At 40.5% G+C, this 72089-nt stretch overlaps 1 long non-coding RNA gene across 1 annotated transcript; it reads left to right on the forward strand.

The window, feature by feature from the left end:
* Window positions 1-20452: 20452 nt before the first annotated feature.
* Window positions 20453-32496, forward strand: LOC110075256 (uncharacterized). Its single transcript, XR_012087931.2, has 3 exons — window positions 20453-20834; window positions 22208-22285; window positions 28492-32496. It is a non-coding gene; the product is annotated as an uncharacterized LOC110075256 (long non-coding RNA).
* The last annotated feature ends 39593 nt before the right edge of the window (window positions 32497-72089 follow it).

The following is a 72089-nucleotide window of genomic DNA, read 5'->3' on the forward strand; positions in this document are numbered from 1 at the left end:
AAACTAAACTAAACTAAACTAAACTAAACTAAACTAAGCTAAACTAAACTAAACTAGACTAAACCAGTTCTGGAAGTTGCAGAATATTGTGACAAAATACAGACATAAATACAAATAGGAAGAGAGAAAGGAAGAGACTTATTTAGAAAACACACATAGAAAAAAAAAACAAAGAAGTGACTAAAGGATCATAGTCAATATCACTGTGAGCTTCCACTGAAGGGAAAGTCTACCGGTATAGCAATGTTGTTATTGTTGTTGTTTTGACTTATATAAGTGCTGAAGCACTCTTTGGGCTGTTTACTACGTAATTATGCAAACAACACTTTGCCCATCAACAGTGAGCTGGGTACTGACCTTGGAGGGATGGAAGGCTGATTCAATCTTGAGCCAGCTACCTAAACCCATTGGGATTGAACTCAGGTCACAAGCAGAGGCTTGACGGCAGTACAGTACTGCAGTTTAAACACAGCACCATGGGGCTCAGTGTGGAATCATGCTGCTTGTGGAAATGGAGGGCAGGTTTTCTCCATGGAGATATTTGCTTACACAGTGGCAACACTTGTGCAGGTGGCATGGTCCACATTACTGTATGGGGGAAATTGGTGCTGAGCAGCAGCCAGGTTGGACATGAGCCTGTCTAAAGGCACCCACAAAGTGGTATCCTTAGTGAGGTGGATCTGCTCCTGCATGCCAGTGGCCTGGGCAGGAGTGCTTAAAAGAGTGTGTGGTGTGCTGCCTGCTTGAACCACACTATGTTTGCATGCATCCTCCCCACACTGCTGAAATCTGAGGTTCACAAACAGAAGCATCTTTGGCTTCAGTCTTGCCCCAGTTATCTGAAAGTAGTGTCTGAAGGACCTCTAATGACATCTCTATACATTTTATATAAATATAAAAATAAAAGACATGGCTTGGAATACTTGTTTTCTTTTTTGACCATGTTTACTTTTAAAAATGTTACTTAAGTTTAAATATGAAAGCTGAGACAGATCTCACTTGTGCTCAACAGTTGTATGCAGCCAGCCTCATACAACATTAGCATGTTTCCATACAAAACTACCTTTCCTGTCTCAGAGAAGAGCAACTATGGAGGGCCCGGGGACCAATTTTCGGTACCACCTCCTGACCACAAAATGTGAAAAAACAGGGCAGGGGAAGCAACTTCTGGTTTTGTGAATTCTATTTCATGTTTTGTCTTTTATTTCCATGTTGAGGGGAGGACTGGTGAGATTTTGCCACATTTTATAGAAAAGTTCTGCTTCTGGAAGCCTTTGGGGCAGAAAATGGCACTTTTTACTCCTGCAAGTTTTTTGGGGGGTGGGGGTGGGGGCTGAGGTAGAGGTGCAAGAGAACTGTGGAGTCAGAGGGAGACAAAATGGTCCTGTGGGGTTTGCATCGTCCTAGATTACTTTGTTTATCCTTGATCTAGTGGGACAGAAGCTAACTTTTTTCCAGGAACATTAGACTACACATTCACTTATCAGTTGTCTAATCTGATCCAAATTATGATCTATGGCAATATGCTCAACAGATCAAAGGAATAATAAAATAAGATAGAAAATGATAATGGCTAATCCTGACTGAAAGAGAATGACGTTTCCTCACATGTTCATCATTGAGTTCCTCCAAAGAACTCAGAGTAACGGCGGTATATGTATGTAAACTGATTCAAATGTTTGCTCCCCATTTAAACTTCTGAACAGAAAAAAAATTATTTAATTTAGCCAATACTTACAGGTATATGGATATACTTTTGAAGGTGACATAGATACTTCAGCAACCATTAACGTAGAGTCCATTTGATAACTGAAGAATTTGCACTGGCTGCCAATATATTTCTGGTCTGAGTTCTTGATATTGATGATGACCTGTAAACACCTAAATGGCTTGAAACATGGATATTGGAAAGAGAATCTTTTCCTATATAAAATTGCCCAATCACTAAGATCTGCTGGAGTGACTCTCTGTGATCCAGCATTGAGAACTGTTCATTATATGGAGAATGGGGGAGAGGTTTCACTTCAACTGTGGAATTCCCTCCCCTTGGAGGCTCAACTGGCACCAACATTGTCACCATTTTGGCGCCAAGTCAAAACATAGAATCTTCGGGGGTTGAGGATCGTAGCCTGTAGAGGTCTTAGTGTGATGGTTTTTAACATTTTAATGTTTTCATTTTAAATTCTATTTAATTTTAATTTTTTAAAAGAATATTTTTTATTGTTTTATGTGGCTTTGTAACCTGCTCTGAAATCTTGTGATAGAGGGTAGCCAAGAAATTTTGGAACAAGCAAATAAAATAGATGTATGTTTTTGTTTTGCAATGTCTAGTTTAACCTAAAATACAAGGTCTAGTCAGTTGTTTTCTTATCTACAATCATCAACACAGGCAGAAGGGAGAAGCTAGCCCTGTCTTCCTTCTTTGTTTTCCTCGTATGAACAAGACTGAGCCTGATGTAGAAAGGTTCCTGCTCCCATATAGGCTCTATAAATGAGCAAGAACAGAGATTTTCAAGGGCTCTTGCTCACATACACAGTTTATAAGCAAGCAGGAACCTCTCCAGACTCATCTCTGCTCCCGCAGAGAAAGTAATGAAGCAGGAGGTAGGGACAACTGCCTCTCTCTCTCCCTAGTGACACTGCCAGATCTGTCAGTGAATGAATAGGGCTTTGGTTTCATTTCAAATCACATGCGTCCATGCAATGCACAACAGCATGTTGTCCCATCTGAGTCAGAACTGTCTAGTGATCGCAGAACACAACATTCCCACTTAAATTCTTTCTGCTCCACTCTCTACTTTTTGTGGCTGGGGCTGGGTGGGTAGGGGGACTGGCAAGTCGGTTGGGTTGTATAAGAGTGAATCACAGGAGTCTCAGATAGTGTGAAGTATTTGGGGGATGCAGGGTGGAGGGGAGGCAGTAAATTTAATTTATGCTTTTTCTCAATTCGGTTCTGTCGCTATGCCCAGAGTATTGAACTGAAGTTTTGTCCACCTGCCCAGAGTCCTTTTAAATAAATTGAGAGAGACAGACACTCATTCCAAATGCATATTTTAAAATATTGCAAAAGTACACACTGTCTTCAAGAGCTGTGATTTAAGTCCCCGGTCAGAACAGCCATTGAAAACAGCATGAGTGGCAATGGCAGCTGTGAAACAGGTGAATTTCAGCATATAAGATATTCAAAATTACTCTACTTGATGGGCTTTCCAAGCTTAGGGCCAAGCTAAAACATTTTATTGCTACTAACACTCTGTACAGTTGCTCAGGGTAGTCATTGCTACTGAGATGTTTTGTTTGACTAATAAGGAAAATGAATTGATTTCTAACTCTTTCTTAACTAAGGGAACAATTCTGTTTCAATTACCCGCAAGAAGGCATCCTTAATGAAACATGTATATCATTTCCCAGTGCAGAGACTAAACCTAACATTTACTTTACTACTCCCTGTAGGCACAGTGCTGAGATCATCGTGTGAAACAAGTCATGCATTATGCAATGTTTTTAGCAACACAAGCAGCTTTTGCTGGTATTAATTTCATGTAATTCTCCTCAGAATCACACAGTTCCTTGCTTGTAGATATGCCAAGGAAAGTGTGAAGAAAGTTCACAGCGAAGAAACAGCAGAAATTGTTGTGATCATGATCATAATCTTTATTACATATACAAGTTCCTAAGGTTTAGATTCTCATCTTAGGGCAAACTATTTGAGAGGCTTTTGGTAGCATGCTTTCTGAGGAGCAAATTAGATATGGCAGTGGCAGCTGTGCATTTGAGGCAGTTCCATAGTCCATAAGTATGAAGTGGCTCATAGCAGTGTTTTCACTGTCCAGGGGCCAATTAGTATCTCCACAAGAGGTTCTCATAAGGAAAGTCAGAAGACAATTACCAGTGTCACATGCCTTGTGAATCTGGAGGTCCTTTGTAGCAGACATACTGTAATTAGTAGCTACAAATGGGTGTGGGACATATGTAGCCTTCCAGATGTTGCTGGACAGCACCTCCCATGATCTTTATCCATTGGTCAGGCTGGCTAGAGCTGATGGGAATTGAGTGTAAGGCTGCATATTCCCCACTTCTGCCATTCATGTTTGGATGTGCATGGGTCCTACAACTTCAGGCAGGATACTGCTCAACCAGATGGCCGTCAGAGGACAGTTCTCTATTTCAAGGGCTCTCCACTCTCCTGTCTAAATATGGTTTCAAGATAATGAATCATATGGAGGAAGAGCTAGCAGGGGCCTTGAAACTGCCCATCAGTACTTTATTACCTCAGCAACAGACTGAGCACACACAATTTGCCTAGTATAGTATTTATATGGAATATGATCAGGTCTCTATTATTCGGTTACAGTAATTACTTTTAAGTAATTAGTATTGTATTGAATTTGATTCTACTGGCAGGTTCCTTATCTATCTATCTATCTATCTATCTATCTATCTATCTATCTATCTATCTATCTATCTATCTATCTATCTATCTATCTATCTATCTATCTATCTATCTATCTATCTATCTATCTATCTATCTATCTATCTATCTATCTATCTATCTATCTATCTATCTATCTATCTATCATCTGCCAGTGATAGGACATACAATCTCTAGTGCACGTCTGTGCATTCTTTTGTCCTCTTTTTTTGATGGCACATACTGTATGTTCACCCATTGCAGTTTCATCCTGTGGCCAAATATCCTTATATGTGTGTATTTATAGTATTTATATGCTGTACAACTGGAAAAGCTTTCAGAGTGGATTTTGATCAATAGAGAGGGAGCCTGAGGGCTTATTCTCACTGGTGTTTGTCCCACTGTAAGGACCAGGTCCCGCACTGATGTTGTCACTTTTTACTCCATGTTCAGTGTTCCTGCTTGTATCAATCATAGGGCATCTTTCCCCAGGGCTCTCCAGTTCTGTTTGTTGAGCATAAATGTGCAGGTGTTTTGTATTTTTTTCTTACTGAGGTGGTAATGACTGTTTTGTGGCAGTATTGCATGTGGTATACAAACATACTGGTGCTGTATTTTCGATGGGCATGTCACAGTGCCTGATGTCATCAGTAGGGTATGGCATGAAAATGTCTAATGCCTCTTGCTTCTTGCTTCTGTTGTTTGTCTTTGATATGGAACAGAGATCAGTGCTATAATTGACTGCTCCTGTGCTCAGTAGTTGACAAAGAAGGCTTGCTCCATTTTTAATACCCTTTAGAAACCATATGTCTTTAAAACTTTCTTTTTGAAAACCATTGAGGGCATCCTAAAAAGAAAGAAGGTTCAGTTTGCTAGATTTTCATTTGGGGGGGGGGATTAGAGCTATCATCAACAATTTCTGATCTCAGTCCTTGACAGTGACGGGTTGCTCCAGTTCTAATTCCATTTGCAAATCGTAGAATTTGTTTGATGTGGGAATCTAAGTCAAAGTATATCTGATAGATGGTTGCCTTTCTATTGAATGCCTCCAGTACTGGAGCACTTACCACCTCCCACCCATCTTTAATGTCAGCTCTGTAGAAAACATTGGTGAAAATCTTTTGTGAAAGGATCCTGTGTTATTCTCTGTGATGGATTTTGTTTTGTTAGTGGATTAGTACTAATATTGGAACATTTCCATCTAAGAAGCTCTAGCTTGGTTGAGGTAAAATAGGTAAACTCTTTATGGAAATACAACAGTACTTTAAGAATAGATGTGTTGCTTGATTTCCCAGCTCAAATGTTCCATATTTATTTTGGAGAGACCAGATGGGGCAGTAAACATGGGGACAGGGAGGAAGGACAGGTGAAAACGACAGCAAATGGAGTGGACAAATAGGCAGGGGAATGCCAATGGGAATGGAGACATGTTGAAGTTTTCAGACAGTATTACCATTGGTTCTCTCATGTGTGGACAGCAGTATCAGCATAAAATATCTCATAGGTCTGGCTTTGGGGAATTATAATTTTTACAAATTATACTTCACACGGGTATAAAAAGATCAAAACATTCATCTGGATAATCCCTGAGGAAAATATCTTCTTCTGTGCACTATACCCAAAGAGATGAAGCGGTGTGTAATTTTAAAAGCAAAATAGATGCATGAATGAGACACTTAGTCCTTTTCCACTCTGCAAAGATATTGTAATCTAAAGCATGACTTTTACCTCCCTTCAAACTGGCAATTTTTCATTTCAGCACTAATTAAAAATTGTTTGTATACAGAGAAAACTTAGAGGAAAGGTCACTCCAACTTGAGATATGATGAAATCCATGATAATCATCTGCCATTTTCATCACAGATATAAATGGTTCCTCAAGAGACTCAGTATTAATTTTTCAAAATTAGAAATGCTGTTGTTAAGGGCACCATCTGTATTCCTTGTCTGTTTCTGAACTTTTTGAATGTTTTCATAGCACTAGCCATTTAAAACCCTGCACCATGCCTAAGTGATGGGGGCTATCTTTCCAATACATTTGACATTGTCATCTGTAAAAGGAAGAATTTGCACATATACATGGGGAGGAGTGTGCTGTGGGGGAAACCTGCACTTACTAATGACATATATGTAACAGCTTATCTGGACTAGCCTTCTGCAACTTGGCACACTTCTAGCACCCCTTTATCCCCAGCCAACATGATCATAAGGATGATGGGGACTGTAGTGTAAATCATCTGAGAGGTGCCAGTTCAGAGATGGCTGGTTTGGAGAATCATCTGAACATATGTGGATGTGATATTCATAGTCTCAATGTACAGTATATGAATTTTGAAAGTCTGTCAGTTTTGCTTTCTCACACATTCAGAATGTTTCAACCTTGTGTTCTTCCAACTGTGAAGACATCTGTGATTTTTTAAGCAATTCCCCCCAAAATGATTCTCTCTCTCTCTATATATATATTTATTTGCATTGGCCACATTCAACAAATTACACTGCTCCAGGCATTGTGAGAATCATATTGTTCCTGCCTGCCATGGAAGTGTTAAAGATAAGGAACGTGTCAGTAGAAACAAATTCAATACGATACTAAGGATGAGAGTGGACAGTGATGTTATCCCAGTCCGATTTAGGTTAAACAGTATCATTTGAAAATCCAGTCTGACATTTAAAATATTCTTTCTATCCACATTCAAGGATCAAGTGGTTTTGCAACAGGAAACCACACTATACCTCAAAGTGGCCCTATTCAACCTGCTCCTCCATTTCATCTTCTATGCCCAGCATCCTCTCCTCTTTTGCAGAGAGTGGGTGAAAGCAGGCATTTTTTTTTTTTAAAATTAGGACATATGATCTCATTGGCTCATCCTTTCCTCACCTTCTGTCTCCACAGAGAGTGGAGAAAAGCTGGATTAGATAGATAGATAGATAGATAGATAGATAGATAGATAGATAGATAGATAGATAGATAGATAGATAGATAGATAGATAGATAGATAGATAGATAGATAGATAGACAGACAGACAGATAGATAGATAGATAGATAGATAGATAGATAGATAGATAGATAGATAGATAGATAGATAGATAGATAGATAGATAGATAGATAGATAGATAGATAGATAGATAGATAGATAGATAGATAGATGGATGGATGGATGGATGGATGGATGGATGGATGGATGGATGGATAGATAGATATGTGGCATACCATTTCATACCACTACTCAGGTGATATAGCACTGTATTATAAAGAAGAAAAAGGATTGTCCACTGTGTCCTCTCTTTTCACCCTCTTTGATGGGAAAAGGGGAAATCTGCATTGTTTTTCATGTACCAGTAAGTGGCATATCACTTCACTAGTTTGCCACTCAAGTGACACAGCACTGACTTGCTGGGGGAAACACGTACCAAGCCGCTTTGGTTTAATATTGAGGAGCACATATGCCGAAAACTGAACTGAAAGAAAGTGGTACTAGCTGCCCTAAAAAAAGAGTAGCCCCTGCTAGTCATCCATAAATGGGTGGATAGCCATGGAAAAGGGCTGAGTTGGTTGACAATTACCCGAACATCATGCAGTTGCTGAGAAATAGAGTGAACCTGGCTATGCCAAAAGTAGTCCAAAATGCAAGATAAAGTACTGTCTAATCACACCCTAACTCAGCACTAACACAGATGAACACAGAGAAATTCACACCCAGATTTTACAGAGCTAGGTACTCAAAGCTAGGTGCTCACTGGAAGGACAGATCCTGAAGCTGAGGCTCCAATACTTTGGCCATTTCGTGAGAAGAGAAGACTCCCTGGAAATGATTCTGATATTGGGAAAGTGTGAAGGCAAGAGAAGGGGACGAGATGGTTGGACAGTGTCATCAAAGCTACCAATATGAACTTGACCCAACTCCGGGAGGCAGTGGAAGACAGGAGGGCCTGGCATGCTCTGGTCCATGGGGTCACGGAGAGTTGGACATGACTTAATGACTAAACAACAACAAGGTACTCAAAACTCTTGGTCTGCATGAATATGTCAGTTTCTCCCACTTTCTTTTTTTTTTTCCACTTTAATTCTCAAGTTTTTTCCAACCAAGATCTGTGAATTTTGATGGGTTTTGGCAAACTGTTGTCAAAACCAAACTGAAACCCCTTATTTGTGGCACAGGAAGTCACTGCACAGGAAGTCTTTTAGTGTATTAGGTGGTGTTTTCGGACATGCACTGAAATTCACAGGGATTGGTACTCAGGGCTTCTTCATGGTACATGCTGGGATTGCATGGACAGTTCAGATCTGCTGTGCATCTCAAGCCTCACAGTACTTAAAGCCACTATCCTAGGGCAGCATCAATATTTATATAATAATCATAATACATGATGCTAATTTGAGGGTTTGTATCAGCCAGAACCCAAAAGAGTGTCTGTTCCTTGAATCTTGATGAAGACAGAAAGCCCCTGCTACCCTAGTAGGTTTATCGTGCAAATGACTGACAGCAATGCGGCATGATCCAAAATAGCGAAAGGAAGGAAGTAGCCACCTTCATATGTTGGAGAACTCCCCTGAATCCAGCTGGGCATGGCCTTTGAAGCTTGGCATTATACAGATGGCCAACCCTCCCTTTCCACAGCAGAGGGTCTACAATGCCCTGGGTAGCTAAATGTGAGCTGCTGTGCACAAAGGGCACAAATGCCTTTGTTGACCAAGTGAGCATGCTATCACCTTTATAACAATAGGTCTGTAAACTGCTGGATGCTACATATGGTTTCTGTTTATACCTATGGAATCCATTAAGCTGGTAAAATGACTTCCATAAAATACTCTGCAAATGTGTTCTATGCAGTAAATCTCCTGTCCAATAAAATAAAGAAATCGGGCCTGTTTCTGAAAGGACTGCAAGCTGAGTTTGAGTACCAGAATGCATTTCTGCACTATATGTATGCTCTGAAGCATCATTTTCCTTAATTAAATCTCAGAACATGTCTTTTGTGTACACACACACACACACACACACACCCACACACACTTATAAGTCACTGTTTACACCCAGTGAAGTTCAGGGCTCTTGTTTTAAAAAAATGAAACTAAAACTAATTTTCCAAAAATCTGATGCCTCTAGAAAGATTGATGTCTGCTTGGTCAGTAATGATTTGGAAATAATGCTGAAATATTTTGGAAATAATACAGATTTCCCATGACCACAGATGTGACAATTCATATAAAAATGTGTCATATAAACCTTCTACACGTAATCCTTGACTAGACAAAGGACTACACGTATGAATGGATGCGACACGTGGGAGTTTGTTACCCAGCACTGGGCTGCTATATGCTTATAATTCGGTTCACAGAGATTGGATGCTTACCCACTTGAGCTCACCGAAAGGCAGGAGGTAGGCAGATCTCTCTTCCCTACTCTCTTTCCCTTCAACTAAATCAGGGTTGAGAACCCTTCCCCCCCTTTTTTGGCCCAAGGGCCGAATTGCAGTTTGGGGAGGGAACCGGACTTGAAGGAGACATTAGAGATATGACCGGAAGAGGGACATTTCTGATTAATTAGTGTGCGCATCTGAGGCTGCGGTCACAATTGCAAAATGTTTCCTAGTTACTTCTCTTGAATTTCAAGTTGCTTTTATGTGTTCAGACAACACACAGCGATTACTGAATCTTTTGCTCCCCCTCGGAGCTATCTCTGTATCACATTCTGAAATATTTAGCTTCTGATACAGGAGGTAGGTAGCATTACCTATCATGACTGTTAGCCAGAGATTGCATTATGCTACATAACTTTGTCTAATCGTTTTCAGAAATGCAAAACGGTTGTCCTCAGAACATCTTCTCATTGCAGATTCAGGCATTCAAATTATCCACTCAAAAAACAAACTAACAACAACAACAACAAAACAAAACCCAGAATTTTTATCTGTCCCCAAATTTCCTCCTGCCCTTCTGTTTCACTGAAATTTATATTATTATGGAAGAGCAGAGAGGGCAAAAATACCTCTTTTGGACCAATTCTCAGACTCCCCCAGCCAGCAAGGCCAGCTTTATCAAAGTTATATTCCCCTTCTCTTGGGGTGTATGTGTATCCATTTCCTCCCAGAGCATTAATAATTCTATTAATTTTGATCATATCTTCCCTTAGCTATCTTTTTTCCCCTATCCAAATAGGCTCAAACTTTCCTGGATATAGAAGACGTTCAAGTCCCCTCTCAAATGGTGGATAATCAGAGGGTGCGATCAGAGGGCTTCAAACGCGCCTGTCTGATTGCACTAGAAAGGGTCACTTTGGGAACAATCTCCTTAAAAGCAATCCTTCTATCTGCTGGAAAATTACCTCAGCCCATTCCCCAGAAGTAGAAAGCTTATAGCTGGAACAAGAAGGTCCAGCTTGGACATGATTCATGGTTGGGCTGGCATGTATGTCTCAATTCACTTAATGATCACGGGGACGTAGGTTGTACCCAATTGCTTCACAAGCAATCCAAATTGTGATCTGTTTTCCCCTGTGAGCACACCCTCCTTCCACCCCATTATAAGTACTGGCAAATTTCCACTTCAGTAAAGGAAAGAAAATAATAAAATAAATGTATTTCTCTCTCTCTCTCTCTCTCTCTCTCTCTCTCTCTCTCTTGTTCTTTTGATCTATAGAATGGGTGGACTGAAACATTTTACATAGTTAAATCTAATGGTGAATTTTGCATATCAGGAAATCCAGATGCTCAGAATAACTAGTATACATGAAGAACATTTTTGATTTTTAAATCCATGTTGATTTCTAACATGTTTCAAGAGAGTGTTGCTGACGGCTAGAAGCAAGGTTTGCTTTTTTTTTTTTAAAGTTCCATATTACCAGCATGAGGCAAAACCTTTTGGATATTAAATATGTATTTTTGTCCAAGGGGTTCCTCAGCTGTAAACAGTCAGGAGCTGGATTTAAAAAAAAAAAACTTGAACAAGAAAACAGACACAACGCTTTGCCACCTGGCGCTAAAAAGTCAGAAATCAGAGCCATTAAAAAATTATAAATAGTGGGTTATAAATTTTTATCATTTCCTGTTGTTAATTAACCTTTAAAAGCTTATAATGGGGAGAGAGGGGGGGGAGAGAGGGAGAGGCATGGAGTTTGGAAACACTTTCTAGTCTAAGTACTATAATGAGCACCTGAGGACTCCTTTCTTGCCCAGTGTGACCATGACATTTTCATTCTCAGAGAGGTGGAAAGCACCAATTTACAGACTGCTAAGTATGAACTGCAGAGCCAATGTTTCCCAACAGGAGACATGAAAGGCAGCAATTCTCCTCCTTACCTAGTGCACTCTTTTGAACATCCCAAGACCTATAAAATAACTCACTGATTTACTGGAAGAATAAAAATAGCAAATAGACACTTGGAAAAAGGAGAGAGGAAACAGCCAGAAATCTCAACACGCCTTAAAGAGTGATACTTTTATCATGGAATAAGCTTCTATGGCTTATAGTCTGTTTCACTGTGGATGCTTATTCCATGATGAACTGGTTAATCTTTAAGCTAAGGTGTCCAATGTCTGATAAGCTCACAGAGCACGTTGAGACCCCTGAGCCACTGTTATGATAACTTGGTGGTGCAAAAGTGATAGGAGGAAAACACTTTGAAAACAAGCACTTTCCCTTTAAAAGCAAACTGCTTTCTTTATGGCTACTCTCAGCTTGTGGATTGTTTTCCCTTGGAAGGTTAGTTTGGGCCCCTTCCCTTCTATCTTTTCATCAACAGTTGACAGTTTCTATCTTTAGGCAGGTTTCAAAAACTATGACTGAGTCTCTGGATGCTGTTTTTTCTCTCTCCTAAGTGTGCTTTAACATTTATAAATGCTTTTTAGCTAGGCAATGGATTTTTAATTATTATCGCATGTCTGGTTTCTAACCTATAATTTATTGTGCTTTTAGTTTCACTTGTTTTTAACTTTGTGAGCCATCTGGGGTCCTCTCACTGGAAGCAAGGTGGCCTACAAACAATACCAATAAATAATTAAATAAACAAGTTTGTTTTCATCAGATACTCTGGTGAATGATATCCCATTCAGACTTCTAAGAGGAAAATATGATTTCTTAGCAAACAGGTGATTATTATCATTATCCTCCTTCTGATTGTAGGAGTAATTCTTTGCTTGCTGCTTGTTAAAACTGCATCTTTGTACAGCGAAATACTCTCTGCTTCCCTCTAGTGGCCAATTCTGAAATTGCACTTTGCAGAGATTTATAAACTACAAAAGATGAAAGGAAATAAATGATACAAAATTTGAAAAATTCCTGTCAAAATATTTCTAAAAACATCCTTACAAATAATTTTGAAGGCAACTACTTGTTATTTTTTACATTTGAATAGCTTGGGTTTTATTAGTTTCCTGTATAAGTGATTTTGTAATTAGTAGTCATATTACACAACAGTAACTAGTTAACTTATGTAACTGTAACTTGTAAGTAGTTAATTCTGAGCTTTGCCCAATACTATTGAAATTAAGAGTTGACACTGTTCTTAGACAAAATGTGGCAATTACCTCAGGGAGGCAGCAGTGATGACTACTTGCCAGTTCATCCTGAGTACCCTAGCTATTTCTCTCTGCTGATAAAGTGGTACGTGCATTACCAAAACCAGTTAGCTGCCCTCAAATGCAATAGAAGCCACTGCCCTATCACTGGGGTGGGTTAAAACTGAATTGACAGCCCAGTTCACTTCTGTTCATGGACTAGGACAGAGGGCAGCAATCCGACTGGGTTCTTTAAGTGGCCTGGTAGAGTGAGGGTGTCAGGAACACATCTCCTTAAAGAAGTCACTTCACGAGGGGAAGGAGCCAACTGTCGTTCCCAGCATCCACCACCTTTTCAATCTAGACTGGGTGAGATCTAGTAGGTGCGTGGGTGGGCAACTCTGGGCAAGCTTCTGTCCCTAGATTTCCAGTTACTCACTTATTTGAACTTAAAAACTCTTTAGCTGTGTACTTTCATCCTCGGACACCAGCCTTACCAGGTAGGACAGACAAATAACCAAAATAGCTAATAAAGCCCTTGTGGCTAAAGCAGTTTCTTTAAGCACTTTCACCCTTGCCCCGAAGAATCACACTGGGGTAAAATATAGAATATTTATTCAAAAAGAGTAAAAAGTTGTAAAACAAAGAAAATATAAAAATACAATTGTACTAGTTAACTGTAAGCCTTTCCCATGAAGCAATAAAACACTTACTAGCTAATAGGTTTACTACTTAATTGCTAGGCTATTCTAAGTTACCATGACTAAGTCTCCAATCCACCATCGAAGGCTGCAGACCTTGCCTCCATTTTCTTCTCCAACTTACACTCAGTCACCAACAACTTATTTAACCCCCCTCTTCCATAATTTAAATCAAAGTCTCTGCCCCATGATAGTATCCAGTCAGCATACACAACTTTGTCCGCAACTCCATGCCCAACTTGTAACTTTCCACAGCTCCTTCTCCATCCCAGGCTGGTACACTGGTACGCCATTAGCAAGGAATATTTGGTTATCAGTCTTGAGAAATGACCTTGGCTCATCTTCACAGGAACGAAGGGTCTCTAGGCATGATGAACACCTGCAAGTTCTGGGAAATAAATACTACAAAAACCATATCCTCACAGGGGTATCTTGTCAAACTGAGCAATTGTCAAAGTTCCAGGCAGGCTCCAGGAAAACATTTACAATATATAAAATATATTGACAATTACTCAGTTTTCAGGAATGAAAGGGTGTTGCTTTTCACTGCAGGGGGAAACATTGACTTATCAAACACCTTCAGATTAAATGGTTGTCAAAGTGACAGAGAAGCAGGACTTGCCTAACGATAATCACAAAATCAGATTGTTTTCAAAATGGCATATGTTCAAATCATGAGAGCACAGGACCTTTTTGAGGCTTAGAGGGAAATGTTTAGGAATGTCCTAAAAATCATCATCCCCTTCATGGATTGCTGCCTTGTCATGGCAAAGGGGCTTGAGTAACTCAAAGAAGCTATGGGCTATGCCATGCAGGGACAACCCAAAACGGACAGAGCATAGTGGAGAGTTCTGACTAAAGTCGATCCACCTGGAGTAGGAATTGGCAAGCCACTCCAGTATCTTTGCCAAGAATACCCCATGATCAGAAACAAAAAGGCTAAAAGATATGACGCTGGAAGATGGGGCCCTCAGCTCAAAAGGCGTCCAACATGCTACTGAGGAAGAGCGAAGGACAAGTACAAGTAGATCCAGAGCTAATGAAGTGGTTGGGCCAAAGCCGAAAGGACGCTCAGCTGTGGATGCGCCTGGAAGTGAAAGGAAAGTCCGATGCTGCAAAGAAAAGTACTGCATAGGAACCTGGAATGTAAGATCTATGAACCTTGGTAAACTGGATGTGGTCATACAAGAGATGGCAAGAATAAACATTGACATCCTGGGCGTCAGTGAACTAAAATGGACAGGAATGGGTGAATTCAATTCAGATGATTATCATATCTACTATTGTAGAAGGAATAGTAGAAGGAATCAAGAAGTCAACAAAAGAGTGGGAAAAACTGTAATGGAATATAATCTCAAAAATGATAAAATGATTTCAATAAGAATCCAAGGCAGACCTTTCAATATCACAGTAATCCAAGTTTATGCACCAACCACCAATGCTGAGGAGACTGAAATTGACCAATTCTATGAAGACTTACAACACTTTCTAGAACTGACACCAAAGAAAGACATTCTCCTCATTCTAGGGGATTGGAATGCTAAAGTAGGGAGTCAAGAGATAAAAGGAATAACAGGTAAGTTTGGCCTGGGAGTTCAAAATGAAGCAGAGGAAAGGCTAATAAAGTTTTGTCAAGAGAACAAGCTGGTCATCACAAACACTATTTTCCAATAACACAAGAGGTGACTCTGCACATGGACATCACCAGATGGGCAATACCAAAATCAGATTGATTATATTCTCTGCAGCCAAAGATGGAGACGTTCTATACAGTCAGCAAAAACAAGACGTGGAGCTGATTGTTGCTCTGATCATCAGCTTCTCAGAGCAAAATTCAAGCTTAAACTGAAGAGAGCAGGAAAAAACACTGCACTAGTCAGATATAATCTAAACCAAATCCCTTATGAATACACAGTGGAAGTGAAGAACAGATTTAAGGAACTAGACTTGGTGGACAGAATGCCTGAAGAACTATGGATAGAGGCTCGTAACATTGTACAGGAGGCAGCAACAAAAAACATCCCAAAGAAAAAGGAAATGCATGAAAGCAAAGAGGCTGTCCAACAAGGCCTTACAAATAGCAGAGAAGAGAAGGGAAAATGCAAGGGAGATAGGGAGAGTTACAGAAAATTGAATGCAGACTTCCAAAGAATAGCAAGGAGAGACAAGAGGGCCTTCTTAAATGAACAGTGCAAAGAAATAGAGGAAAATAATAGAAAAGGAAAAATCTGAGATCTGTTCAGGAAAATCGAAGATATTAAAGGAACATTTTGTGCAAAGATGGACATGATAAAGGACAAAAATGGTAGGGACCTAAGACATTAAGAAGAAGTGGCAAGAATACACAGAGGAATTATACCAGAAAGATTTGGCTATCCCAGACAACCCAGATAGTGTGGTTGTGGACCTTGAGCCAGATATCCTGGAGAGTGAAGTCAAATAGGCCTTAGAAAGCCTGGCTAACAACAAGGCCAGTGGAGGTGATGGCATTCCAGTGGAACTACTTAAAATCTTAAAAGATGACACTGTTAAGATGCTACATTCAATATGCCAGCAAATTTGGAAAACTCAACAGTGGCCAGAGGACTGGAAAAGATCAGTCTACATCCCAGTCCCAAAGAAGGGCAGTGCCAAAGAATGCTCCAACTACTGTACAATTGCACTCATTTCACACACTAGCAAGGTTATGCACAAAATCCTACAAGGTAGGCTTCAGCAGTATGTGAACTGAGAACTCCCAGAAGCTGGATTTCAAAGGGGCAGAGGAACTAGAGACCAAATTGCTAACATGCACTGGATAATGGAGAAAGCCAGAGAGTTCCAGAAAAACATCTACTTCTGCTTCATTGACTATGCAAAGGCCTTTGACTGTGTGGACCACAGCAAACTATGGCAAGTCCTTAAAGAAATGGGAGTGCCTGACCATCTTATCTATCTCCTGAGAAACCTATACGTGGGACAGGAAGCAACAGTTAGAACTGGATATGGAATAACTGATTGGTTCAAAATTGGGAAAGGAGTACAACAAGGCTGTATATTGTCCCCCGGCTTATTTAACTTATATGCAGAATACAGCATGGAAAGGCCGGACTAGAGGAATCCCAAGCTGGAATTAAGTTTGCCAGAAGAAATATTAACAACTTCAGATATACAGATGATACCACTCTGATGGCAGAAAGTGAAGATGAATTAAAGAACCTCTTAATGAGGGTAGAAGAGGAGAGTGCAAAAAATGATCTGAAGATCAACATAAAAAAACCCAAGATCATGGCCACTGGCCCCATCACCTCCTGGCAAATAGAAGGGGAAGATATGGAGGTAGTGACAGATTTTACTATCTTGGGCTCCATGATCACTGCAGATGGTGACAGCAGCCATGAAATTAAAAGATGCCTGCTTCTTGGGAGGAAAGCAATGAGAAACCTAGACAGCATCTTAAAAAGCAGAGACATCACCTTGCCAACAAAAGTCCACATAGTCAAAGCTATGGTTTTTCCTGTTGTGATGTATGGAAGTGAGAGCTGGACCATAAAGAAGGCTGACTGCCAAAGAATTGATGCTTTTGAATTGTCGTGCTGGAGGAGGCTCTTGAGAATCCCCTGGACTGCAAGGAGAACAAACCTATCCATTCTAAACGAAATCAAGCCTGAGTGCTTCCTGGAAGGACAGATCCTGAAGCTGAGGCTCCAGTACTTTGGCCATCTCATGAGAAGAGAAGACTCTTTGGAAAAGACCCTGATGTTGGGAAAGTGTGAAGGCAAGAGGAGAAGGGCATGAGAGAGGGCGAGATGGTTGGACAGTGTCATCGAAGCTACCAACAAGAATTTGACCAAACTCGGGGAGGCAGTGGAAAACAGGAGGGCCTGGTGTGCTCTGGTCCATGGGGTCATGAAGAGTTGGACTAAGCAACTAAACAACAACAAAAATCATCATAGTATCTGTGGCGATCCCTCTTTGTGCCCTTTATACCTCTGGGCTCCACAAAGGTAAATACACCCTTTTCGCTGCCACCAGGTATTATACTAATATCAAATCAAATCCCACACACTCAGCAGCTGTCACCCCAAAGGGTCATACAATTTCAGGAATCAAGGGTTTTAAATAAATATTCTTTTATTATTGAACAAATCATAAGGAGAATCAAATATAACTGTTTCATATGTTCATGTATAATAAATCAAGTGTTAACGTATATCAGATCATGTCAATATTTCTCTTGTTATACTTAAGCATTCATTCCTGTTTGTTCACTATATTTTAACTCTTTCAATTCCCTTCCTTAACCCTTTTTGCTATTCCTAAATCCTAGCACTCTTTTTTATTCTCAAATCCAGTTCCTTTTGCTTAGCCTCAAACTCAGCCCTGATCTGTAAAATTTCTTCCTCAGTCCTAGCTCTTATCTCTTTTAATTTTTCTTCAGTCTTAGCTCTGGTTTCTTTTAATTTAATGTCTTTTTGCTGATTCCATTTTTCAAGATCTTGCTCACTTTGTCTGACCTGAGCCTCATATTTTTCTCTTTTTGAAATTTCTTCAATTGATAAATTGTTATTATTCTGGTTTAGTAATGTTAATTCTAATTGTGCCATTCTAATTTGGTGTTTCAGTTCCATCTCTTTTAACCTCATGGCCATTTCCCTTTTTCTGGCATCTGCCTCTGCCTGTCTGACTTCAGCTCTTTCTCTGGCCTCTGCCTCTGCCCTCATCTTTTCTTGCTCCATTGCTAATTGTCTGACTTCAGCCCTTTCTCTGGCCTCTGCCTCATTTTTGAGCTGTAATTCTCTTAATTGAAACTCTTTCTCCAATTTCCATTTTTGAAATTCTTGGGAGGTTAAAGTAGTTTCTCCTTCCCTTGAGGCATCCTCTTTCTCCTGAGTATCATCCTCCTGCTCAGCTATCTCAAGAGTACTTTCCTCTTCGTGAGGTAACCCTTCTCCTTCAGGAACCTCCATTATTAGTTTCTTCCCTCTCTTTGGAGGCATGGCTTCTCTGTGTTCTCAGATTCAAAACACAAGCCTTATTTTAAAAGGGACCTATTTTTTCTCTGTGCTAGGGAGAGAGAACCTGCTCTTGGCTTGCTTCGCTACTTTGTTATTATTCCAGGCACCCTGCCTGAGCTCCTTGTGGGATACACTGTTTCTTTTGGCTTCCAGCCACACACTTATTACTGTTTATTTTTCAGTTTTCCAAACCCCTCTGCTTGCTCTGTTCCCCTCAGATTTGTGTTTGACCCTGGCTTCCACTTTTTGTCCCCTCAGCACTCTCTTTTCAGAGCTTAGGACCCCAAAGCTAGCCCCCCTGGTCTTTCACTATTTTGAGGTAAACATTAAACTGTTGAATTTTCACTTAGAACTTCCCCTTTCTGTAGTCTTTCTCTGGTCTGCCTCAGGAGTCCCTTTTAGCTTTTCACCAAGCCACTTCCAAGGGTCCCACTCCTGCCCTGACAGCACCAGACTACTAGGTTCCCTAAGCTCAGGAAATTCAAGTTTTTTCTTTTGTTTACTGGATTCTTTCTGGCTCTCTGGATTATCTTTCGATCCCACTTCCGCTGCCACCACTCGTGGCGATCCTCCTTTGTGCCCTTTATACCTCTGGGCTCCACAAAGGTAAATACGCCCTTTTCACTGCCACCAGGTATTATACTAATACCAAATCAAATCCCACACACTCAGGAGCTGTCACCCCAAAGGGTCATACAATTTCAGGAATCAAGGGTTTTGAATAAATACTCTTTTATTATTGAACAAATCATAAGGAGAATCAAATATAACTGTTTCATATGTTCATGTATAATAAATCAGGTGTTAATGTATATCAGATCATGTCAATATTTCTCTTGTTATACTTAGGCATTCATCCCTGCTTGTTCACTATATTTTAACTCTTTCAATTCCCTTCCTTGACCCTTTTTGCTATTCCTAAATCCTAGCACTCTCTTAATAACTTCTGGTCCCTAAGTCTGCCTGAACCTCTCTCTCTCCCTGATTTCAACCCCTAACTATCTCACCCAGCTGTTCCAACTGTCATTCTGACTCCGCCCCTCCTGCTCCATCCCCTGATTGACATGCAGGAATGACGTCATACTTTGGGTTCCATTACAGTGTCAAAAAAGAATTATAATCTTTCCTTTTGGTTAATTCCTCCTCATGGTTAATTCCCTATAATATTGACGCATTGGTGCTACCTTACCCATGAGCATGAAATAGAGAAAAGACCATTACTTTCGGTGCTATCAGGTTCACACAACTTTATAGCTTGATTAAATGCAGACACTTGAGATTTCTAAATCTATTTCATTCAATTAAATTTAGTTTAATATTTTATCCAGTATAAAGATATTTGCTGATTAATAAAAGTAATGAAATTAGGCTTGCAAGCTTTTTTGGTTTTTATTTGATGTTACATTTTCCCTTCCTAAGAACTCAGAGTGAAGTTCTGGTCCCTCTTTCATAAACAGAACCAAATTTGATTGAGCAGGAATTCTGTCATGAGGCTATTAGCCTAAATCCAGCATTGAGGTAATGTACATAACACCATGGAAATGTGATGTTTATTTTATTTATTTGTTATTTCTACTTCTGTATTTCCTCATTAGTGGTATCACTCTCTGTGGGAGTGAGGGAATCTTCCTTTTTTACTCTCTATTGCAGCCCTCGGAGTTTCTCAGGCCTCTGGAGCAGATTTTTGAGAATGTGTCATGGGTTACTGGAGTGAGCGGGAATCTGCCCTTTTCCACATCCACCGGCAGAAAAAAATTCCATCAGTAGAATGATATGGTGGGCTCACACATCCATGTTTGAATTAGTCCATTAAAATGTATGAAGCTGTAATTCTGTAAACCAAAGGTGGGAGAACTGTTGCCCTAAAGGTAAGGTAAAGGTAAAGGTTCCCCTTGACATTTTTAGTCCAGTTGTGTCCGACTCTAGGGGGCGGTGCTCATCCCACTTTTCAAGCCATAGAGCCAGCGCCTGTCTGAAGACAGTTTCTGTTGTCACGTGGCCAGCGTGACTAGGGAACGCCATTTAACCTTCCCACCGAGATGGTACCTATTTATCTACTTGTATTTGCATGCTTTCAAACTGCTAGGTTGGCGAGGAGCTGGGACAAAGAGACGGGAGCTCACTCCGTTGCGTGGATTCAGTCTTATGACTGCTGGTCTTCTGACCCTGCAGCACAGGCTTCTGCGGTTTAGCCCACAGTGCCACCACGTCCTAAAGCGCCCTAAAGGTACATGCTGTTAAAGAGTTCTGAATTTCCAGTGAAATTCTTTTTTGCTATGCAGTAGAAGTACAGAGAGACACAGAGGAGGATAGCTATAAGTTCCCCAGAGCCCACCCCATTTTCATTAACTGGCATTTAAAATCTCAGTAATTCACACTAAGAAAAATATAGAAAAATGGGAAAAATTCTATTTTTACAGTTGCTTGAAATTGCAGGTTTGTTTACGCTGCTTTCTTTCCTGGCAATTATATGAACAGATCAACAGCAAACAAACAACTGACATGAACTTTAAAAAGAGAGAAAAGGAACGCAGAAGAAAAGTGAGCCTGTCTTTGAATTCAAAGGCTGGGAGTAACAATTGTTTAGTGCTAGATAGGCAGTCACACCAGCCCAGAAAAATCCCTCTCAGTTGCACAAAGTATAGACAGCATGTGAGGTTGTAAATAAAACTCCAACACATGCAAACGCTCCCCCCCCACACACAACCTGGTTATCTTTGCAGTCCTTAACTTTACCCCAGTTCCCTCTTTTTCTGGCAAAAAATGTGAATTGCAGTTCTTAGAAGCCGCAGCTAGTGTTGACCAATGTTTTAAAGTACCACCCATTTTAATACTGAATGAAACTGAATGTTAACTACTAGAGGAGTGTTCCAAAGGCAGGCAGGAAATTTGCCCCAGGAGCTGCTAGAGCTGCCCACAGGTACTATACACAGTTAGGTGGGAATAAGTCTCACTGAATGCCAAATATAGATTTGCACATGTATTGAACTACACATATATTTCTAGAATTGTCTAGAAAACAAAGACTAGGTAATGGAATATACCTGTGACATCTGAAGATTTGATATAATTTTGAATATTAATTTGTAGCATAAAAAAGCATCAAAGCAATGTTATTTGCATTATAACTAGACAAAGTGAATAGTGAAGTCTTTCTGAGCATTTTTAAAGATGTGCAGTGCTAATTGGAAATGTATAGAGAACATCTCTTTCCATTTTACCTGTCACACTCAGTATGTAGTCTTTTGTGCATTTATCCGTCAAACAAAATAAATACATCTCTCATATTAAATATTCATTAATCCCCAATATATTATGCTAAGAAGATCAGCTATTATACAATTGCAGTGATTTGCCACAAAGATGGAACTCCTGCTTTTGTTCACTGCAGCTTAAAGTAGCAATACTTTTCATGATCTGAGAAAACTTTCTCTCTCTCTCTCTCTCTCTCTCTCTCTCTCTCTGTGTGTGTGTGTGTATGTGTGTTTGCGCACAACTCTTTGAGAAAGAGAACTGATACATTGGTTAGTGCAGAGTATATGTTTTCCATATTTATTGAATTATTTATTTCCTCATTTATTGGTTTTATAATATTTATAGCTCACTTCTTCTGGTGAAGTCAAGGAAGTGGACATGGCTGTTCTCCTCCCTGATTTATCCTGCTATGAAGCTTGAGAGGTAGGTCAGGCTGAGAGAGGGAATGGTCTCCAAGGGAGTGCATGAAACTTTATTGCTCTGTGGGACCTTCAATGTGCGTCTCTCATCTCCCATTCCAATACTCTAACTACTATAGTATTACTGATGCAGGGTAAACATGCTGCGGGGAATGGAAGAAAGAATCCTAGTCATGTATTTCCTTCACACATAGATCCATCACCCTGTGATGGGAGCTCCTCCTCCCTTTCTCTGTAACTGCTTTCAATGCATGGAAAGCAACATGGGTACAGGAGAGTTTCTTGCTCTCAACATGAATAAATATCCAGTTTTCTTGATGTAGAGAATCCTTAATCCTTAATCAATACAATGTTGAGTTCAGTGGCTGCTCAAAACAGAATATTCAGGTTACCTTTATTTATAGCAGTGTATCTCTCTCAGGCCCTGGTAACATGAGGGAAACGTTTCTAGATCTTCTGATATTTTCCATACCTCTGTTGTACTGAATCATGGTCATGTGGTTTATATCCCGGGATGAATGTCCCAAGGACTTTTAGTGGTACTGATTTATTTCCTCCTATATGAATCGTTATGGCCAGAGACTCTGGTAACATGCTCTGAATAGAGGTCTTGGAACAGCGTCTAGTGTGGCTGAGAAGGTCAAATTCGAGAGTGACAATCCTTTCCACAGTGAGGACAAATACAATCTGTCTCCTTTCCAGCTCCCTGATTTTGCTGGTTTTGGGACTGCCTCTTTGCCTCGGCATGCTGGATGAGTGTCTCTTCAAAATGGTGCCTCCAGGCTGAATGCTCAGATGTCAAGGTTTCCCATCTGTTGAGGTTGATTTCTAAGGCCTTCAGATCCCACTTGCAGATATCCTTCTATCGCAGCTGTGGTCTCCCTCTGGGGGGCTTTCCCTGCACTAATTCCTTATACAGGATATCTTTTGGAATCTGACCATAAGCCATTCTCATAACATGCTTGAGCCAATGTAGATGTCACTGTTTCAGTAATGTATACATGCTAAAAATTCCAACTCGTTCTAGGACTACTCTATTTGGAACTTTGTCCTTCCAGGTGATACAAAAAATGTGTTAGAGGCAACGCATATGGAACATGTTCAGCTACGTCTCTTGCTGTGCACAAAGGGTCCAGGACTCACTGCAGTACAGGAGCGTGCTCAGGACACAGGTGCTATAGACCTGGATCTTGGTATATGTCGCTAGCTTCCTATTGAGCCATACTCTACTTTGGGAAAGGACTAAAGGAAGCCTTCCTCTCTCAATTAGCCAATATTGTGAAGTAGCTTAGCAAAAGAGCCACCTCCTAATATAGGCAAATGAAACGTTTACTCAATTTTGAGTTCCTTATCTGTAATATATAAAGAGCACATTGATTAATACTCACCATGCAAGTAATAGATACGTCTACTGAATTTGGGAAATGCAGATGAGGCAGAATTTCGTTTCCATTCATTTTGTCTGTTTTTGAAAAAATTGCCAACATTTGAAAAATTCTTCATGTTGGTGGGATAGAAAACAAGCTTTAAAAACTGGAAAAGCAGGGGAAAGTACTATTGGTAGACTCTCCTATTCCCAGTTTTGCTGAGAAGCTAACTTCATACTCTGCTGCTGACATGAACTACCACTTGCACTTGGAAATGTTAGACTGTAAACTCTCAGGATTGTCGGTCCACAATGTACAGTGTCCATTTAACCAGGAGATTTGTGAGAGTTGTAATCTACAAAGCAACGTCTTTAAACTCAGGACAAAACCTCACATCTCACCAATGACACCACTAGAAATGCTTTCCTATCATCAGCCCAGATGAGCCACGAGAAGAAAAATGCCCAGTATTGAACTATTTTTGATTGATTAGATTAGGCATCCTTCAGTCTCGAGAGTCTATGGTAATGTGCTGTGTATGGAGGACTTGGAAGAGCGTGCCTGAGAAGTCCAATTTGTGAGTGACAATCCCTTCCACACTGAAGACAAATACAATCTTGCTGCTTTCGGGGCTGCCTCTTTGCCTTGGCCTGCTGGATAAGGGTCTCTTCAGATTGGGAGAGGCTTCCAGGCTGAATGCTCAGATGTCAAGGTTTTCTGTCTGTTGAGGTCCATTCCTAAGGCCTTCAGATCCCGCTTGCAGATATCCTTGTATCGCAGCTGTGGTCTCCCTCTGGGGCGATTTCCCTGCACTAATTCTCCATACAGGAGATCTTTTGGAATCCGACCATCAACCGTTCTCACATCGTGTCCAAGCCAACGTCACTGTTTCAGTAATGTATACATGCTAAAAATTCCTGCTCATCCTAGGACTACTCTATTTGGAACTTTGTCCTGCTAGGTGATACCAAAAATGCATCGAAGACAACGCATATGGAAGGTGTTCAGCTTCCTCTCCTGCCGTGCACAAGGGGTCCAGGACTCACTGCAGTACAGGAGTGTGCTCAGGACACAGGCTCTATAGACCTGGATCTTGGTATATGCCGTCAGCTTCTTATTGAGCCATACTCTCTTTGGGAGTCTAGAGAACATGGTAGCTGCTTTGCCAGTGCCTTTATCCAGCTCGACATCTAGGGAGAGAGTGTCAGAGATCATTGAGCCAAGGTTTACAAAGTCATGAACAATTCTTGCGTGGAGATGGTAATTGAGGGAGGTGAGTCCACGCCCTGTCCCATGATTTGTCTTTTCTTCAGGCTGATTGGTAATCCAAAGTCTTGGCAGGCCTTACTAAGTTGTCACTGGGGAGGATTTGTTTGCTGTTTGCAGGCTTCCATAGGCAGCTGGTTGGCTGCTTTTGAAAAGAATGCTGTATTAGATAGGCTTTGGGTAGATCCCTCATGGCTAGTCTTACATTCTTATGTCCCCTGCTGAGTAGGTGTTGTAGAGCATAATACTCATTCACAAAGGACTCCACACCTCTACCTGTTGCCAACTGAACATTTGCACAGTTCTACTCTAAGGCAACATCTGTGCCCTCCCTTTCTACCCCAAACTAGATATCTGTAGCTGGGAGAGTAAGATTGAATATTTTTGCATAGCAAGCTCATCAGTTCTTGTGGCAGAATGTTAAGCTTCCTGGCTAGCATTGAAGTAGAAGAGATATGATGTAGATCCATTGGAGAAAACATGCAAAAGAGGACAGATTTGTGTACAATGTGCACATGCTAATTGATAAGCATAAATGCGCGTTTATAAATCATTGTTATAATTTGAATAGAAATGCCATACATCTTGCTTTAACAGGGAAGATTAATGCCAGATGATCTATGTGTCTTCTTAGTCTGTGCTACACCTGTTAATTGTTAATAGGCAAATACAAAGACCCTGTTCTTCCTACAGAAATGCCATTTATAAATCTGTTTATTAAAACTGGATTAGGATTGCATATTGTCAGGGTATGATGACCAGCAATATGGAATTTTACTCTGTAGTGCATGAACCAAAGTTTGCTAACAGGCATCCTTTTGTTGCTAGCGGTTTAGACATTAATGGCTGTGCGTTGCCTTATTTTGAGGGGACAGCACATTTACCTGTTATACAAGCTGTATACTCCCTGCTTTACATTGTAGCCAAATATCATTTCTTCATGTTTTCACATGAAAAGATATACTAAAATATTTATGAAATGTGAGGGGGTGTACTTACTTTTGTGATATACTATATATATAAAAACCGGGCAACCAGTTTGACCAACAATGGTCTGGTTTACGCAGAGTCAGCACATGAAGCTGATGCAATCTATGGGGTGACATGTGAAATGTGTATTGGACATGAAGTAATGTCTAGGAGAAGACATCAGGTGATGTGCCCAATGATTGGTTGTTCAAACCACTGGTTCTTAACCTTGAGTTACTCAGGAGTTTTGGACTGCAACTCCCAGAAGCCTTCACCACCAGCTGTGCTGACTGGGGTTTCTGGGAGTTGCAGTTTAAAAGCATCCGAGTAACAAAGGTTAAGAACCACTGGTTCAAATGATATAAGTGCTGCACGCTAGGACCTCTATCTATCTATCTATCTATCTATCTATCTATCTATCTATCTATCTATCTATCTATCTATCTATCTATCTATCTATCTATCTATCTATCTATCTATCTATCTATCTATCTATCTATCTATCTATCTATCTATCAAGAGTGGAGAGGGTAATAGGCGAGGCTGCAAAGTGGGAAGGGTAAAAGGGCTAGGGCCTTTTTCAGCTGCTGCAGCCCATATATATATAAAGTGTACATTTAATTAATAAATATTTAAATTGATATCGACAATTGATATATACATATATGTTAAAAGGGGGAGGGGTTATTCAACCCCCTGTGGGGGGATTTAGTAGTCTGTAGGTGTACATAGTTAAATCAATAGATGTATACAGTTAAATAATTAAATTAAGAAATAAATACATTAAAATAAATAAATAAATAAATAAACAAACAAACAAACAAACAAACAAACAAACAAACAAACAAACAAACAAACAAACAAACAAACAAACAAACAAACAAATAAACAAATAAATAAATAAATAAATAAATAAATAAATAAATAAATAAATAAATAAATAAATAAATAAATAGCTGTAAGGACATTTGGAGTTATAGTGCAGCCAACGTTGGCTAGTGTAAAATTTATATTTAATTTCCTGCAAGTGTGGTTGGTAAGGTTATCAGACAGCCAAAATGACCTCTAAAAAGTGCAAGGGGGGCAAAAAAAGGAAAACAGCTTGCTAAACACAAGGCCACCCCACATTCACTGTTGGCAATTTCTTCATCTGATGAGGAGGACTGGCCAGACTATAGGTCTGTGTGAGAGAAGCTTAGCATGCCAGGGATTCCTCTGTAATCCGGAGATCATGTAGAGCAGTGGTCCCCAACCTTGGGCCTCCAGATGTTCTTAGACTACAGCTCTCAGAAGCCTTCACCACCACCTCTGCTGGCCAGGATTTCTGGGAGTTGAAGTCCAAGAACATCTGGAGGCCCAAGGTTGGAGACCACTGATGTAGAGAATCCAAGGCTCATAAATAAGCAGAACTTGGGGGGCATTATGTTATCCCACATTGCTATTCTAGAAGGCCTAGACCTTCTGGAGCCTCTTCAGCTGCAATCACTCCAGTGAGGTGACAAAGTGTATCTCAGGCAGCAACCCCAAGTCAAGGCAAACTTCAGATGATATCAACGTGTACACAGACCTAGGAGGACAAGGCTGGTGGTAGAAATAGTGTCAACCAGCGTGCACAGAAGGAGGAAGGTCCTGCCAGCATGCTGGCAGTGTCATCTGTGGGGACTCAGTCAGGTGAGGCTATCATTGCACTGGATATAACAGCCTGCGAACACTTGGCTGTGGGGCACCGGGAGCCATACGGTGCCGGTCCTTTTGGCCTTGCTTTTGCTGGCAACACAAACGGGCTCAGTTGGTGTCGGGCAGCTTTGGCTGCACAACCCCATGATCAGTGGCTATTTCCCAGAATGTGGCAGGCGGACCAACCAGACTGGCTGCTCAAACAGCTGTTCCTGATACCGGGTTTAACTCAGTTGCATGGGGTGCTTTGCCAGAAGGTGATAAGTCGCTACCACTGGGCAATCACCTTCTGTTTGCCACAGTGGAAAAATTTGAAGAGGTAAATACGTGGATGTATTCAAGCTCCTGAATAGAAGATTGGGGATAAGAAGAAGAATAAGGAGGAGGAGAGAGACAGGGAAAAGGTGAGACGTTGTAAACCAGACCATTGTTGGTCAAACTGGTTGCCTGGTTTTTATATATATAGTATATCACAAAAGTAAGTACACCCCCCTCACATTTCATAAATATTTTAGTATATCTTTTCATGTAAAAACATTGAAGAAATGATACTTGGCTACAATGTAAAGCAGGGAGTATACAGCTTGTATAACAGGTAAATGTGCTGTCCCCTCAAAATAAGGCAACACACAGCCATTAATGTCTAAACCGCTGGCAACAAAAGTGAGTACACCCCTAAGTGACAATGTCCAAATTTGGCACAAAGTGTGCCCAAAGTGTGCCCAGCTGAATCCTCAAGTAATTGTTCTCCTTCTTGGAGTTTCCAGCCATCAAGACAAATCTCAGGAAGAGTAGCACAGGAAGAGGACTAATTTGGCTTTGGTGTGATATGGCTTGAAATCCTTGATCCTCATCTCTGCTCATTTCCTGTTGGTGTCAAGATGTAAGGACTCACCATGATGATGTTGTCATATGTGTTCTCCTTTGGCAGCATCAGCACACCAAGAATCCAGAAGTAATCCACTATAAATCCAGGAAAGAAATGGGAAGAAAACTGCCAAGTATTTGCTTCTACACCCATGGTATCGCTTGGAGCATGGGCCTGGAGACAAGGTGCACAACCATCCCCCAGGGCTTCTTGCCATACACAACTCTTCATGCAAGCCCTTCCCTTGGTATAATGATGATACATGGTTTTCTAGTGAAAGCAAACTCAGTAAGTGTCATGATGCTGAAGAAATATAATGAAATAAAAACCTTTCTGTTTGACTGTAGATTTCATGCAATACTTTTGCATGAAATGTACAGCCCAGTAAAAAATATGTTTGCATGTTAAATCACTATCCTCAGAATAAAGCTAATGCATTTTCCTTTTTTATTCCATATATCTGCCTTTATTTTATTTTATTTTATTTTATTTTAAACAAGGCTGGAAAACTTTTTATTAAGTTGGCTTAGAGTTTCTTAGTGACAACAAAAAATGCCTCCTAAGTAATCTGTGTGCACACACACGTCTGCTGTGCCACCCTTAATAGGTGTCTTCCTGTGCTCTTTCAGTGAGGTTGACCTGGCTCTAGCAGATAGTGAACCAAAGGTGGCCTATAGATGGAAGCAAGAGATTGCCTCCTTCCAGTCAATGCTCTCGAATGCCAATTAAAGATCCAATGGTTGTGAGCATACAGTTGTACGACTTTCCAGCCTGTTGCTTTTGGGATATATCTTTGCACAGCAGTGGGTAGAAAATGAAGGATCTCTTTGCAAGGTATTTGTGAGTCCTAATTGCCATCTTTCAATGGCAAGCTTTGCTGGCTAAAGGACCCCCACTAGGAAAACCATAATAGAGGAGACACCAGTGATTGTGCTATGAATGTTTCTGATCTGCGACAGCATCATGGGTATAGGTTTCTGGAGTGATCAGGTTGCAGTGTGGGATAACAGACATACAAAAAGGATATTTATTGTCTTGGGTCAAGGAAGAGATTTCCAACTGGGGCATTGGTTTTGTGTCAGTTTCACAGGTATTCAGTTATAAAGTCATGTATACATTTTCCCCATCATTCTCAGATTTTTAAAAAACCCACATGAAAGGCTGGGCAAGTATTTTCATATGCAGCTTCTTTAACCTATATAGTTTACACACTCCCCCCCCCGATATTTGCATTTTCTTTTCCCACTGCACACATTTTGATACATGTTTCCCCCTAATGTATGCATTTTGTACACACTTTTCCTGCCAAGAACTACATTGCAAAAATTCAGAGAAAGAGACAGACCAAAAGAATGGTGTTCCAATGCATTTATAAATCCAGGAAGTACAGGCTGGTCCAACTTGCCTAAAAATAAAGCCAAGACAAAATATTTGCCCATACTTCCTGATGACCATTGCTACTGGCCTTTTGGGGGTGGACCATCGGAGGAGATGGAGGAGGGAAGCATGCACTGTAATCAGTGAGTGGGCCGTCATGCTGAGGAAGCAGCAAGAGAAGTGCACTTTGCTCAAGGAATGGGCAAGCATGCAGAGGAGGTGGGACAGGGGGCATGTGCAGGGCCTGAAGAATACTTGTGTGGGCACCATAACACACCATACCAAACTGGGCCAAGTTGCCAAACTGCAATTCATGCCCATCTCTGCTTAGATTCCATTGTTGAATACATTCCAAATTATCAGGTTTTGGTTTTATGGGAAATTCAATTCTTCAAAAAAAATGACTGGTTCCTGAATGTGGGGTATTGTGCTTCTTTACCCATGATTCAGGGAATGGCATAATATTACATCACAATATTATGCCTGCCTTCCCAGCAGGAAAAAGGATGCCAAGCTTTGTCAGAGCAAAGGGCAGCGTGAATGTTGACAACACCAATGACAGCAGTTAAGATGGTGGTCTACAGGATACCATCTTGTGCTCTGTAACATATAGAAAGTGATACCATGCAAGGGAAAATCCCAGGAGTTGACTCCTTTTTTCCATCAGTGAACCATTTCTCAACCAGACAAACTGTAAACAGAAGCTAATCTGCCATGCACATATAATGGAAACACAGATGTGAAAAGTGGGGTGAGACAGTAGATAAAGAGGAAGACCTAACATGAGATGCTGTTGGTTTGCAAGATCTGGGCAGAAGTGTTAATGATAGGACATTTTGGAAGTCAATAGCTCATATAGTAATCACTAGGGGGAGGATTTCTATGATATTTCACATTTTCACTGCAACCTACATTCGAACCCATAAGCAAGTTCAAACATGTTTATGAGTGATCTGGCCTTTCCCACCAAATGACTCATAAACATCTTCAAACCCACTCATGAGCATAAACATAGGTTGCAGAAAAAAATATGAGCTCCACCTATCATCAAACATCAGGCATCTTTGGAGTGTTTTTTTTAAATTACCAAACAATTGTTGAGAATTTGTTAATGTTTCTGGATGTAAGCAGAGTTAGGAAAAATATAGTTGCAATGACACTGTAGCACTTGAGAGAGTAAACATTCAGTAGAGTCTATTTACAAATATACATAAGAACACCATCTTAGATTTCAGACATGAAACACGCAGGATAACATGATACATATACGTAATACATTTACATTCATTACATAGCATTACATTTAATACATTTATAGATTTAAAAAATCTCAACAACAATTGTATAGTGACAAGGCAGGTGGGATGGTTGAAAATACAAAAGGATATAGGTGCTGTAGCACTATTAACTTTGAGTAACACTACCCCACACCACAAAGCAAAAAACAAAACAAGATAGTAATTTTGCAGCTTAAATGAGTGACTTTCTGAATATTTGTTCTCTATTCTTTCTAAAATATCTTTTAAAATATTTTTACAACCTGGAACAGAATCCCCTTTTAATATCTATTTCGCCATGAAGTAGTTAAAAAGTTCTTCTCCTGAAAGTCATTTAATTTGGTCCTAACTGGGAGGGCCAAAAGTTCAGATTTCCCTTCCAGCCTACAAGCTGCAAAACTATTTCTAACTTTCTTTGGAACTTTCCCACTGATAAGGTAGTTTATAGAAAGTCACATTGTTTTTACCCCTTTGAAAAGGATTTTTTTCAGTCAGTATTTCACTCACTGCTGACCTAGCTATTCTTTTTCAAGATTATTTTTTTTCAATTTATGTGATCTCTTTTAAATCTGCAGACAAAAAAGGGGTGTTAAACAGTTTTACATTTAAAAATTCATAACCTGAATACCCTTTGCCTAAATAGTCACAAATCTGGCACAGAGCAAGAACAGACTGTCTGCTATATCTGTGCCAAACTGGACACTGATCTAAGGTCCATTTTCAAGGTTATAATATTTTGTTTGGGATACCCGACTTTTAGACTTGCCTTGAAAGTTGACTTGCTCTGCTGCACAATATCTATTGCTGCACTCCTGTGCAGCAATAATTACATTGTCATGTGTGGTTTTATATTATGCCACACTATTTCATTTTATGCTTATCAGTTAGAAATGCAAAGATGATTGTAGGATCAAATCATATCAGCCTCTAGTTGTCTTGAGCTGTTTTTTTTTCCTTCTTGCTTTAATGGCAATCAGCCAGCAAAATATTCATTAGAGATTTCCATCTGCCTATTTTGTACTGCCATCCATGTCTTGTTGAGTGTGCAGTTTCTTTCTTTCTTTCTTTCTTTCTTTCTTTCTTTCTTTCTTTCTTTCTTTCTTTCTTTCTTTCTTTCTTTCTTTCTTTCTTTCTTTCTTTCTTTCTTTCTTTCTTTCTTTCTTTCTTCACATCTGTGCTCTTCTAAAATCATCACATCACAGCAACAGAAGCTATTATGGCGGCCTGCTCGACAGCGCTGTGTCCCAATGTTTCAGTATTACTCCATGAGCAAAGAAGCTGATGCTCTGTGACCTTCTTCCACTCCTGCCACAATTGCTCGTATGTGTTCAAATTAAGCCTGTAATTATCTGTCAGTTATCTGGAAGATACACACACATATTTTCCCAGCAGTGGCTGAAGCGCCAGCTTCTTGTTCATTCATTTGTGGAAAGGAGCAGTTGAGCAAACTTCCTCAGCTACTGATGGACTGTGACCTTCATCCAGTCCAGCTACAATTGCTCAAAGGCATTCATATTAAGCCTGCAATTATGTGGCAGTTACACAAAACAGAAAATCCATTTTCTCATCACCATCACCTAAATAAGCATTCTTCTCTTTCTTCATTAGTAGAAAGGTTGATTTATTTATTATTTTATTTATTTATTTATTTATTTTATATCCCGCCTATCTAGCCAGCTCAGGACCACTCTAGGTGGCTAACAATCATCAAATAATAAGAATATACATATGTAAAACAGCATAAATAATAAAAAAACTTTACAAAGAAAACCAAGTGGAGAGGAAAGGAAAAGGAACATCAGGGATTATCTTGAGGAAAGGCCTGCCGAAACAACCATGTCTTTAATTGATTCTTAAAGATACCCAGCGAGGGAGCCCCGCGAATCCCAGGAGGTAGGTTGTTCCAGAGGCGAGGAGCCACCGCCGAGAAGGCCCGATTTCTTGTCTTCTCCTTCCGGGCCTCCCTCGGCGTTAGGCTCCTCAGCCTCACCTCCTGGCTCGCACGAGTGACATGGGTAGAACTTGGTGGGAGTAGGCGTTCCGCCAGATATTGAGGCCCTAAACCGTTTAGGGCTTTATACGTAAGCGTCAACACTTTGTAGTCGATGCGGAAACGGATGGGCAGCCAATGCAATGCGGCCAGAGTGGGCGAGATATGTTGGAATTTTCTCACTCCACTGAGTAATCTGGCCACCGCATTCTGCACCACCTGTAGTTTCCACAGCAGCCTCAAAGAAAGCCCCACGTAGAGCGCATTACAGTGGTCTAGTCTTGAGATTACAAGCGCATGCACCAAGGTAGTGAGCGCCCCCACATCAAGGTAGGGCCGCAGCTGGGCTATCGGCCTGAGATGAAAAAAGGCGGAGTGGACCACCGACGCCACCTGAGATTCCATGGTGAGTGCCAGGTCCAGATGGATCCCCAAGCTGCGGACCCCATCCTTGGCAGGCAGAGTCACCCCCCCAAAAGAGAGGGAGCTACCCAAATCCCCACCCTCAGTACCTCCGTCTTGTCCGGGTTCAGCCTCAACCCGTTCTCCTGCATCCATTGCAGTACAGTCCCCAGGCAGCGCTGAAGGGACAGAACGGCATCTCCTGTGGTAGGTGGAAAGGAGATGTAGAGCTGAGTATCATCAGCATACTGATGACACCGAGCTCCACACCCCCTGATGACCCCACCCAGTGGCCTCAGGTAGATGTTAAATAGCATTGGGGAGATAATCGACCCCTGTGGAACCCCACAATTGAGGCTCCACGGGGCCAAGACGCTCTCACCAAGCTGCACTGTCTGGGGACGGTCCTCCAAAAAGGAACAGAACCAGGCCAATGCCAGACCACCTATTCCCAACTCGGAGAGCCTCCCCAGGAGGATACCGTGGTCAATGGTATCAAAGGCCGCTGAGATGTCAAGGAGAACCAAAAGAGACACTTTGCCCCTGTCGGCCTCCCTAAGTAGGTCATCGCACAGGGCGACCAATGCCGTTTCTGTACCATGGCGCGGCCTGAAGCCTGACTGAAATGGATCCAGGGCATCTGTTTCATCCAGGAGCGCTTGAAGCTAATCGGCCACCACCCTCTCGACCACCTTGCTTAAGAAAGAAACGTTGGCGACAGGTCTATAATTGCCAATTTCATCCGCCGCCAAACTAGGTTTCTTCCTAATGGGCCTAATGATCATGTCCTTCAGGGCAGATGGGAATCTGCCCTCAAGGAGAGACCCATTAATTATTACCGTGGCCCATTCCATTGTTAAAGGCCTGGCTGATTTGATTAGCCAGGCCGGGCAAGGGTCCAAAGAGGAGGTGGTGGCACGGCAGCGATCAATCAGATGATTTTCTACGATGGTTGATATTTGCTCCTTGTGAGCCCATAGTGGGGATTTGTCCATGGCATGTGTGTGGCTTGTGACAAAATTAGGAGTGTGTCCACATTCATTGTGGTGTGGATAGGGTGACAGACTAGGACTCAGGAGGAGGCTTGGTTTTAAATTTCTGTTCACTCTGGCATGCGTGCAACTGCTAAAACCACTCCTTAAAATCTCACATTAAATACCCTATCAAGGTCTCTATAAGTTGGCTCCAACTTGATGGAATATGACACGCACACACATGGGATGAGCCATAGGGCTAGTTCTACAAATCAGATCAGATTTCCAGAGCCGTGGGCCGTCCAGAACTGGGTTGGACTAGATCTGTTTGAAACGATAGAAGCTGTAGTCTGACTCACTTGGAGGGTCCCAAGTTACATTTCCATGACCTATCAGTCAGAGATCAGACAGGTCACTTTTTGGACTTTTCATATCCCTCAACCTGGTCAATATTTTGGGACTTATAGTTAACTTCCCCAGCTTCCTGGTGTCTACAATTCTGCGCTACATCAATCAATGGCCTTATTCAGTAAAAGTTCCTATATTTCAGCTGTCCAAAATGAAGACATCTGCCTAAATCCAATTGTTAGACTAATCTGTAGAGCAGTGGTTCCCAACTTTGGGCAACCCAGGTGTTCTTGGACTGCAACTCCCAGAAGCCTTCACCACTAGATGTGCTGGATGGGTTTCTGGGAGTTGCAGTCCAAGGGCTCCAGAGTTACACAAGGTTGGGAACCATTACTCTAGAGCAGACATGCTGAATTAATGGGACTCACATAACTGTTGCATTTACCCTTGTTTCAGTTGGGCAACTCTGTCCGGCACCAGGAGAATAGATTTATTTATTTATTTTATTTTATTTTATTTATTTATTCAATTTATATGCCGCCCACACTACCCACAATCTACCGTTGCAGCATTTCGACAAAGGAATGCTATGTTATTGCTATTTGCATTATAATTTAGTGTTACTGAATTTGGTTTTTAACTGCCTGTAAACCACCCACAATAGTGCTTCCACACTAATGGGGCAGCATATAACTTAAAGTAAAAAACAAAAAAAAAAAACCTAGTTGTTCTGAGGTGTTAAACATGTATCTATATTCTACCACTGGAGAATTTAAGTAAGGATTCACATGATGCTCTTCAATCTCCTTCCTTCCTTGCTCTGGTCTTAATTTCTTTCCTATAGAAAGGGTAGCAATAGTAGGTTTCTTGCTGCCATCCTAGTTCAGCTTTTATTGGAGTTATCAGAAATAACGGTTACATCTTCATACCTTGCTATAGATACAGATCTAAACCACAGACCAAATTACAATGAAACTTGGTTTCATGGTCCGTCTCTGCCCCCACCCCCACCCCGGTTTCATACCAGTCCAGGCCCCTTCTGGGATTCTTTAACTGGAGAATGACTACTGTAACCACCGTAGAGAAAGTCTTTGTTGCACTGAGGTGAGCAGAGGGCACCTGGTCCTTTTAAATGAACATTTCCCCTCAGGTTCCCAACACCTGCTGACAGGTTTAATTTAGAAATATCTGAATTACTTGCTGCTTTTTCTTCTCTGCTTTGCCAAAGCCATTTTCTAATATATTCCCCATTTCTCCCAATTTCTCTCTTTTCCACATGGAATGAACCATTCACCACGGAACTGAAGTCAATAGATGAACCACAAGGAAAAAAACAACAACAGTAGTAGCAGTATAAACCTATTATTTAAAAATAGCAATGCTTTGGGCTGATACTTGATGCATTGAAACTGGGCATGGCTAGCATTTTATGCACATGTGTACTCAAGCACAGAAACACAGAGAACAGCATCTATTTCTGACCACTTAGCAGCTCTCTTTCCCCACCTCCAGTTTGCAACACACTGTTTTGAGAAAAATCTGTGATTATTGTTAAATTGGCATGTGTATCAGAAGTGCCTGGTCAAGGGACACATCTCTCAGCTTGTATATGTATGTGTGACTTCTATTCAGAAAATGGGCATTGTTATTATAAAGCATAAGGCATAAAAAATGTAATAACAACAAATGCCATTCCAAGATATTACATTCTTGAAATTTAATCAAGGATCTTTTCAAGAGCAGACCTTTAAACCTCACTGAAAATCTTGTTCTATCTATAAAGAGATCACTCCTATGTGCCCCCAATGAGAACCGACTCTCCAGATATCCAAGGCTTTATTACAGAGATCAGTTCTGAACTCATCAAGTTAATAGTAACAACAACAAAAGTCCTGACATTGAAATTGAAAGCCTTTGAAAATGATCAGCTCCTTGCTGAAGTACGTAAAAATAATGGCTATAAAAAGGGCTTTAGATTTTTGAAGGATCTTTACTGGATCCTTAGCTGAGAATTCTTAGCAGTGACACTAATACATCATAATTAACTGCTTTTCCTTCTGAACCTCTCAGCGTCATCCATGCTATTTACTCAAAGAAAGGAAGGAAGAGGAGCACTGGACTGGTAAAAAATAGACACATTCAGTGACCTCTTTGTTTCAGAACAGTCACTGTCTAGGGCTGTTCCTACCATTAGGCAGTGAGAGGCTGCTGCTTCAACTAGCAGATGCAAGGGGGCATGGAGATGTAGTGACATACTGGCAGGCAGAGCTGGAGTTGATTGATTCTTGTGCCAAGCACATCATTGGTGTCAGTTCCATGAGAAACACATATTTGTACACTATCAGTCCTTGCCATGGTGCGGCTTCATTTAACCACATTGATACAACACAGAGATATTGTATACTGACTGAAAAAATGATTCTTATATGGAAGATATTAGATTGAAAAAAAACCCTTCAAAGATACCTATGATTGTAATGGTTGCAAAATGCCCTTCCTTTTGAATCCTGTACATTTAATCCGTGGCTCTGGCAAATAGCTGGCTCATCCATAATTTCCCAGAACCGAACCTGAAAGCCTTCAGATCAGCCCACCTATTTGACATGGTGGGGAAGGATACTTTTAGCAGGAGAGAGAGTGATATGCAAGAGATTTAGTACTAGGAGGTATGTGTCAAAAGTGAAATCTTTCATGCCTCAAGCAAGTTGCTTTCTTTCTCTGTGACTTCTTTTGAATGGGGGTCATTAAGGCAAGGCAGTGCGTTCGTGTGCTGCGAACTGTCATGGTTTCACTTGCAAGCGAGAGGTAGGAAAGAATAATAAATCAGGAGTTGAAGGTCTGTCACAGCCCTTGCTAGACAGTGGTAAACAACCTCATCAGAAGTCTCGCAGGAAATGCACTGACTTTTGCAATGGCCAGGGAATGAAAAATTATCCAATCACATACTACCCTATACTTGATCTCACAAAAAGGCTATGAAATTAATTGAATACCAAAGCTATTATGTATGAAGGAACAATGTATTTTCTTTATGTGTATGGCATAACATATTTAATAAAAATGCTATTTCTTATTGTTAGTACTGGCTGTTGATTGCTCCTTTATATGGAATCTGTACCACAGACATGACAGTCCTTCAAATGAGGGGTTGCCAGATGTTGCTTAATTCTAGCTCCAATCAATCCTTGACAGCATAGCTTGTGATCAGAGGTTTTAGGAGGAGCCATGCAACAACATCTGAAGGCTGATGTGTTCCCACTTCTGGCCTCCAAGATTGCCATATGTTCTTATGGAGAGAATTGAAGGATTTCATTTAGGGAATAGGCCTGCTGTGCCACCAAAACCTTTTCTCCTGACTTGTTTTTTTTTAAAAAAAGTTAAATTTCTTGTTCTTTAAAATATTCAACAAAACTTTGACCTGAGCCTAGTCATTCCTCTCCAATGTTTTCCCACCCTACCCTCCTTGATAGCCTGATACACCCATAACTATTTCTATACCGACCATGCTCACAGGCCTTAGAAGAGCAGATAGAACAAAACATGTCACAGACAAGGAGAGGGAAGGATGGGTGGCTAAAGGTGGTGGGGTACAAAGAAGGTGACACCGGCCCAGTACCGCTCACCATTTCCTATCTATCGAGATCGATCACCAAATAAATCAAGGAAATGGTCCCTGTATTTTGATAGTTTTTCCTCTGCCCTTCCTATTGTATACCATTTTTCTTTTCTGATCAGATCCATGAAGTCTTCTGTCAAATGTTCAATCTATAGTGTAGTAGGGAACTTCCAATTTTGTACATTTGGCATTTCGCTACTGAGGCTGCCATTCGGATCCATAGGATTTATGCACATTTCCAATATAACTCAATGAATTCTGGACAGCTCAGTGGTTTAAGTATCTGGCTGTGGAGCCAGAGGTTGGGACTTCAGTTCCCCACTGTGCCTCCTTGACAGTGGCTGGACTCAATGGTGCATAGGTTCCCTTCCAGTTCTGCAGTTCTAAGATATTTTACTTGCAGGTATCCTAGCAGCAGCTTATCTATTGAGAAATCCATAACTATTTCAAATGCAAAGATAATACAATTCATTGTTTCTTGACAAAAGGAGACAATTATTGTGCACAGGCACAATAAGCAGGATAAAGTCCCTCCCTGTCAGATCATCGACAGGAATGGTTACATCCCTGCATGTCTAGTTGATAGAATCTATTTGGCTTTTGGCACTGAATGTTGGGTTCTTGCTGAGAAACCTGCAGCCAAAAATATGACAGTTGGGCCAAATATACTTTATTGCTATGATGCATGGCATCCGAAGTGCACAGTAGCCAAACCAAGGTAAGTTATTTTGGCACATGAGATAAAGTAACCCATAAACACTTCTCCCTATCCCTGGTATAAAACTAGAATGAATACCATCAACAAACACTTTATTGCCTTATAATGACACCCAGTCTTCTTTTACCTAACGGTGGTGCTGGCTCTGTAGGATGTAGTTTAGCTTCATACATAGAAATCCGTGGATCTTGTAATATCCATTCTTCTTGTCACCAAATACCCCCTCCTTCATATTAATAGGCATGAGCTAATGAACTAATTTTGCATTCCAAGATCGATGTATACCAATATGTTTGTTCTTGTAATCGTTTATCCTTTGAATTGAATGAAATAGTTTGCATTGGAGCAAAATCCTATGCCTGAAAACAGAAATAAATAGCTTCTTGTACAAGCCACTATGGAGCTTACTTGTACTAACTCTGTTTAGGACTGCAGCCCAAGTGCAATTAAATTGAAAGGCCAGCATAAAACTGTAACAATTAATTATTTAGAGGCACAGCATTTGTGATTGCAAACAGGGCCCATTTAAAGGGGGCTGGGTGGAATGCACATACTTAAAATCTGTTCAGCAGCTCAAAGAATGGTGAACTGAGGTCTAAGCTTGATAATACATTTCCACTGATGATATGTTACTTGGCTGAAAAGAATAAAAAGCAAAACAAACAAGGCAAATTGGAATAAAACACAAGCCAAGGGTCAGGGCATGGACTCACCTCCCTCTCCACGCAGGAATTGGAGGTTGCTCATGAATTTGTGTACCTTGGCTCAACAATCTCTGACACTCTCTCCCTAGATGTCAAGCTGGATAAACGCACTGGCAAAGCAGCTACCATGTTCTCTAGACTCACAAAGAGAGTATGGTTCAATAAGAAGCTGATGACATATACCAAGATCCGGGTCTATAGAGCCTGTGTCCTGAGCACATTCCTGTACTGCAGTGAGTCCTGGACTCTTTGTGCATGGCAGGAGAGGAAGCTGAACACCTTCCATATGCGTTGCCTTCGATGCATTTTTGGTATCACCTGGCAGGACAAAGTTCCAAATAGAGTAGTCCTAGAATGAGCTGGAATTTTTTAGCATGTATACATTACTGAAACAGTGATGTTGGCTTGGACATGTTGTGAGAACAGCTGATGGTCTGATTCCAAAAGATCTCCTGTATGGAGAATTAGTGCAGGGAAATCGCCCCAGAGGGAGACCACAGCTGTGATACAAGGATATCTGCAAGCGGGATCTGAAGGCCTTAGGAATGGACCTCAACAGATGGGAAACCTTGACATCTGAGCATTCAGCCTGGAAGCCTCTCCCAATTTGAAGAGACCCCTGTCCAGCAGGCTGAGGCAAAGAGGCAATCCCGAAAGCAGCAAGATTGTATTTGTCTTCAGTGTGGAAGGGATTGTCACTCTCGTTACCACGTTACCATAGTCTCTCGAGACTGAAGGATGCCTAATCTAATCAATGAAAAATAGTTCAATATTGGGCATTTTTCTTCTTGTGGCTCATCTGTCCAGAGTTTAAAGACGTTACTTTGTAGATTACAGCTCTCACAAATCTCCTGGTTAAATGGACACTGTACATCGTGGACCGACAATCCTGAGAGTTTACAGTCTAACATTTCCAAGTGCAAGTGGTAGTTCATGTCAGCAGCAGAGTATGAAGTTAGCTTCTCAGCAAAACTGGGAATAGGAGAGTCTACCAATAGTACTTTCCCCTGCTTTTCCAGTTTTTAAATCTTGTTTTCTATCCCACCAACATGAAGAATTTTTCAAACGTTGGCAATTTTTTCAAAAACAGACAAAATGAATGGAAACGAAATTCTGCCCCATCTGCATTTCCCAAATTCAGTAGACGTATCTATTACTTGCATGGTGAGTATTAATCAATGTGCTCTTTATATATTACAGATAAGGAACTCAGAATCGAGTAAATGTTTCATTTGCCTATATTAGGAGGTGGCTCTTTTGCTAAGCTACTTCACAATATTGGCTAATTGAGAGAGGAAGGCTTCCTTTGGTCCTTTCCCAGCAATTACACATGCTGGAGATGAACCAAAGTAGAGCAATCCTGCTCACACCTAAAAAGTAGAAGCCTTTTGAGAAGGGTCAGAAAGGCATAGGTATGAACGCTTTGTGGGTGGGCTGGTTCACTCCAGCAAAGATGTAATCTGATCGCTGTTAAAGAGTGGACCTGCCCCTGCCTGCAGCAGTTCAAACAGCAGGCTAAATACCTATCCGATCACACTGTAACATTGATGCAGTAAGGTAGGTTGTCTTAGCCTCACCACCCCAACAAACTGCTCCTAGGTAGCAGATGCCTTCACTCCAGAGGAGAGGGGAATTTCCAGCTGCACCAGCTTCTTCCACCTCTTGAAATGGAGTGGGGATTTTAATCATCTGACAAAGGGCCAGAGAGAAGTAAGGAATTGCCATGTGTCACTGAAGAGGCTCCTGAATTTGCCTCATAAGTGTCACAAGTGGAGGCATTTGTTATCACAGGAAGACTGTATCCCAGATCTAATTCCTAATATTTTCTTTGGCTCTTGTAAATCCCAAATGTAACAAAGCTAGAAGGGATGACCCATAAAATGACAATCCTCCCACCCCTTGCCCAGCCTGAGGAATGGTTATCTAATAAAATCAGAGGTGCTGATCCAATAGACTTAATGTTTAACTTCAGTGAAATATTGATTATTGAAGCCATGTATTTGCTGAATGGGGCCATTCTAGTTTCTAATCTGAGAAGGGCATTAGGGATACAGCGTAGTACATTAAACAGAGTTCTTAGGAATTTAAATTGTACTGCCTCAATGGGGCAGACGTCTTTATGGATGTTATGTGGCCGGAACCACGCAGATGTTGGGCCAGAGTACCTTGCCTTGGAAGATATTTAGTACAGATGGTACTGTATATAGGGGTCCTCTTTTGAAAAGAAGTATATCAAGATGACTTTTTTTTATTAAGCCACTATGCCTCATCAGTTCTACCAGGGACACAGAGATTTCTATTCTATATACATTTCATAAATACAGAAAGAGTGATCATAGTTTTAATTTTTGGGAACCTCAGCCTCAGGCTATACTGGTCCACATTTCTGACAAAGAGCAGTGCGGAGTATCCATGGCATCCTTGTTCAGGCATTCGAAATTAACTTAGAAAGGGGGAAAACAGATTGCAAACATCAGGCTTGCCTCCAAAGCCCCTTCCCCGAAAGGAAGTTCAGCCTAAAGATCTGACAATGGCATCTGTGCATGTTCAAACTGATGTGCTCAGAAGCCTTCATGTGACTGTAGGGGAGGCTTCTAAATACAACTGCAATCAACTGAATACAGACAGAAACCCTGTTCAAACCTTCACAGTGAAGCCTAGGTTATTTCCTGAAAAGATGTGGATGGAGCAAAGGTCTTTCTGTCCACTTTACAAATTCTAATTGAATGCTTGTAGAAGATTAGTGAATGCATGCTATCTTGTACAGAAAGCTTACCTGGTGTACTCCATTACTGGTAGGGAAATGTGACATGATTAGTGATAAGTGTCAGTCGAATTATTCATATAAACTTCACTGAAATACTGCCTCAGGTGAAACAAAAAGTGGCACAGTTCTCTCCATGTGGGCTTGGTATATAGAGTGCCCTATGAGAGTAAAGTAGGTTACACAAGGGCCTAATGAGAAGCCAGTTCTTGCTGAGAAATATGTCCTTTAATGATATTGGCCAACATGAAATCTCAAGCCCACTTTGTTAATGTAAGTGTCGTGTTGTGTAAGGGTCATGTTGTTGGGACACTTTAGGTGGCTCCTGGAAGAATGTGTAAACATTTCAACCTTTAGCTTCATTCGCAATTGTCAAGATGAGTCAGATGAACAGCTTTCCAGGAATGACAAGGGGGAAATAAAAGTGAAGAAAAGAGGCCTCTGAGACACTCCCAAGTATAGCACTGTGAGTTAAAGCAACAATAAGAACCTAGCTATAGACTTTAAGGTTCTTCTCTTATAAGTGAATGGCAGGGCAATCTTGGGGGCTGTGTGCATTCTTCTCCTTTTTTTTCCCTTGGGGGGGTGGCGCTCATGCTCATGCTTCAGGGTGGGGTGGGCAGGAGACTGTGCCCTGTGCCCTGGTCACCAGAATTTCTAGTTCCAGTTCTGGTCACTACTGAGGGATAATTGGGGGGGGGCGCTGAAGATTAACATGTAGTGGGGGAAAGCTTGCTCAACCCTAATCAGAAAAACATCAGATTTAACACCACACAGGAAAAAAGAGGAAGAGGAAAAAAATACTTCTCACATTTTGGCTGCCTTGCAAGCAAAAATAACAGCAGATGTAGAAGGGGGGAAAGGGGGGAGAAAACAGAATCAGAACTGATACTTCGCAGAGCAGTCTCCTTAATACACAGTCAGAGGAAAAGGCAATAAATAGACCTGTCTTTGTAGTCCTTCAGCAGCCCCACCATATCAGCGGAGTCTGTGCTAGCTATAGATAGGAGAACGTTTGATTCTCCCAGATGGTTTAGACTACTTCGCCCATAATAACCTTCCACTGGCCATGCTGGCTTGGAGCTGCTGCTAGCTGAAAACAATGGGAGGACCACAAGTTCTCTGTCCCCTCGTATATGGACCCATAGCCCCATGGCACGGGACATGTTTAAAATATATGGGATCTTGCACTCAGACCCTGAATGTGCTTTTTCTCCATTCCCAGAATGAACCAAACTCAGCGGATCCATTCGCTCTTAGCAAGGTCAATCAAGGCCGCATGTATTTGGGTGTTTCTTTTAAAGCATTTTAAATATGCCTGTCCATTTCCCCTGCTGAATCTGTTTCCTTGGGCGTCAGCAGAAAGAGGCTTATATATAATTTGCCCTCACAAAATTATTCTGCATCTTGTGAAATGCCTCTGACCTTAAATAACTTAGGGCCTGCAGTCTGGAGATGCTTAACCTTAACTAGACAAGACAATGAGAACAGCAGCTTGGTGTATACCTGTACAGTAGATTTATTTATCGGTTTGGGTTGAAAGTCAAGAAACAGATGCAGAAAAGGTCAAATGAGATGTACTTGTTACAGACCTAAGAAGTTACACTCAAAACATGTTCCAAACAAGAGGCTCAGCACCTTTGTGTAGCATCAAACATGTTACTGTAACACCTTTTCCATCTCTCCTCACACATGATTCATTGACCATCTAACATTCATGGCGGCTTTGTTGTGATTCATTGACTGATATCCTATTGCCACAAATGTAATGCTGCATAAGTCAGATGATGTGATTGTCCAGTGACAGAAGTCTTATATTTAATTACATTAAACATTTTTATCCCCCCCCCCACCTTTCAGATTCAACAGGGATCTGATTTGCCCTTGAGAAGCCTTTGGGAGATTTGGGCTGGGGGTGGGTGGGCTGGATCGTCACTGGTAGTCCCATGGATGGATCAGGACTGCCAGTGGTGATCTGACAGGGATTTGCAAATAGTAAACCTTCTCCCTATGCTTGAAGTCTCCCAAAGATTTCCCAGTGGCAAAAGTGATCTCAGGGAAGTCTCAGAACCTAAAGAAAAGGATGGGAATTTTTTATTTAAATTAAATTAAAGATTTTCATTGTTAGATGATGATACTGTCTGGCTTACACACTGTAAATTTACACCAACAGGATATCAGTCATGAATTACTTTACTGTCAAGAAACAGAAGTACTAAAATGATGTAATGTGTGTTTTCCAAACCATAAAGCTGCCTCAAGAATCATATCTGCATTTATTACTTCTGCAGTTAGGGCATGATGTTGGCCCCTTTGACAAATAATAGGTAGCTGAGCTTAACCAGAAAAGAGTAACCGATTGATCAAGAAGACTGGAGTGATTCCTGCACAAGGAAAGGTTGACATATTTGGTGCTTTTATCTTAGAAAAAAACAAAGGAGTACACAACAGAAGAGTCCAAATCATACATACAGAAGTGTTCAAAATTTTACTGTGGAAAAAGGGGATAGTACTTTTTCCCCCCTCGTCCCTTCTTCATAATTCAGAGATGGGAAAAGTTACCTTTTTGGACTATAACTGCAAGAATGCCATAAGCAGCATGGCCACTGACCATTCAGGTAGAGTTTTCTGGTAGTTCTAGTCCCAAAAGTAATTTCTACCATCTTTGATAAAGCTAGCATCTGAGATCATCCAGTGAAGCTGATTCAGGTCAGATAACATGGTTGCACTTTCTCACACAGTACAGAGGTGAACCTTGGTGTACATCTTGAAAGAAGTGAAAAGATAGTCCTGAAATCTTTCTAACTAGTTTGAATATCCTTCTGATATTTAGATATCTACCCAGCATCTCAATCGTCTAGAAAGGTTCCACATTATGAGGCTTTCTAGGGATCCCTTTCATCCTGGGGAAGCCTTTGGGGGCCCTAAGAAAGGGTTGGGGAGTGAATCTTTAATGTCCAGAAATGAAAAAGAGATCCTTAGGAAGCATCAGAAGCTGGATGGAAGATTGAAAAGATTTATTTAGCAATAGAAGGCCAAGGCTAATGCCCTCAGACTTGTATAAGTGGAGCTGCACCAAGAGGATTTCAACCAATGTCTATTACTTCATTCCAAAAACTGACTGCTTTGGGGGCATTGCACTCCCTGCAGCCCCTACAATACATTGAGGAAAGTCTCCTTAGAAACTTGGCTAATTTCATAGGACGTAGGTGCCATTTATGCACTAATTTTGGCAAATGATCTACACAGAATTTAGAAGGACCAAATTTGGTCCCAATCTAGATTTGGAAGCTTCATTTGCAAATCAGTTCCTCAGGCCAATCTGGAACCATTGGAGGAATCATAACACTAACAGTTATATGCCATCAAGTCAATTCTGACTTTTCAGGGTTTTCTGGGTAGAGAGTACAGTACTCAGAATTGGTTTACCATCTTTCTGGAGGCATCCAGCTTGCCTCGATTTGCTACTTGTATATCTGTGACACTATTCCTTCGGTGTTCTTTGTTTTATACAAAGATTCTCAAATAGGGGAAGGGAGTGCAGTGTCCCTGTATTAAATGTTGAGCAAAAGAAAGGATAAGGAACTTCTGAAACCAGGTAAAATTGTAGATGACTCAATGTTTTGCCACTAAATAAGTCAGTTAGTCTATATATAAGACATATTTCTCTTTCCATTCCTAAAATTGCAAAATTTGGTCTGAGCAGTGGAAGTCAAGAGTGAGCCAAAATCAGGCAAAGGAGAGGTAAGGTGGATGCCAGAAGCTTCACTCACCATTGTCAGGATTCCAACATAGTGATATACAAGGGGTTTGCTGTTGTGTTTAATTTGCATTTAGTGATGGGAAGACTTGGGAACATTGCAATTTTGATGTCTTTTTTAGAGACCTCACATATTTCTGTGGAAAAGGTCATTTATTTAGAAAGGGCAACAAAAAAAAAGGCCCTTGAAGGCATTCTATGGCAGAAGGAAATACATAATTTCCCATTTATAGAAGCAGCAGCCCCGTAATTATATCAACGGCATCTCCAACAGCTGTGGAGTAGAACGGCAGCTGGGAGTGCCTGGTGGAGCACTCTGGAGTGATGCTAGCAGGATCCAGCCAAATGACAATTTATGGTATTGTTTTGAAGCCTGCTTTGGCTATCATTGATGTTTTGGTAAGGCTGGAATGGAAAGAGAAATATGTCTTTGAAATTTGGAGTCAAATTGCTTCATTTATCATTAGGCAGCAAGCAAAACGGACACGAAAATTAGGAAGAATCAGTGCTCCCTTGAATTCCTTCAAAATGCTCTCTCTCAACCTGTTTCTTCTTGTTAATTCTTTTTCTGTATTTTCAACATTTCAGCATTTACCTTGCAATTCCCAACAAATGACTAAGCAGGACAAGGAAGTAGATCTTTTTTCTTTTTAAAAGAAAAAGAAAACAATAAAGAACACCAAATTATTGTCTGCGAAGCAACCAACATGAAATTGACAGAACTCCGGGAGGCAGTAGAAGACAGGAGGGCCTGGCGTGCTCTGGTCCATGGGGTCACGAAGAGTCGGACACGACTAAACGACTAAACACACACACACACACAAATTATTGTGCTACCTTAAAGACTAACTGTTATATTTTAATGTGTGCTTTTGTGGAGAAGTCCACGTCCTGAGATGGAAGCAGATGATATAGTGGACATTTTCAGTCAGAATGTTAAATTCATTGAGCATTATGGAGCAATTATGCATCATACATTCCCCTGCTTTGCTATTTTCGTTATCATTCTTGAATGTTAATTCTTGTCTCATTTTCTTCATGTCTTGTCTGTACTGCAGGGGTTTAACCATCAATCCTACTCTAAATTCTGCACAGCTTTTAAATGGCACTGCAGTAAATCACAAAAACAAATATAAGCATTTTATAAAGTCAAATGAATCTATAAACCAATGAATATGTTTTCCCATATTAACAATGCCCCATATTTCCAAAACCCATTGTGGTTCATTTGACTTTGAACTAAATTCTGCCTTCACCTTGTTATGCTGTCCTGCTCTTTCTGCCATCAAAAATGATCTGTAAGTTTATTATGTTTCAATGCTAGGCTTTGTCTCACTCCACACCCTCAAACAGGTTCTTGTCAACAAACTTGGTAAAGAAGAGCTACTAGACCCTTGCCTCTTCCTCATCACTTTCAGTATGTGGAGACTGACATGTCTCAAGAGGTGAAACTCCTGCTCATGTATAGGATCTACACATGAGCAAGAACTCTGGAAAAGTTCTGGATTCTTCTTCTCATGTAAAGCCTGCAGACAAGCAGGACTTTCTCCTATTGGCACATGCCATTTCTCACGGAGAAAGTGATAACAGAGAGGGGAGGACCTAGTTGTTCTTCTCTCAGTGGGTTGATAATAAGCAGGCAGGAATCAGTCGATTAAGGCTTTAAATGTAGATGCTTGAGATGAATAAAGGTAGTGCCAAGACAATGGGAGATGAAAAATAACTAGGTGGCTATGAGTAAAATCAGTTAGTTAGTGTCAGGAATTATAATTCTTTTTTAGTTGGACCAGTAACCCCAAAATGCCTGCATGTATTTAACTGTGTTTCTTTTATTATTTTTGTATTTTTCAAATGTTGTACATAGACACTTTGTACATAGACACTTGACTCTATTATTTTTCTACCTTTTGTTTTGAATGTGCACAATTCTCTTCTTTAATATGCAATAATATTCAATTATTTTCTCACTTAAAGGAAGAGGAAAGCAAACCCTTAAGTTTGAAGTTCTTTTTTGTTTTCCTTTGTTCCTTTTTCCAATCCCAGAGAAGGGAACAAACCCCAAACAGAAACACTCCCACCTGTTGAATAAAAATAGGGATTTAATTCTTCTTAGATCAAAGATGGAAGTGGTGTTGGTGGTGGCAGCTGTTGGTTACAGAGAATAGGAAAGTAACCCCCTGTTCAGCTTTTCAAAGAGGCTGGATGGGAAAAAACGTTTCACACCATGATCTGCAAATTGGAAAACAGCCTGATTCATATTATATTGTGTAACATGTCATGTGTTGTTCTTCATCTGAGGTTGTATTTACATAATTTTCAGACCTGCTACGGACCAGGTGATATTTATTATATCCTGATACGTAAAATCATAGGGGGTGTACTTTCTTTTTCACACCACTATATTGCATGAATCGGACAACATTCTCAAAAGGGGAGCAAAGGGGCTGAAGGAGGCAATTGCATACTTGTAAACTTGACAGTGCACCTGGTCATCTAAAACCCTGTCCTGTAACCTGAACTATACAATGAAAAGTAAACATGCAGTCACAAACATAATACCAGTTGATATAGTTGAACCCCCTGAAGTATGCAGAATGGGCAACTAGAGTGTCTTAAAAGCAGATGGTTCTCTCCATATGTGGTGATTATAAATGGTGCGCAAATAGTTTCACAGCTGAACGAATATTGTATTCTAAAATGTGAGAGTCTTTTTGCAGCATAAGCAAAGAGACAGATTTTTAGAATTATTTTTATTTTTAACAAAACAGCTTGAATCATGCAGCATACATATCAGGAACTTGTACTGGATGAGTATTTACCATCAACACACGCTAGATATCTTTAAGTATTATGCTCTTCCTCTTGCAGGACCATCCCAAGACCTTTTGCTGACTGAGGTGGTGGAGCAATTGGCCCCCTGTGTCAGGCCCTCTATCACTAAAAGCCAGACATTTCAGACAGATCATGACACAACAGGTTCTCCCTGTTCTTGGCAGTCAATTATCAAACATCAAATAATGTGTTAGGGTGCCTAACAGTAGTGCTTAACTTGACTTTTTGGAATGTCAGTGTTGTCTGTGTATGATATTTTTCCAAAGACCATCCAGAGAGTATCTTTTTAACAGAATCACAAATCACAAACCTGTATGATGTTGGGCTGATACTTGAAAACATTACTTTTTAGGACTACAGCTCCCAGAATCTCAATATAGCCATGTTGGTTGGGGCATTATAGGGGCTGTAGTCTAGAAAAATAATGTTTCCAAGCTCTATCTGGCTTTGGGCAGAAGGCTTCTGGGATTTACAAGGAATTGGCTATTAAATTTAGGTAGGTCAGAAGGACAATAATATTCCAAAAGTGGCAAGGGTTGAATTCTAAAGCTGACATAGATGGTACCCTACCTTCCTGAAGCATGTTGTACCAAGCCCAGTCATGATCCAGGTAGTGAAAGATGCCCAGGTGCTTAAAGAGAGATCTAATTCACAAAAGTTGTTGCTCACCTTGCGCATGAGTTCTGATACTGGGACTTGACTTGGTGTATCAGTTCTTCCCCCTTGAGTCTGCTGAATCTGTCCTCAGGCAGTATTTACAGGTGGTGTCTTAGAAGCACAGAAATCTGGCTGCCAGGCTTTCAATTGAAAAAGAGTGTCAGTGGTGCAAGAGGTAAGATACTGTAGTCTAAGTACTGGGACCTGTGTTCAGTAGCATCCCCCCCCCACCTTCTATTTCTAATTGTTACAAATGATTTTTCTACCTTCTATTCATACAACATCACAAGACCCCATCCTGCCACAATCTATCAACATTTCATAGTCCCCAAAAAGGGCAAGGAATCTTCTAACAAACTAATAACAAACACATTGAGTTGTGGCACAAGATTCATGAGCACAGATCCTCTGAATGAGATGCTGAAATGGGCTCCATTCTGTGACTGGTTATCCCACAAACAGATGTGTTCATTTCTTCATGGCTTTTGCTCCAACAAGCACAGCCCTAGCCCTTTTTTCTGTGTTAACTTAAGAAAAATGTCAAGTGGCATTGACGAGATCTTCAAGGGAGGGAGGATGTACTTGAATTCTTGAAGCCAAACCTATAGCCTTTGGAAATTCTGGCACATTCTTCTTGTAATGAGTTTTGACATATGATATGAGACTGAAGGAACTCCTAAGACAGAGAGTGGATCTGAGAAACCAATGGCTGAAGTTAGTGATTCACTACTGGACTGGGAATGATAAAGGGTTATATTTGCCATATTGAAATGTGATGGATGTTTTTGAAGTTGCAGTCATGTTTGTTCAAGCATATCAAACAGAAACACAAAACAAAACCGAAACTAGTACCACAAAATCTTACATTAAAATATAGCATGTAGTCTTCAAGGTCCTTTTGTTTGTTTCTTGCTGATGTGTAGATGGAAGTTTGCAGTTGCTTTCTACCAAAGTTGTATAGCTCAGCATGCCGAAGAGCAAATGTGTCCTGAAGCCATGTATAGTCAAATACCATTGGGTGCAATTCACCCTTCACTTAAATCAAGAGCAAAGTGTCCCTAGATTTTAATGGCCCTAGATTGCAAGCACTGATGTCCTTTGGACAGTAGTGCTCAGCTCAATACAATAAATATCCATAACAGTTCTGCAGCAAGTGAGAATCTACTTGACCCCGGGGTACCAATTCCTCAGCTTGGCATTATCACCAGCAATTCAGGATAACTGATGCTGGGCACATACCTTCTTTTCAGCTATAACTTTACACACTTTGCAATTTGTTTCAAACATTATGTGAAAATGTCAAAACAATAAAGACTAAATATGTCTTGAAAAGTTGGCCCCTGCTGGCTTAGAGCTGCTATGAAAGAACCATGAGTCATTTGGAAGCGATAGGACATTAAAGAAGGAATGATAGATGTTTCAAGGCTGAAGGAGGAAATAGCCAGTGCTGTTACCAAAGAAAACCAACTTCTCTGAATGCTCTGAAAGACAAATGTTTGACATGTTATTTGTCAAACAACATGGAAGATTTTCCTGCAGCTTGGCATCTGAATTCTGCTGTTACCCTTTGTGAGCAGCATCAATAGAAATTCATTTATTTATTCATTCATTCATCCAATGTCTTTTTGAACAGCTAATCGCCCAATGTCTGTGCAAGATCATCTGCCATAAAGCTGGGAAAAGAAAGAAGTACCACTATTTCAGAAAACGTATCCCACTGAAGTAAATTACATAGCTCACAATAAAAGAGTGTTACTCTCTAAATATCAAGGTTTGGTATAAAGCTAAGTGAAGTACTATAGTTTTGCTAGCTGTTTACCAGGCCAAAGATGAGGAAGCCAACCTAACCATCCTGGGGAGAGTGTTCTATAAATAGGGTACTACTACCTTGATGTTCCTACCAAGATCATCCCCTCTAGAATATGAATTATGTTACAAGGGCTCTGACAATAAATGCAGGTTCTTGGTAGTTTCATACAGAAGGAAGTGTTACATGCCCGCAAATGCATGCCTTACTCATGGCTGTCTTTACTCAGAAATGTAATGTGTTACCAAGTAAGATGAGACTCAAAGATGGCACAAAGTTCTTGGTGGCCCAGTCCTTGCTTGAGGGTTGTATGGACCCCAGTTCCAGTTGGCATGGCCCATGGGCAAGGGTGGTGCCCTTTCCTCTTCCTTCTATGTGATGTATCAAGAGCCAGACCTTCTACTACGCAGGCGATGATAGCCCACTTCAGCTGGCAAATGTATCTGGAAAGAGCTGCAAACTTTTAACTTATTTACATTGCTATACAGTGGTACCTCGCAAGACGATTACCCTACAAAACGTTTTTTTCGCTAGACGTTGACTTTTTGCAATCGCTTTAGCGATTCGCAAAATGGTGTTTCCTATGGGGGATTTCACTGGATGATGATTTGGTCCGTGTTTCATGGCCTGTTTTTTCGCAAGACAATGATTTTTACAGCTGATCAGCGGCTCCACAAAATGGCTTCCCTATGGGCGATCTTCGCAAAATGGGTGTTTTCAGGACCGAAGCTTCGCAAGACAGCAATTCTAACAGCTGATCAGCGCTTCGCAAAATGGCTTCCCTATGGGTGATTTTTGCTGGACGATGTTTTCACAAGACAGCGATTTCAATGGAATGGATTAACATTGTCTAGTGAGGCACCACTGTATCATGGTTGTCATAAGTGGAGTAGGATGCAACTTGAAATGTTGGGGTGCAATACACCCCTGATAAGTTCCTGAATTATGCTATCCTTTCTCTCTCTCTCTCTCAGGTGGTGGGGGAACAGTATTTACATTTTCTATTTCACTACAAAACTCCAAAGAGGAGACACTGGAGTTGTGTGACTACATAAATGTATGTATGTATGTATGTATGTATGTATGTATGTATGTATGTATGTATGTATGTATGTATGTATGTATGTATGTACCTACGTACGTACGTAGGCAGGCAGGCAGGCAGACAGGCAGGTAGGCAGGCAGGCAGGCAGGCAGGCAGGCAGGCAGGCAGGCAGGCAGGCAGGCAGGCAGGCAGGCAGGCAGGTATGATTTGTAGGCTACCTTTCTCCCAGTGAGGGGATCTAAGGTGGCTCACAACCAGTATCTGTGTTCTGGTTTTATATTGATTCACAAAATACTATTTTGGTAATTTGAAAAACTGTGAATTGAATGAGAACTGAATACCCCACCCTAAGCATCTCCAGTTGAAAGGTTTGTAGTAGAAGATTGTGGAAAAGACTTCAGTTTCTGGGATCCGGGATGGCTGCTATAGGTGATGATAGCTTGGGGATACTGGGACTGTTGTTCAAAAACAAACAAAAAACAAACATATAAACAAAGACTAACTACGCTCTGATTGGGTTTAACTGGCCATTTTGTGTAGTAGTCAGTTTGATATATTCGTCATTGTTCATTATCTTTACATTTCTCTTACTTCTGCAGAATCAACAGTTCAGCCCAAGCTGCGCGATATGTTAAGTATGCCATTTTTAAAAAAGGGAAGAGTAGCAAGGCACATGGTGGCGGGGACGTGGTGGCGCTGTGGGCTAAACCGCAGAAGCCTGTGCTGCAGGGTCAGAAGACCAAGCAGTCGTAAGATCGAATCCACGCGACGGAGTGAGCTCCCGTCGCTTGTCCCAGCTCCTGCCAACCTAGCGGTTTGAAAGCATGCAAATGCAAGTAGATAAATAGGGACCACTTCGGTGGGAAGGTAACAGCGTTCCGTGTCTAAGTCGCACTGGCCATGTGACCACGGAAGATTGCCTTCAGACAAACGCTGGCTCTATGGCTTGGAAACGGGGATGAGCACCGCCCCCTAGAGTCGAACACGACTGGACAAAAATTGTCAAGGGGAACCTTTACCTTTACCTTTACTAGCAAGGCACACGGCTGCTGTGCTTTCTTATTCTATATTTGAACCACAGTGTGATTAAAACTGAGTGTCAGAGAGAGGGAGAAAGGGACACTCTCTCTGTCATTAGTGCTAAATTGATTCCTTCCTGTGGGTCAAATGCAGGTTGCCACTTGGCAGTAGCGATTGTTTCATGGAACAATAGCTTCTGGGAATCTGTGAGCTGACAGAATGTGCCATGTTACGGCAGTCTGGAAAAGAGGAGAACTGTCAACATTAAAAGCAGAGGATTTGTGGAAGCAGCTTGGTTGTAGCATTCTAAGTAATTTTCTGCCACCCCTCCTTGCTCTTCTTTGCACTTGGCTAAAGAGTCTTATCCCTTTTTTGGTGAGTGATGAGGCTTTTGTCTGCAAAAAGCATGCATTCATTAATGGATTATATTCAGCATGGGGAGACAAAACGAAGCCACTGGGCTCATTCACATACTGTACTTAGACAGCAAGGAAACAACCAACAATAAAGTGTGTGTGTGTGTGGGGGGGCTAGACATATTTTCCAACATGAGACATCATTCTTTATGTGGATTCCATTCCCCGCCCCCCCCCCCCCCCGCTACAGGTATGAAATCTTCTAAAGCTGGATAATGTATTTTTGCTGGGTGGCAGTGGTGAAGTGGAGATAATTAGCAAGCAAGGACTAAAATATATTGTCATTTCCAGAAACAGTCCTACAAAACATCTCTCAGGCTGTTTTTCCTGTAAATTTGAATCTGCAGTAATTGTGCAGTTAATTGCTTGGGCTGTTTGCCAGCTGCCCTCTGCTTTTTTTTTTTTTTAAAAAAAACTTTATTTGTATATCAAAACATTTGCTTGATTTGATTCTTTTTTTCACAGCCTACCTTCTCTGTCTGGTCTCATATCTAAACAGACAATCATGAGGATCACCACCATCACCATTAGGAGAAGCAATGTGGGCTAGTGGATAGTATGGAAGAAGAACTCCGTCTCTTCCAGGCTCATATCCGTTTCTTGCATCCTGAGTCTGAAGGGCCACTTCACAGAAGCCCGCTCACCTGTTCATTCTTTGACATAAGACTGAAGTGCCTGGTCTTTCAACCTCGGTAATCTCAGTCCTGCCAGGGGAATATTTAAATATAGTTTTTCAAAGCTATACATCAACTTAGGGCATATTTGTCACTAAATGACTGGGTGATGAATGACTCTAGGTTCCCCCCCCCCTTAAAATATATGCTATTCATGCAGAATACTTTAAAGAAAACAAGAGGCCAACACATATATATGCTTGTTTACTTTGTTGGTAGGTGTGTGAACTGATTCAGTTTATCTAACTAGAAATGATATTTAATTTATTTATGAGGTTCACACCCATCATTTCCTCCAAGAATCTCAACGCAACATACATCACCATTTATTCTCTCAAGTAGCGTGTGAGGTAGATGAGGTGGAAAGAGAGCAGTTGGCTGAAGGTCATCTAATGAGCTTCATGGCTTAGTGCAGACCTGGGCAAAGTGCGGCCCGAGGGCCACATACGGCCCGCGAGCCGCTCCTGTTCGGCCCGCCGGACATCAAAACCATTTATAGCTTTTTGTCTAAAGTTGATCAGTTGCTTACCTTTAACATACCGCAAAAACCCTCTTTAGTATTTGTGAAGAATAACAAGTTTAAAATAAAAACAATCATAACATCACTGTTTCATTTTATTTTTAAGTAAAGTTGGTTCAGCCCCTGAACACAGTTCAGATTTTTCATGTGCCCCCCCCCATAGAAATTAATTGCCCACCCCTGGCTTAGTGTGAGATCTTGATTTCAACACTGTAGCTCAGTAGTTCCTACTGAATCCCCAGGTATAGTCATACAGTACTACAGTTCCCATAATCCAAAACCATCACATGCACTGTCTGGGGACAATGTGGGGAATCACTGCTATCATCACTATATCACACCGACACTCAAGTTGCTATGCAAATTCTGCCTCTACTGTTTAATCCTTGACTGCATGTGCATTCCTTCGTTTGTTTGCTTGTACTGATTCTTTTACACACACATGAGACTTATTTTCTGCCAATACTGTGGGAATGGTGACCACTGGAGCTGCAGATGAAGGAAAAGAAGCAGTCAGGGAGAGAACACGAGGTCTTACATTTAGCAGGGCTATGTGAAAACCACAACATCGACTGCTGTTTAGTTCAGACAGTGCTGGAGATGTTGTGTGAAGCATTTTGTGTGAGCAAGCCTGACAGGGGGATGAGTGGGTAAACTTCTGTTGGATTCCATATTTCTTCTTCTTCAGTTACTGGAGAAGACAGGAACAGTGGATGGAAATATTATGGCACTCACACTGATAAACATTTCTGGTATGGTTCCTCCAGTGGCAATCTGCAAAGGCTCTTTTTACGGCCTATGTCCACAGTCTGTGCCACCTGAAAAACAAGAAGCAGGAGAGAAAATGAAATGACATAAAATTAAGAGCAGTGTAGCCTACTATAGTGTACCCCTTCATGGATTACTGCCTTGTCATGGTGAAGGGGCTCGAGTAATTAGAGAAGCTAAGGGCTATGCCGTGCAGGGACACCCAAGACGGAGAGATCATAGTGGAGAGTTCAGACTAAATGCGATCCACTTGGAGCAGGAATTGGCAAGCCACTCCAGGATCTTTGCCAAGAAAACCCAATGAACAGAAACAAAAGGCTAAAAGATATGACACTGGAAGATGAGCACCTCAGGTCAGAAGGTATCCAACATGCTACAGAGGAAGAGTGGAGAACAAGTACGTAGCTCCAGAGTTAATGAAGTGGTTGGGCCAAAGCCGAATGCTGCAAAGAAAAATACTGCATAGGAACCTGGAATGTAAGATCTATGAACCTTGGGAAATTGGATGTGGTCGAACAGGAGATGGCAAGAATAAACACTGACATCCTGGGCATCAGTGAACTAAAATGGATGGGAAAGGGAAAATTCAATTCAGACTATTATCATATCTAGTATTGTAGGCAAGAATCCCGTAGAAGAAATGGAGTAGCACTCACAGTCAACAAAAGAGTGGGAAAAACTGTACAGTCGTGCCCCGCTTAACGAGTACCCCGTATAATGATGAATCCGCTTCACGATGATCTTTTTGCGATCGCAATTGCGATTGCAAAACGATGGTTTAATGGTTTTTTTTCGCTTCCCGACAATCGGTTACCTGCTTTGGGAACCGATTCTTCACATTGCGATGATCAAAACAACTGCTCGTCGGGTTTTCAAAATGCCCACCGGCTGCTCAAAATGGCTCCCCGCTGTTTTTAGGAGGCATTTTTCACAAGACAGGCACCCCAAAATGGCCGCCGTTTGGAGGCTCTTTGCTGGACGATTAGGTATTTCGCCCATTGGAACACATTAACCGGTTTTTAATGCGTTTCAATGGTTTTTTTTATTTTGTTTGACAACGTTTTCGCTCTACAGCGATTTCGCTGGAATGAATTAACGTCATCAAGCAAGGCACCACTGTACTGGGATACAATCTCGAAAATGATAGAATGATTTCAATACGAATCCAAGGCAGACCTTTCAACATCACAATAATCCAAGTTTATGCACCAACCACCTGAGGGGCGCATCTTCCAGCATCATATCTTTTAGCCTTTTGTTTCTGTTCATGGAGTTTTCTTGGCAAAGATACTGGAGTGGTTTGCCAGTTTCTGCTCCAGGTGGATTGTGTTTAGTTTGAACTCTCCACTATGACTTGTCCGTCTTGGGTGTCCCTGCATGGCATAGCCCATGGCTTCTCTGAATCACTCAAGCCCCTTCACCACGACAAGGCAGAAATCCGTGAAGGGGATATAATCTCTTACAATATAACTAAATTAGATGGAGCCTTCTTAGTTTCAGTGGACTGAGGAGTTCTGTAAATAAATTCAGTGAACTTTGTACCACCTCCAGTCTCATTGTCTTAAGTAGTGTGGCATCTAGAATATAGGGTGACCAGTGCACATTATTACTAAAGCATTATTAAACATCTAGCTTCACCTTGATCCACCAAGGAGGGAGCAACAATACTTCATTGCTGCTGCACAGAACTTTGCCACTGCTATGGTTATATTGGACTTCTTGTCTGAGAGTAAGAGCATGGCATAAAATTCTCTGGACGTTCCTTCAAATAGTTGCAATATTGGTTGGAGGAGATCCTTCCAAGCATCTCGGTAGAAAGAGCACTTTAAGAGGACATGATCAACACTTTCAATCTCTGTCTTATTGCAAGGACACACACGATTAGCAACTGGCAAACCTTGATATCTGCCTTCCAGTAGTCTGGATAGAAGTACATTAAACCTAGCTAGCATAAAAGCTTTCATAAATTTGGGGATTGTTATTTTGGATAGGTAATTGGGCATTCTAAAGGAACTATTCCTAAATATGCTATGTTTATCCTGTACTGCTAAATGTTCTTGAAGCTCAACATCCAAGATCCTTCTTTTGATGGCTGCCTTGGCTAAGAGGCCCAGCCTCAATAATTCAACAGATAGATTTTTTTTTCTTCCAGGTTGACTGGAAGATGTCTTCTAAAATCAGAGGTGCCAAGCCTGTTGGAGCAAAAGTAAGTTTCAGCCAGTAATTAAACGTGTGGGCCAAGGCATGTGCTTTGATGGAAATTAACCCTGCCTCCAATCAGTGTAGCATTCGGAACACATGAAGGCACTGCAAGGATCCATCTCAGAAACTTTGTTCTATTTCCAAGGGCTTCAAATTAGAATATGCAAACAGCTGAGCCCCAAAAAGCATTTGGGCTATAATTTTGAATTTGAAAACTTGGATAGCTGATGGTACATATTGTCCACCCTTAGTGTAAAAAACCTCAGTAGCACAGAACTACATTTCTATGCATTATATTATATGTGGTTCAAGTGGGAGGACCACTACCCTGAGGAATGAAATATCATACTTAAATATTTATAGCAGGATACTTGTTCTATGTTGTTCCCATTTAATGACCATCTATGTTTTTTTTCTTCTGCTAATGACCATAACCTTGGACTTATCGTAGTTAATTGAAAGTTGTTCTTTGGTGCAATACTAGACTAGGGTTTCCAGAATTCTCCGTAGATCCACACATGAAGCTGACATCAAGACTGCATCGTCTGCATAGAGCAAAACCAAGAGAGGGCAAGAACTCAGCTTAGGTGGGGTGAAAGTCTGTTCTCAGTACAGTAATTTATCCGCTATATCATTAATATAGAAATTAAACAATGTTGGGGCTAAAATACAGCCTTGGTTCACCCCACTGAATGATGGTATTGCATTAGATAATGCTCCCGCCTTATTACAGATGACCTTAAGCCTAGTATTTTTGTGCAGTCATCTCATTAACAAAAGAAGTCTTTTGTCAATATTTGTAGCCTCAAATTTTGCTCACAGTTTTTCTCTGGGAATCAAATCAAATGCAGATTTGAAGTCTATATAAGCAACATAAAAAGATCCCCCTTTAGGAGTGGAATATTTATTTGCTAGATGTTGCAAAACTAATGTCTGGTCTGTAGTGGCCCTACCTACTCTAAATCTGGCCTGTTCCTTAGTGAGGATATTTCCTTCATGTAACCAGTCTTTTCCTAGCAGATGCCTCGCATAAAGCTTGCTCATTATACTTAGCAGACTTATAGGACAATAATTTCTTGGGTCTGATTTACAGCCTTCTTAAAGAATGGTACTATGATAACAAGCCCCCAATCCTTTGGAATAACTGCAGAGTGGTCAATCCATGTAAAGAGTGATGCCAAAACCGGGGCACACCAATCTATGTTGTCCTGCAGCAAGTCAGCCTTGATATAATCGGCTCCTGGGGCTTTGCCCTTTTTCAGTTGACAGATCAGTGAGCTGATTTCCTGCACGGAAACAGGGGGCCAATCCACTAGGCCAGATGGCAGTTGTTGAGTATTAATGGTGATATCTGAATATTGTAAGTAAATATCACTAAAATGTGCTCCCCAGACCTTTACTGATATACAATTCTCATTAAACACAGGGTGGGCCATCAGGCCTCTTGTCACAATTCCCCCAAAAGATGTAGAGTCTTTTAGTTGGGTTGCAGCAATTAATTGATGCCATAATTCTTCCTGAGCTTCAGCCTTCTTCTTTTCGGTCAGGGATTTATACTCCCTTTTCAATATAAAGCATTCTGGTGGAATTCTTCCCGAGCCCTGTTCTTTGTACAGTCTATATTTGACCAATAGATCATATTTTTTCTCTCTCTGCATTCCCTGTTTAACCAAGATCTTAAGTGTGGATTAAAGGAAGATTGTATTCTATTACTCTTATTCTTACTCTTTAAGTAATCATGAAGAGAATTTACTAGTTCTCCATAATTCTCTAATACATTTGTAATTGATTGAGCTGAACTAATTAGGTGACTTATCTCCATATAGGGCTCAGTGTATAAAAGCTTTCTCATAGTGTCTTCTTGCTTGGCTGACCATTTCACTTGAGAAGCTCTAACTTCTGCCATTGGGAGAGATATTAGATCTTCCTCAGGAGACATTGCAAGTTCCCTTAGGTTAATCTCCAGTACCAGTGGTAAGTGATCACTGTCTATGTGGTTGTCAGTCTTAAAATCTGTTATTGCTCAGGTCCTGTGAGATTATGGCATAATCTATTGTTGAAGCACCATTGTTTGATATAAAGGTAAATTCCCTAGGTCTGTGGCCCTTCACAGCCTCATTTAAATGACCCAGGTTCAGATTGTTAGTCATTTGCATAAGGCATAACCCTGCAAAATTATACCCCTGATCCTTTGATCAGGGAATCTATAGGGAAGAGGGTGGCAGGCATTAATCTCAGGTGGTAATTTATCAAAATATGCAAAATGAACCTCATCATTGCAACCTGTCATTGTATTAGAATCACCCATCAGTATAATCAGGGCAGATGGATGGATAACTGTTAATTTTGTTTTTAAATAATTTCTATGCCGCCCACACTACCCAGAGGTCTGGGTACAATATAATCTTCTAAAGCAGCCTACATCCGCTTACTACACTCCTGCAATTCCTGAGGCGGAATATAAATATCAATTAACAGTAAAACACAGAAGTTAAATTTCAGTATTACAGCAGTGGCGAAATTAGAAATGAAATCAGTATGGATTGCACAGGCCTGTAGCTTGTTGGATGTCATCACACACAGCCCTCCCTTACACCGACCCTCTTTTTCACTGGGAGTTTCCTTGAGAACAAAAGACGCAGAGCCATCCAATATCAGCTCTTGCTGGGACTATGTTTCTTGGAACACTAAAATTTCAAAGTTCTCGATATACTCTTTAAAGGAGATATCCACTATTTTGGAGACCCATCCCACAATATTCCAAGAATTGATTTTAATTGAGACTTGCCCTTGGGAGGCAGACAGAGTTTGCAAGGACGTCGCGTTCTTTCCCCTTACATCCCCAATGTTTGGAGGTTCATACACCACATCGAATCTGCTGTTCAATAGGGCAGTGTTTTTACCTCTGTGTCAATTACGGATTGGACCTTCTGATAATCCACCCCAGACCTGACCTTGCCTGTAGATCTACGGGTACTCATGTATCTCATGAGTATTTTTACCTTTTAACCCAGGAGTGCTATCAGCTTTCCTCCTGCCTATTCTCCACCTCCCAGATCTTGTATTTGCGTTCCTGCTCCCAATTATAAGTGGTATTTGGAGGCCCACTACCTCAGCTTCGTTCTTCAATTCCTGTCTGCACACTATCATTTCAGATTCCATAGTCAGTATTAGCTGGGGGCCTCTCTTCACTTTGTGGGTGCCCTACCCTACCTATATCAGACCCTTCTGAGTATGAGGTGGTCTTCCTTTGAGCATGATCCATATCAGGGAGCCCCTCTGCAGCTATGCAGATCCCAGAAGCACTTTTACTCCTACTACTATTAGCATCATTATCCCTTTTGTTATGATCAGATCTATTGGCTTCATCTAATAATTTACAATTGAAGTCCTTCCTTACCTTACCTTGGGGAGGGCTTACCACCTTCCTTCTACCATTCCTACCTCAAGTATTTTCTTTCTCCGACGTCCTAATTGTGGACATTCCTTTGCTAAGGGCTTTTTTACCCCTTCCTGTAAATGGGCTTAAGTTCAATCCACTTGAGACCTCAGAAGATTGAATAGGGACATCCTTGGCAACAGGACGGCTCTGTTTGTTTTCTTCTATATCTGCCTTAGGAACATTTGAGGGTGAGACACCTTGATGTGCTATATTCTTTGGATCCACGCAGAGTAACAATTCCTCCAGGGAAAGACCAGCAATTCTATCTACTGTGTTTGGGGACAGGTTATAATAGTCAACATCTGAGCCTTGCTCAAACCTATCCTCTTTAACTCTGCCTGTGCTCAAGTCATAGATGGAAGCTGTTCTGTTTTCATCAGGTAGCCTGCTATAACAATCATAAGCTCTTTAATATCAGATAGAAATTCTCTGCTTTCCACTAAGTAGGGCTGATTGTGCACCCAGCACTTTTATAGAGGCGTTGTTGTGCGAATCTTTAATGGACTTGGGGATTCTTCTTTTGTTGGAATCTCAAAGTTTTTCCAATATTCAGCATAGAGAATTCTGGATGCCCTTAGTATAATTATTACTAGATAGCTATTAACTTTATCTATAACATCTAGCATAATATTAAGTAAAATAGGTTGGTTTAAGTGTGATTTCATATTTCATTATTTCTTGTAATATCATTTTTACCATTTTCCAATATGCTTGTGATTTTTACACGTCCACCACATATGATAAAATGAGCCTTCATTGATCTTACATTTCCAACACCCATTTGATCCATTTTGGTTCATTTTTGCTAATTTAGCTGGAGTTACATACAATCTATAGAATTTTTTATAAACATTTTCTTTAAAGTTTGTTGATTTAATAAGTTTTATATTACATTTCTATATTGATTCCCATTTTTCCATAGTAATATTATGTCCTATATTTTGAGCGCACTTTATCATACAGTCTTTAACCATCTCCTCTTGTGTTTCATAATCTAGTTAAAAGTTATATATTGTTTTGATATGTTTTTCTTTAGTTTCTAAAAGTATTCTATCAAAAGCTGTTGAGTCAGGATAAAATCCCTCTTTCTTATCTTTTACAAATCTTGAGTCAAGTTGAGAACATGTTCACCAGTCCATGTCTATGCCTTATGTTGTAAGTTCTTCTTTTGCCTTTAATGTCCCGTCTTTCTTTACTAAGCTTTTATATCTGGCTAGTTTCTTTAAATCTGTCAATCTTGGTGGGGTAAAGGCTTCTATTGGTGCTACCCACTGTGGAATTTTGGTGTACATCTGTTTTTGTGTTGCTGTCCATATCACATCTTCTAAAGTTATATAATTCCATACTGACTGGTGAAAAGTATCAGCATTTTAGCAGGAATGATAACTATCCCCAAACCAGAAAAAGACACTACGCTACCTTCTGCAAACAGATCAATAACATCACAAAATCAGGACCTTTCCCCACATCTATTTTAACACAAAGACTGAATGGCTTCATTTCATATTATATCCATACTGACCAATATGATTTTATGCCAGGTAAGGTAGGCAAATATCAGATGTGATTTGTACGGTACTAAACATTATACATATAGTGACTGAAAAAATGGAAAGTCTTTCATTGGATGCTCTTAAAGCTTTTGACTGTGTGGAATGGTGGTACATATTTACTCTATTAAAGAATATGAGTATGAGAGAAACATTTATTAAGGGATTAAGAAATCTATATGAAGGATCAAAAGCCACAGATCATTTGTCCCCATTAATATTTGCTTTGGGTATCAAACCACTCACGGCATGTATTAGAGAAAATGATAATATGACTGGCATAACATTCAGAAACAGACAACATAAAATTAATTTAAATGCAGACAATATTCTTTTATTTCGTTGAAAACCCACTGAAAATTTGAGGGATACTGAAACAAATATTGGAAAGGTTTAATTATCATACAGGATTAAGAATTAATTATCAAAAATCTAAATTGCTATGTATAAATATTCCTATAGCAGAAGAAAAGAAAATTAAAGAATGTTGAATTTAGAACTGTGTTATTCATTCTAGTTTTAAATATTTGAGGATCTGGTGAACAAAAACTATAAATCAACTAGTGCATAGGAATTATAAGAATGTATTTATATCTCTAAAGGAAAAAAGTTAAGAAATGGGGTGAACCAAATTTATCATTATTAGGAAGAATATCAACAGTAAACGCCCATGTTATAGCATATTTTTCACTTTTGTTCCAAAATATACCCCTACAACCAGAAATGAAAAATGATAAAAATTATGGCAAATCGTTGGAAAAATTCATTGCAGGGAAGAGGATAATGCTAAGATTTATAAATACTGTAAAATATGGATTAGGCACAGAAGGAGGATTAGCTATAGCACATTTATCAAAATACTATGAAGCCTTTCAAATACTGTAGTTCAAGCAGTTACGTTTATACAGGAGATCCCCAAATAAGTTAAAATGGAAGGGGAGGGGGAAGCAAATCTAATTAATCTATATTTATATAGAATATCGCTGAGAAATAAGACTCAATTACAGAACCGTTTTACCACCGAATCAATGCAAATATGGCATAGGTACATGAAAACTTTTGCACCTCCAATATCCCCCTTATGCCCTTTTCTAGAACATCTGAAATTTAAAGCTCAGGTGAAATATGCACAAATTCAAGTACTGGAAGAAAATAATAATTTATAGAATTTATAGTGATTTATTCATACAAGTATCAGTTAAATCTAAAGGAACGGTGTTAGAAGTAGTTCATTGGTGACTTCTACCCATTACAAAACTGCACAGAATTAATAGAGAGATAGCAGAATTGTGTTGGAGGAATTATGGCTATAAAGCATAATTAGAGGACATATGGATAGCTTGTCTGAAGGCAGAAAAATTCTAATTTGAAGTGGCCAATTGGTTAGAAAAATATAACAAATCAAAAAATAAGCCCAAATGCAGCCTTAGTACTGTTCTCATTATTTACTGGAGGAAATTTAAATTTATCTAATAAAGAGTTGGTGGTGATTCTTATAGGAGCAGTGTGAAATGAGATTGTTGGAAATTTGCTCAAGATCTTTCCTTGTAAAGGTTTATGAATAGAATATGGGTAGTCGCATTGATGGAGAAATGGCCTAATTGGGTTAGACTGTACAGTGGAGAAATAAAACAAGATAATTTCATGAACATATGACACCTTCTGTTGGTCTCTGGTACTGAATTTAAAAAAAAGAAGACAAAGTGGGAAATTTAATGGAATGGTGGTCAGCTTAAATTTTGTAAGTTAGATATAAAATATAGATAATGAGCCATTGAAAATACTGATATAGTTAAAGAGATAATACTAGTATTTTGTATGCAGCATATGAACATACAAGAGTGTATACATAATATTACTGTAATTGTATTATAATTTATATGGTTCTGTTCTGTTATTTGTAATGGACTGACAAGAATTTTTAAAATAAAATTTAAAAAGATAAATAATTTTAAATGACATTTGACATCACAGGTAAGTAATAATAAGCAGCTTTAAACAATTCTGTTTTTACTCAGTTCTTAAAAACTGAGATGGAAGGTTGTTGGTGAACCTTTGCTGGAAGTTTATTCCAGAGGCATGGGGCCACAATTCAAAAAGCACAGTTCCTGATATTCACTCTTTTGGCCTCCTTTGGCGTGACTGTTTTTAATATTCTGGACTGCAAAGAACAGTTGGAGTAGCTAGCTGTTTTGTAGGAGAGACGCTCCAACAGCTATAGAGATCCTAAATCATTTAGGAATTTGTAGGTGATAACCAGCACCTTGATTTGAGCATAAAAACTAACAGGAAACAAATAGAAATGTGCAAAGGCTGGAAATGTATGGTCATATCTGTTGGTACCTTGGATCAGTCTGGCCACTGCATTTTGGACCTGCTGAAGTTTTTGTACTAACTTTAAGGCAGCCCTATGCAGAGAGCATTACAGTAGTCTCTTTTGAACATTGCTAAAGCACAAATAACTGGTGTTAGGCACTTCTTCTCCAGGTAGGGGGCATAGCTGTGCAATGAAATAGAGATGAAAACAACTCTTAGCCACAGCAGATATTTGTGCCCCCATAGAGAGAGCTGAGTCAAAGAATTCAAGACAGCCTCCCCTCCAATTTAAAACAATTTCTCACATCACAAGCATTCTAACCTCCTAACAAAACTCAGCCAAGGATATGATGAGCCATGTCACTCACATGTGAGAAGGGGTATCAATAAAAAAAGAGAATTGTGGCCACCTGAAGACATCTTTAGGTGCAGATCTCCATTTTTGCTCCCCTTTCTTGGTGATGGGAGGAGGACTTGGGAAGATCAGGTGGTCTGCAAACAACATTGCCACCCTTGAGGCTACATGTAGCCCATAGCCCACAGGACTGAGTTTAAAATTCCAAGTAAATCCACCTGTCATACTTTTTGCTGCCATTCTCACAGAACATAGGCAGAACTGTGGCCTGCTCTGAAATGCATGCTTTGTCACACCTTCTTATAACAGTTTTCTATGAAGTCCTTGACAGAAGGCTGCTCCACTAAATTAATAAATATTACATGTTTAATTTACTTTTTAAACAATGTGTCCATGAAATATTCAAGGCCTGGTTGCTTAAAAGAATGGAAAGAAAGGCTTCATCGTGGTTTCCTGCAGAATATAATAATAGTACTCCCCTTATGTGACCCTCTGTCCCATGGGCTGACTAGTAATGTTGCTAAATGACTTGAAATGATTTATTTAAAGAATTTCAATGAGCATGCGCAATGGCATCATCTATAAGCACCCTTCAGGCTTCTTTGTTCCCTCTGAACTTACCTGCGACCCTCACAGTAACTTGAGGATGAGTGGATGTTTTCAGTAACAGTGTGAGACATATGAGGAGTGGCTTGAATGGAATAAACTATTAAGTCCCTATTAATTTTATAGATCTTCCCCTGCGGAAAATAAGGGGGGGAAAACATGGTTTATTGATGTTGATCTGTTTACATTTTTGCTCTTTTGTTAATATTCTCATGAAAAGTAACTGTTCTTTAAGATTTGTTGTTAATAATAATAATAATAATAATAATAATAATAATAATAATAATAATAATAATAATAATAATAATAATAATAATAATAATATAATTTATTGTCATTGTAAGTATATACACAGTATATCATACAACGAAATTCACAGACACCCAGAGACCAGACACATGCACACACATAACATTCCCCACAACACTCCCCACCCACTAGAAATCCCCCACTAAAAATACAAACATCTACACCTCAGGCCAAGTAACACAGTCCAACTAATTATTCACTACTGGTGGTCTTTAAGCTCATTATTAATTGCAATTATAGCTCTAGGATAAAAACTATTTAGAAAACGTGTGGTCCGAGTCTTAATTGTTCTATATCTTCTGCCAGACGGTAACAGTTCAAAAAAGTTATAAGCAGGATGGGAAGAGTCTCTCAGGATGCTGTGTGACTTCCTCAGACAGCAGGATGTGAAGATGTCATCCAGGGTTGGTAGCTGGAGCCCGATGATATTCTGGGCAATTTTAATGGTTCTCTGTAGAGCTTTTTTGTCCACTGCAGAACTACTCCCAAACCATGCCAGAATGCCATAGGTTAGGACACTCTCAATGGTGCTACGGTAGTAGGACAGAAGTAAATGCTGTGATAAATTTAACTTCCCGAGCATTCTCAGGAAATACAGCCTCTTCTGTGCCTTCTTTATTAGCATGTTGGCATTTATAGTCCATGAGAGGTCCTCTGAGATGTAAGTACCCAGAAATTTAAAACTACCAACTCTCTCCACTTCCTCACCGTTTATGTACAGTGGTAAATGTACATTTCTCTTCCTCCTAAAATCAATTATGAGTTCTTTAGTTTTTTTGATGTTAAGTGTGAGATGATTTTCTTTACACCATAGTATCAATCTTTGTACTTCCTTTCTATAAGCAGACTCATTGTTCTTATTTATGAGCGAAAACGGACATTGGAAAGGGCTCTTTGATCTCCGTTTTCCTGCTTTTGAAGCTCTTTCCGATGGCCGTTTTCGCTCATTTAAAAGTGCCTTACAATGTTTGGAACAGGTTTTAAATGCTTGCAATCGTTAGCCCACCTCTGGAACCCTACGCAAACTTAATTTGGTGTTGTTCTGAGTCGTCTTTAATTTTTGGTGATTTTTTGAATTTTCTCTCATTGGAATGCATTGGACGGAAAGTTCAATACATTCCAATGAGAGAAAATTCAAAAAATCACTAAAATTTAAGGACGACTCAGAACAACACCAAATTAAGTTTGCATAGGGTTCAGGAGGTGGGCTAACGATTGCAAGCATTTAACACCTGTTCCAAACATTGTAAGACCGTTAAAAATGAGCGAAAACAGAAGAGCTTCAAAAGCACTTCAGTGCTTTTGAAGTCTTTTCCGATGTCCCTTTTCGCTCATTTTTAAGTGTCTTACAATGTTTGGAACAGGTTTTAAATGCTTGCAATCGTTAGCCCGCCTCCTGAACCCTAGCAAACTTAATTTGGTGTTGTTCTGAGTCGTCCTTAATTTTTGGTGATTTTTTGTTTTCCCTATTTAAATGCATTGAACTGTCCATTCAATTGATTTAAATGGGGAAAATAAAAAATTCACCAAAAATTAATGAAGACTCAGAACAAAACCAAATTAAGTTTGCACATGTTTCACAAGGTGCACTATGGAATCCAAGCATTTAAAACAGGTTTCAAACATTTTAAGACACTTTTAAATGAGCAAAAAGGGACATCGTTAAGTGAAATTCCCCCATAGAGAACATCGTTAAACGATGGGGGAAATTCCTCAAAAAACCCCATCGCTGTGTGAATTCATCATTGTATGAAGCAATCGTTGTGCGAGGCACCACTTGTACAAATTTTAATTAAATCTGTGTGTAGGCAGTAGTACCACTCCATCTACGAGATGACAAGTTTCTGTGTAACTCAGGTGCCTGGTGAATCTTACCTCTTTCTGTCTCTCAATATGCACATGCATGTATTTGTTTTATGTATATGTACATGTGTTTATATGTATAGAAGGGATGCCTTTAATACTTGCCAAAAATTTGTTGTTGTTGTTTAATCATTAAGTCATGTCTGACTCTTCATGACCCCATGGACCAGAGCACACCAGGCCCTCCTGTCTTCCACTGCCTCCTGGAGTTTGGTCAAATTCATGTTGGTAGCTTCGTTGACACTGTCCAACCATCTCATCCTCTGTCGTCCCCTTCTCCTCTTGCTTTCACACTTTTCCAACATCAGGGGCTTTTCCAGGGAGTCTTCTCTTCTCATGAGATGGCCAAATTATTGGAGCCTCAGCTTCAGGATCTGTCCTTCCAGTGAGCACTCAGGGTTGATTTCCTTCAGAATGAATAGGTTTGTCCTCCTTGCAGTCCATGGGACTCTCAAGAGTCTCCTTCAGCACCACAATTCAAAAACATCAGTTGTTCGGCGGTCAGCCTTCTTTTTGGTCCAGCTTTCACTACTATACATCAGTACTGGAAAAACCATAGCTTTGACTATGCGGACCTTTGTTGGCAAGATGATGTCTCTGCTTTTTAAGATGCTGTCTAGGGTTGTCATCGCTTGCAAAATTTAGGATGCCTTAATTTGATAAGGTGCCTCTGTGAGGCTTTTTCAAGCCCTTTGAGAGTCCTCCTTTCTAAGCTACAGTGAGACAATAACCCCTATTTTTTTCTTGTCAGGGCAATAATTCTTTCTAACGTTTGTTCTCTTCTCTTGTCATGAGTACATCAAAGTATTTGCCTTCTCATGAGGGGAGGAGAATAATTTTAGTTCTCCATATGTGCCTGGAAGAAGGAGAGGAGCCAGAATTTAAATCCTTACCAGGGAGGGGGAAAGTAGTGCTAGTGAGATGTTTTGCGTCAGGTGTTAGAATCGCTTGACATTCTTGTTGGCTAATTAGCAATCCAGATGCAAATTTCAAGAAGTTGGAGGAAGGGGCCTGCATCACAGACTAACTTGTTTTGCCTGTTTATTTACATGCTGACCAATCAGAGGGATTTGTTGTTTCCTGAGCTAAATAAGCTCCGCCCCTTGTCACTCCCCTTCTCACCATGCGGTTTGAGAAACTTCATTTTGTAACACTGATCCTTTTTCACCTTGCAAGATGCTAGACCTCCAGGCAGGATCTCTGAACGCCAGAGATCCTCCTAGCCATGTGGGCTGAGGAAAGAAACCTTTGCTTTTACTATTTTTCCTTTTGTATCAACCTGAAATTCTACCGAGTGCCAATTCATGTGAGTTAAATATACAAAACCTTTTTACACTTAGAGATCACCTCCTGAGTGTTGTTATTTCAAAAGTGCTAGGCTTTGGTGAGGGTGGATAAACAAGGGAACTTCCTTAGCCAACTCTAACCTGAGTTAGCTGGCCCTCCACTGTGCCTTTTACTGGAACTTACACAAGTTCCCAGAACTCTCAACAATTCTTGGGTCACATTGCATGGGGACCTGGGCAACAGGTCGCACCCTATGTCATCCTGCCGAGGTCAGCGTATACCTGAACCATCCCTGTAAGCCCCAAGAGTGAAAACATGTGCCTCATAAACATATGCCCACAATCCTAAAGGAGAGGGTTCTGACAAAAGAAAGTGTCGGAATGGTGTGGGCTATTCACAGCACTTTTAAAAGCTTCTTTTGACATCTGAATTCTGTTATATTAGGAAAATAATAAATAGTAGACCTTTGGTCTAGATGGGCAGGGTAGAAATCCAATCAAATAAAATAAATAAAGTAAATAATAGATTTGCTATTTATTCATACTTAAAATAAGAATCAGGCCTGGGCCCCCATGTCTTTGTGTTTGAAGTGGAGCAGGAAATGACACGTCATGACATCAAGGGCTTAGTACATGAGACTACCAGGTTATTTTACCCTTTGCCAGGAGCAGAACATCTGACAAGCATTTCTCCCTCACTTGGCAGTAGCAACTAACAACTTACTGCTCATTCTTATATATTTCTCAGAGGTGGCCACCTTTTTCTGCCATATGGTACAGTTAGTCTTGAGAATAATAGGAGAGAATACATATAAATATTTTCAAGTTCCAGTGAATTAAATGGAGGAGCTGAAGTCCCATCTATTATGTACCAGCTCAGTAGTAAGCCCCAATGAAGTAAAAGAGACAATCTCCCACCTAGGGACAGAAACAAACAAGATGGAAATAGAGCTGTCTTAAGAAGAAAAGGACATCTGATTTTCCTCCAATATTGTTTCACAACTTCAAAAGCTGCGGTTTAGCTTTGGTGGTCTGTCACTGGCAGGTAAACACCAAGCTTCATTTGCATGTTAATTAAGCACAGGGCAATTGTGAAATAATGTGTTTCTAGAACAATTTTTGTAAATGTTCTAATTGTGAAATTGTTGTTTCCTGTTTAATCATAATGGGTGAAATTGACCACACATGAACTGAGCTGATGTTAGCCATGTGAAGCTGTGCTGAATCAAAAGCACTTTCAGTCCCTGACAGCGGTAGAACTCACATAGGGCTACTCTTGCCCTGGCCTAACTTTGTCTCAACATTGTGGCAATGTCCTTGACTTAGAAGAGGTTTGGATGTGGAATAGTTCAGGTAATTCTTCTAGTCCTACCCCCAACCAGATGGTATCAGGTGACCATATCAGCAAACCCTTGAGCCACACGGTGCTGTTGATGAATGCCAGGTCAGTACAAAATAAGACTGCCCTCATCCATGATGTAATTCTGGATGAGGGTGCTGACCTGGCATGCATTACTGAGACCTGGGTGGGAGAGGAGGGTGGTGTTCCCCTCACCCAGCTGTGTCTGCCTGGGTACTCGATCCAGCATCAATGTCGCTCGGAGGGTGTGGGAGGGGGAGTGGCTATAGTCTATAGGAGTTCTATCTCCTTGACCAGGCTTCCTATCCCTTTGAGAGGAGGTCTTGAGGGCCTATATTGTGTGTTGGGCCTGCTAGACAGATTAGGGATTCTGATGGTGTACCACCCACCTTACTGCGTACCAACAGTCTCCTTGCCTGAGCTGACGGAGGTAGTCTTGGACCTGGTGTTGAGGACTCCCAGGCTGTTGGTGCTGGGGAACTTCAACATCCATGTCGAGGCTGCCTTGACTGCAGCGGCTCAGGACTTCATGGCTGCCATGACAACCATGGGGCTGTCTCAATATGTCATCGGCCCAACACATAAGAAGGGCCATACCTTGGACCTGGTTTTCTCAACAGGATTGGAAGATGGTGGTTTGGATATGGAGTGGCTGGTTGTGACCCCATTGTCATGGTCAGACCACTTCCTGGTCAAGTTTAGT

Source organism: Pogona vitticeps, chromosome 5 (assembly GCF_051106095.1).
Source record: "Pogona vitticeps strain Pit_001003342236 chromosome 5, PviZW2.1, whole genome shotgun sequence".
Classification (NCBI taxonomy): Eukaryota; Metazoa; Chordata; class Lepidosauria; order Squamata; family Agamidae; genus Pogona; species Pogona vitticeps.